This window comes from Adiantum capillus-veneris, chromosome 26, assembly GCF_014529385.1.
Source record: "Adiantum capillus-veneris isolate H3 chromosome 26, ASM1452938v2, whole genome shotgun sequence".
In the NCBI taxonomy this organism is placed as follows: Eukaryota; Viridiplantae; Streptophyta; class Polypodiopsida; order Polypodiales; family Pteridaceae; genus Adiantum; species Adiantum capillus-veneris.
The window spans coordinates 1,689,778-1,761,866 of NC_140956.1; the positions used below are offsets into that span (position 1 = coordinate 1,689,778).

At 45.1% G+C, this 72,089-nt stretch overlaps 1 protein-coding gene across 6 annotated transcripts; it reads left to right on the forward strand.

The window, feature by feature from the left end:
• Window positions 1–5,717: 5,717 nt before the first annotated feature.
• LOC147422883 (uncharacterized) lies at window positions 5,718–56,287 on the forward strand. 6 transcript variants are annotated; one of them, XM_086501112.1, is made up of 6 exons: window positions 5,718–5,924; window positions 6,033–6,163; window positions 52,521–52,767; window positions 52,949–53,116; window positions 53,207–53,317; window positions 53,494–56,287. In XM_086501112.1, exons 2-6 carry the CDS (start codon window positions 6,147–6,149, stop codon window positions 56,182–56,184), a joined length of 3,234 nt encoding a protein of 1,077 aa, XP_086357238.1. In that variant the 5' UTR covers window positions 5,718–5,924; window positions 6,033–6,146; the 3' UTR covers window positions 56,185–56,287. The 6 variants fall into 6 exon arrangements, with proteins under 6 accessions (XP_086357238.1, XP_086357239.1, XP_086357237.1 ...); XM_086501113.1 differs by having other exon boundaries at window positions 6,033–6,130; XM_086501111.1 differs by lacking the exon at window positions 6,033–6,163.
• The last annotated feature ends 15,802 nt before the right edge of the window (window positions 56,288–72,089 follow it).

The window sequence follows — 72,089 nt, forward strand, 5'->3', positions numbered from 1 at the left end:
TTTAATATTGACACTAAATATAAATGGTGTCGTATTCCCCTCATCTGGTAATGGTTGAACTTTTAGCGGTTATGGTTTTCTGGACTCCACATCACAAAAGATGACATACTTTTTTTTGGCTATGGCTATAGTTAAGGCATGATTGTCATCATTAATCTTGTCTGAAAATAGGATCACCAAAAATAATTACACTTTTCTATGTTATGATTATTCTACACACACTAATCAGATATGTTCATTTCTTTGTGTGGTTGCCTAGGGTTGTGGTTTTTTGGACTCCCAAAAAACAAAGGACATACTTTTGTTAGATGTGGCTATAGTTAAGGAAATAGATGAAGCATGACAATCATCATGCTAAGTAATTCGATTAATTTTGTTTAAAAATAGGATTAGAAATGGTTTTACAGAAAAAATAAGAACATTGTTCTTTGTTCTAGCTAATCTATAGCTAATCTACACATACCGAGCAATTATGTTCATTTCTTTGTGAGGTTGGTTGGTACCTAGTATACACATTGTCCCAAAAGACAAACAAGAGGACAGTTGTAAACTCAACTTGTAGATGGATTGACTTTGAGATGGTATTTGAGCCCTAAAGCCTCATGGGAGGATCTTATAAGAGACAACTACGATTGGTTTTTTGAAAATATTGGCCTTGTACGAACAAGATGTTGTCGAAAATTTCTTGAAATTACGATTGGTTTTTTGAAAATATTGGCCTTGTATGAACAAGATGTTGTCGAAAATTTCTTGAAATGTTTTAGAGAAAATTGGATTTTAATGCAAGAAAATGTAAATGCAAGCCAGGTAATGGGATTATATTATACTTGATACATGACCTACATACTTAAACTTACTTGCAAGAAGGTTGTTGGATTAAAATTATTGGTTATTATCTGGCTCAAAAATGAAATAAAACTCGATTTGCACGTTTAATTTGACCTACTTTTTGGTAGAGACAAATACTGTTTTTGAGCTCAAATTTTTCTTTGGAAATTTTCCTAATTGGGTTTTGCAAGTTCTTTATGATTATTCAAATTTTAGACATTTTGAAGAGTCGATGCTGGAAATGTTTTGGGGATTTCCCATAAGAGCTTGCATGCACGTATATGTTTTTTGCGTTCGTTTATGGCCGCATAGGGAAAAGCTATAGATGCAATATACAAAAAGATTTAATCTCTAGGCTTTTAACTGTTGATGTCTTTTGCTTCAAAATACTAGCATTGATCCTCACTTGATGATCTCTTGTGAGATAGCAAGGACTGTAAATTTGAAAATTTGCTTGTAAAACGAAGAAGATGCTCACCTATTTTTTTTAAAGGGGCTTTTAATCATATGATTTTATGTTTTAATTAAAATTACACACAACTTTAGTAGTTCTTTGGTTAGTTGCTAGTTTCTTTGTAATTTTGGACACCGATAACAAGGGGAAGGGGTCATTGGTACATGTCTTCTCAAGTATTGCCAGTACTAACATGCTTGTGTTTCTTGGATGGTGGCAGGTAATAGCTCCTTTCCTTAGAATTACAAAAGTAACTACGACTGTAGCAGTGGATCCACATACTGAACCGGTTCTACATACGAAGATGTGTTCTAACCTTATAACTTATTATATATAGAAAATTTGTTGTATTGTTAACAGATCAAATAAATCCAACAGACATATAAATATGTTTTGTTTTTGGTGCAAGATAACCTTAACTTCATTAATGCTACATTATTATCTTGTAATTTTTCATAAAAGATCTTTGTCTTCTTGATCCATACCTGCTTTTGGCTCTTTGGTATCCAGATTTGTCGAATCTACAAAGTTTAGTCTGGTTCATTATGTAGTTCAATAGTTTGTATAATTCAAACTATTGATAGACAATCAATTTAGACACACACATTTCTATACACATACATATTGATACTCTTACATAAAGCATTTCACATTGTACATTGCATAGAGCAGAATGAAGAGAAGAAAGGGGTGGGAGGAGTGGGGAATGAGGGAAACCACTTACTTCCATGGGAGACGACAATGGTGGTGGTGATGTTGGTGCAACGGTGCCATCTCACTCTTCAACGATCTCTTCCTCTCCAACCTTACTTGCAAACACACTGACACTATTGCGCACACGTGCGCGCGCGCGCACACACACACACAATATCACTACCTCCCCGGAATATATCATCTAAAATATATGAATGCCTTTTTAGATATTCCCTCTATAAGAGGCTTTATTGGTCTTTTTGTCTATGGATTGGGGAACAAAGGTACATATAACTACTAATCTTGACCATGTCTATTTTGGAGTTTGCTAAGGATAAAGTCTACAATGCAAAGTGGGTCTTTTGTCTTGAATGATAACACACATGCTTTTGTAAACCAGGGAGTATGGGTTTCTTTGAAGAGGTCAACCATATATTAACTTATAATCTATCTACCTTTGATCCATACATTCAAAAGGTTTTACATCAAGGGTTAAATCACATACCCACCCAACCTTTCAGTATTTACATTGCTTGTGAAGAATTATGGAATCTCGTACTCACCTTGCTAACTAAGAAAGTGATTCCAAATGATTGCCCCATAAGTACCATCAATTTTATTTTATTTTTGGGAATTTTGTCACATCAACATACAAGACAAATGCCTATAAAAAACATTAAGGACCTAGACCTAGACATAAAGGACATCGGGGGAAAATTTTTTGTTACCTGCTTGGATAAAGCACCCAATAATCTCGTCTTGGTATGTAGAGCATACATGGTATCCCAAGCTAAGGAAAGGTCAACAGAACCATATTTCATCCCTCATAATGAAACCCAAGAGAAAGCCCTAGAGAGTATATGCTTTACATTTGAAACATTTCACATCACAAACACTTCCCCTCTCCCCTACCTAATGGCCAATTATAAGGCTCATAAAAAAGGCCTTTAGGTGGATAATCAAGGGAGCAAATTGCTACTTCTCAGATTTATCCGTACTCCTAGCATGCACCTTGAAAACATGCATTCCCTTTATTAAGAATAGAGCTTTTTTCAAAAACCAAAAAGCCTTACTATGCCACAACATTAAAGTCCAATCCTCGTGGATTGTTTTTGTTTAGGGTTACAAAAGGGGCCTATCAAAAAATCACTTGAGTAAGTTTGGTTCTTATGCACAACATTTACATTTTTTGCACATAGAAAGCCTCGATACACACGTTGCACACATTATGCAAACACAATGCACCCCAAATGCATGCATAACACAAAATGCACACACATGTGCACAAAATCTACACATAATGCTCACATAGTGGCACTCATTCACACCCAATGCATATTTGCATATACCATGCACACAATTTGCACAATGCACACACATGCATAGAAAATCTTCACACAATGCACACATAACCACACACATGCACACATAATCACACTATGCAAGAACGTGCAATGCACACACATGTTTCTTAAGGGTTGATTTGGGTTAGAATGAGGATTTCTCTTCTCTATGGTTTTGCACCATCATATTCGCTGGTGATGGCCCTTTTTTTTTTCCCATACTCACAATTGTGTGTGGAGGTGTTATATTAACTCAACAAAGATGTACAAAGAACCTCAAGCACCACATGTGCCTTGAGGGGACAACGATTCCAAAAAGGGGCATAGTAGTTCATAAGCAAGAGACCTCGAATTTTCCTTATGCAAATAGAAGGATCTTATTGGGCCTCATTTGAGCTACCATTGCAACTTAGCACATGTTTTTGTTCTTTGATGTGCTTAGTAGACCCAATTTTTGACCCAATTAAATATACAATTTTAGTGCCTTTACCCGCGATATCATCAAATTGAGCTACCACAAAGTTTTTCCCAAACTCCGGAAGGTTTCGAGCTTTTCAAATCTGCTTCAGATAGTAGCATTTGGTAACTTGCACAAAAAACAAAATCTTGGTTTGGAAATCTTCTCCCTTCTAGAACCAGATCATTTGTAAAGAAGGGGATCTTCCATGTCCTTTGCATCCATTTTCAAACTTTGGTGGCAAGACCTTGCAAGGAGGAGAAATCTTTAAACAGATGCAAGGGATCCTTCGAAGCTGCTTTGCATCTAGAGCATGTGCCAATGCCAATCCCTCAAGCATGAATCTTAATCCTTGTTGGGATCGCCCCACCACAACACCTTCCAAGTGAATATTTTCTTCGGGCTTGGCCATTTTATCTCCCAAATCAGCTTGTTATACATTCTCAGTGTATTAGGAAGTGCAAAAATTATATCCTTGGGCCCATGCTAGGCTTTCCAATCGAGCTCCATCTTAGTCATAGCTCTACACAGTAAAGCTATGTGTGCAAAACTTTGTAGTCTTTTTAACAAATCAAAGGAAGGATTAGGTGATCATGGCTTGGGATATGAGTGACAAGGAGGCCCATGGAAGTAGGCTAAACTACATGACAAAATGCTAGCTCCAAGCTGGACTTTTTTGAAGCTAGGAGGCTACACGGGTGAGCTGCTAAGAAAGCACAACAAAGTAGCATCATCATTGGAATGGGAGGAGACCTTCGGATATTTCAGGTGCTCCCTCCTACATTGGTTCTCGCAACCCTCCAAGCTATGAGGAGGATCCTTGAATTCCTTTTGGAGGGAAGTTGCCGAAAAGGTGAATAACAAAGGGATCTTCAAGTTGTCACATCATTTTTTATGCCCCTTTTTTGACCTTTTCAAAGTTGGTGAAAAATTATTCTTTTGGGACTTAGAAAACTTGATATTGTGGTGTCAACTAATGTTTTACTCTCCCAAAGTTTGTTGTTTTTATTTTTGAGCATTTTCTCTTCCTCCTATGGAAAGAAAGGATGGATCTAAATGGCTTAGAGCCGGGTCTCGCTATGCAATAGTAGCATTAGTGGTATTAATATAATACCATTCAAACATTGTCGCACAACTTTTAAAAAGATTTAGTGGTATCCATGCAACACACTCCCCAACAGTTGTAATGTTGCAAATACAATCATTTTCACTTGTATTAAGAGTTTTAAGGATGAAACTAACCAATGGTGAAGAAGGAGATCAAACGCATGATTTCTTGGGGCTCACTTTTAGAAAGAGAAAAGCTTTTCCTCTTTAATGCAATATCCTAAAGTAGTACACGCTCAAATTTCTTGGGGTTCTCCCTCATATTTACAATTGATGTGGAACCACTCCATAACCTACATACCACTAATACCCTTGATCTCATGGGGGACTCGGCTCTTAAAAGAGTTTGCCCGTCCTATAAACATGAACAAGTCATTTGGAGATAAACGTTGGCACTGCCTTTCACTCCGATTGGAGAGAGAGAGAGAGAGAGAGAGAGAGAGAGAGAAGAGAGACTATATATTAAAGAGAAGAAAAATAAATAAAACATACCTTTCAAAAATTGAAAAAGTGCTCTGTTGTATTTGGGCTGAAATTCCCTCGTATACACACTCCTTTTTTGCCGAAAGCCAATGCCAACAAATTTGCACATCTATATGTGTTCTGTAACAGTAGTCTGAGTACCCTTTACACGTGTCAACGTCTGCAAACTGAAGACTAAATGCAAAAAATAAGAGAAACTCACGTGCACGAGATAAAGAGGGGGAGCGAAAGAGAGAGAGAGAGAGAGAGAGAGAGAGAGTTACACAATACATATGAAGGGCACTTATGAGACAAGCAATCTCACTGTAAGAGCAAGAACCAGGAGGCCTACGCAAATTCGATTTAACATTTTGAGCTTATTGGCCTCTACCTACAAGTGGTCATAAAAAAGATAGTGGAAATAGTGCTTTCCTGCGGTCAGGCACACGATCAATGACGGCTTTCCTTCCTGCTTATCTCATCCGCGTGCATTGGAGCTGGTCGCTCCGGCTTTTCCTGTTGATGTCCTAGATCAGCTTCTCTCTGTCATGATTCGCCGGCAGCTCCTTCTCCTTCCAAGGTGCTTCTCATTCTCCCTTTCGGGGCAAGTCGTGCTTCCATAAGAATTTCTCCAGTGTATTCCTGCGCTTGAACAAGGCATCTTTTTTTTTTTTTTGGGAAAGTGCAGGAATGTATTAAAAGGAAAGAAAAAAATTACAATCTTGCCTCACAGGTTGGGAGAGAGGCATCCCAAGACAACAGGGAAAAGGAAAATTACAAATGAAGGCAGGACTCTGTCACGATGAGTCTCTCTCTAGAGTAAAACTTTAACATTAGTTCTTTCCAGCATTGCCATTTATGGCTCCTTTGGATGTTATACAAGGGACAATGAGATACAACTTGCATCTTGTCTAAACAGTAGAGGGATATCTTCTTGAGTTGAAGGGCAAATGCAGTAGCGTTTTCTTCCATTTTCAATTGAAAAAATACCTTCAGTCATCTGAGTCTAGCTGGCAGCAGGCCCATAGGTAGGATAACCTCCACAAGTTCCAAGGGGGAATGTCCTTTTGGACACAATCTCCAATAAGAAGCTCCTGGGTAGAGAAATGTTGAGGGTGTAACTCTTTACAACAGCTGCTCAGCACTTGTAGCATTTTGGTATTGGTTGGGCAATCTAAGAAAAGATGCTTGATGTCCTCTAGAGCACCACATCTACTGCACATTCCGTTTCCCATTCTAGCCTTTAAGGCTTTCTGAGCAATCCACATCCCTTGATGTAAGATTAGCCAGGCCAGATAGCTATGCTTGGCAGGAATTGAAAAACCCCACAAACATTTAAATATACCACTGCTTTGCACCCCAGTTGAGTCTCCACTTCTTGTTGAGACTTTTCCTGAGCTCCTCATCAAATTCTAGGATGTCAGAGAAAAGCTTTTATGCCTTCTTTGCAATATCAGTTAGAGAGATACTTTTGCAGTGACTCAGTCTAGCTTGAGCTTGATATTCCTTCAAGTCATCCAACCTGCACAAATTTTCATTAATACAGCCAGAGGAGATGTTAAACTGGTTAGTGATCTGCTCTGGAGTAAAGTAGGTTCTATTTCTTTGGATATCTCCCCAAGTTCTAATTCGAGCTTTGAAACATTTGTGGGCTTTGATAGACACCTATTTGGATATCTCCCCAGGTTCTAATTTCAGCTTTGAAACATTTGTGGCCTTTGATAGACAAAGTTCTTCCATATTTCTTGGCACACATTCCTATCCAGATAGAGTCCCGACACAAAATGGAGAAGAGAAGTCTAGAATCACCTTTTGGGGAAGATGCTATCAAAATCGACGATGCGGAAGCGTAGAGACCAAGGAGAGTGAGCACGAGAGAAAGAGAGAGATTGAGAGAGAGAGTCTCCTGAACCAATCAACCTTGGCAATGAATAACTAAATGTGTATACTATGGAGGCAAGGGGCTGCTTATATAGCAACCTCAGTAAATTGCCCTACCGAGACTGTGACAAGTAAGTAAAATAAATACCTAAAAGCCAAAAGAAATAATGGGATCACATTGGGTAGTTCACTTGAGATGCCAAAACTCTAACACCCTCTTAGCAGCTCATAGTGGACATCAATAGTGAGACCAAGTTGATGAAGAAGCTACCATGGACACCCCAGAAGTGGCCACCAACTGGATACACCTCGGTTTTGCTACCCTCAACTTTGTACCTGAGAATAATGCCCTCTTGAGCATCGGTTGCCTTTGTAGAAAATTTGAACTATATACCACACTATGTCCAAGAATTCCCATTTGTGAACTATGAACACATCACATCCAAAACATAATACTCCAAGATAGTGAACTGTGGAACACATCCTGTCCATGATCCGATCAACAACATTGGATTGGTGCACTTATCCATAGTGTTTTAGATACGCCTGATTGGTTCCCTGCTTGATGCATGTGCCTTGAACTCCGACCTACGGGTCCAAATACCGATAACTTGAACTCCAACACTTTAATTATACGGAGCACTATTTGCCCCCCTATGCCACTCACAAGCCTCTCTTTGGCTGAAGCTAGTGGCGATACTGATCTCCATGTGACCAGAAAGCAGGAGTCCTTGCGAGTGTAGACTCCACTACACCAGCAGCCGCTTTGCTGTCCTTCCCCAAGTCACTATCACTGCTTTCGTCTTGTTGCATGCTTTTACCTTTGTCCTTGTAGAATCTCTGTCTTTGCTTTTGGAACTGCAATCCTTAGCCAAGTGACCACGCTTTCCACAATTGTGACAACGGTTCTTTGTCCTCTTTCTGGAATCCGAAGCAGCAATTGCTTCACCATGTGCTTCCCCGTCTGTTCAAAAGTCTGAATTTTGCCTTGAGCTATTAACACGGCTTCCTCCTCAATGAGAAAAGAGCCGAGATCATCAAATTCCTGCTTTTCCTTCGTGACTTATAGCCGAAGTGTCCTAAACACTGTTTCATGTTTTTAAGGCAACTTCGTGAGAACCAGAGCAACTAATTGAGTACTCGTCAGTGCACTTTTCATAGCTGATAGTTGATCATGAATAGGTTCTGTCCACGTTCCTCAGCTGCTTTTGAACTCTTTGGCCTGTCTTCATCTTGTTCTTTCTGTGCCTTTTTGGGGCACTTCGTGGAGATGTGTCCTTGTTCCCCGCATCCAAAACACTTCCCCTCTTTAATGTAGTTGGCTCTTTCCCGAGGAGTGAGCCGGGGTCGTGCATCCTTATCTTTTTGATCTTGGGGGCTCTTCTTCTTTCTACTTTCATTTTTAGAAGTCTGTTCTGTTTTCTGTGTCATGATCTCATTTGTGGGGTAAGTCAAACTGCCTGAGTGTATGGCAAAGTCCCGTTTCGCATGACTCATCAGTTCTTGAATAGAATCTGACTTTTGCTCCAATCAGTGATCTCGAATCTCCGTAGAAAGTCCCAAGGTAAACCGCTCAATTTGTTCCTTAAACGAGATCTTCTTAAATGAAGAAGCGGGTAGAAAAGAGCTCCAAAATCTCTCGCAATATGTGTCCAAGGTATCTTTCTTGGTCATCCGAAGATGGTTCCAAGCAGTTCTTATGTCGCGTTCGTACTCTCGAGTCAACCAAGAAGAAATAAAAAGCCTTTTAAATTTCAGCCGTTTAACTGGCGCTTTCTTGTTCAATAGAAGAGTGGACCACCATATTCGAGCATTTCCCTTGAAGTAAGAGGTAGCTCTCCAAATCTTGGAGTGCTCAGAGTAATGCCCTCCAGAGGAAGCTATATCAAACTGCTGTATGAAGGCCAAAGCCCTCGAAGCATCTTGGAATCCTGAAAAAGTGTCAAATTTAATTGACTGTCCACCTTTAAATTCTCGAACTTTCTTGCTTTTATCCTCAAGAAAGTCATATTGGTTGGCTTTATAGAAATATTTCTTCTTTGCATAAAATTTGTGATCATCGGAGTCCAAACTATCTGAAGAAGAGTCCTTTGTAAAACTGTCAGAAACTGGGCGAAACTTAGGCTTCTTCGCCTTTTTCTTGCCCTTTCCGAAGCTTTGCTTTTTGCTTCGCTTTTTCCCTTTCCTGTCTTCTTCGCTCGAGTCAGTAGAGTTAGAAGAACTGTTAGAAGAAGAAGAAGAAGAAGAAGAAGAAGAAGAAGAAGAACTGGATATTCCTTCAAATCTGACACGCTTTTTCTGCTTTCTTGCCTAGGCAAAAGCAAATTGACGACCCAAATAACCCGGGAAGTCAGTTCCTTTCTTCTGCTTTTTGTCGTGCTTTTTGGCTTTGTTGGTTGCGTCAAAAAGCTGGGTAATCCGTGTATCAACCACCTCTTCTAATTCTTGCTATATAAACATCCTCGGAGTAGGAGGTTTCTTGAGCGTTGGTTTGAGGGGTGGTTTTGTGGCCTTACGCCACTGAGAGTGCACTTCGTCTAAGGATGTCGGAGTCAAAAATTTTGCAAATTTTGGATGCTTTGCAATGTTGATCATCATCTTTGTTGCATCGTCAACCAATTGTCGACGCTTCATCTCTTCAATCCCCCCCTGAGTAGGTCGAGGCGGGCCATACTCCTCGTGAGAATCTTCTTTGTGATCTCTTTCCGCATCCTCAGATGCAGAGGAAGTCGACTGATCTCTGTTTGAATCCATAAGTGTCGCGAGAAAAAGGGTCAGATTTCCCGTGCTCTGATACCACTAACAAACTTGGACACTCCCAAGTCAAGATTCTCTCGCGACACAACAGAGATTCATTCAAAACAGTTCACAGTTCACAATGGATTTGACACAGCCCGGCGGAGTTCCGCGCCTAGAGATATTGGCCCCAAAGACTGGCATCCCTTTCGGTATTTCTTTTTGTATTAATCTGCAACTCAGAGTACAAGGAGTGGGAGGGGTCTCACTCTTAGACTCTGCGTCCAGATGCTCTGCAGAGTGGGAGCCTTGCCCAGTCATTTATAAGTTTACAAGGGATGCTAAAAGCAGAGCCCCAAAAGCTACCATATTTTAAAAATAGGTTTTCTAAAAATAAAGCAAAGCCCAAAAGCTTCCAAAAATTTGCGTAGAGCTCGGCCTTGCTTTTTGGGTACAATTTGCCGTACAGTCAGCGCAAAAAGAGGGTTCCGTACGCTTTGCCATGTTAGCAATTGTCAGCGGATTTTCCGGTGCAAAATCCAGAACCTTCCGTATTGCCACGTAAGCATTTCTGTCGCCTTTGCCGGGATTGCCTGTTAGAGAGAGTGTGTATCTGTTGTGTCACCATGCCACGTCACCTGTTTGTGACAGTTTGCATTTGCAACTGGTCCAAGCAAGTGTTGATGGAAGCAAGGCTTGCTGAGAAAGTTTGTTGCATAGCTTCCATTTGGGCTTTGAGAAAGGCAAGCATCCGCGCCTGTTGACCATCTTCTTCATGGGACGTCGACATGGAGATCTCGACCTTGTTGATGGGAGGTGTCTCCTTCAGAACGGGCTGTGTAATCGAGATTAGGAGCTCGCTGTGAACACGCAGCAGGGCTGGAGCGAGATTATGTTGTTGACTACGTCTCTTCTGCACTCTGTCAGGGAATAGGGTACCACCCATGGATGTACTCGTAATGCTGAAGATGCTGAGACTCGCATGTGAGGAAAATATGCCACACCACCCAAGTCTGGAACTGTGTCAAGTGGTGGTGGGTGACGTATAGCAAGTACTCTTGCGGAGCTGGTACAACCTGGGGTACTGGAATGGGTATTGCTGCTAGAACGGGAGCGCGTTCGGGAACTGGAGCGCTCACTGGAGCAAGGTCGGGTTCCGGCGAATTGGGAATGACAATAATTTCGGGTTCCGGAGTATCGGGGATGACGATCATGTCGGGTGTCGGGGAATTTTCCGAGAGAACAATGTCCGGAATCTCGTCTATGTACGAGAGATGCGGTAGAGGCACATCGAAGACTTTGTTGGCCATGAGGGCGAAATGTCCTACGTGCGCAAAGTGCACACAAAGCCAACGCTGGGAGGAGAGGCTGGAGGAGCAACATTCAAAAAATGGGATCGCTGGCTGTTCCTCATATTTTTTGTACATAAGTTGAATTTGGAGAATTAACTTGATAAGTTGCTTTCACATTAAAGGTTTAATTTTTTCTCTTGGGGCTGGCACTCAACCTTTAAAATTGAGGCCATTTTAATAGCATAGAACTTGCTGGCTGAAATCGTAAAAGATTGCCCAGCATAAATAGTCGAGCTTAAGGAATTTGCTGACGCTTGGTGGATTTGCTGCCGCTTGGGGGAAATTGCTGCCGCTTGGAAGAAGTGACCCTTGGGAAAGGAAACGCCACGCAAGAAGGGGAGCCAACGATTGTATGGGCATGAAGGGGTGCGAGCAAGACTGGCTATGTGTAACAGACTTGGACACTCCAAGTTAAGAATCAATCGCAACAGCACCAAATAACCACTTCAAAACAATTCACAGATCACAATAGATTTACACTGGCTCGGCGGAGTTCCGTGCCTAGAGATATTGGCCCCAAAGACTGGCGCCCCTTTCGGTATTTCTTTTTGTATTAATCAGTTCAAAGTACAAGAGAGTGGCTCGGGTTTCACTCTCAGACTCTACGTCCAGATGCTCTGAGAAGTGAGGCCCTCACCACCAATTTAAAGGTTACAAGCGATGCCCAAAACCAGAGCCCCAAAAGCTTTAAAGCTAAAGCAGATTCTCTTTCTCTATCTCAAGAGAGGGCAAATTAAAGCAATTCAACTCTCTCTCTATCTCCAAATCCTTGCGTAGCAAAAAGCCAGCAGCTTTGCGTCGCTCAGAAAAAACAATTTTCTTTTTTGCCGCCTCCGCGATTTCCGGAAATTAGGGTTTTTGGCAGAAATTAGGGTTTGCAGGAATTTTAGGGTTTTTGGCAGAAATTAGGGTTTCTGCTATCCATAGCCACGTCATCACTTTGTGACATACCCCTGTTGAAAGCATTGTAATCGACCGCGATTACGCTTGCAAAACCGACAAAAGCCATAAAGCGTCTTAGTAGACACTGACTGTTAGTACCTACGTACTAGGAACACACATGTAGCACATGTACAAAATCGACATTCACATCACACGACATCACAGGACATCACATGGCATTCAACATTCATTCGGATCTTAGACCATGATTTATCGGCAATGTAGCTAGCTGTCACAAAGTGATGACGTGGCGGACAGTAAAAACCCTAATTTCTGCCAGAAACCCTAATTTCCGGAAATCGCAGAGGTTGATTATTTTTTTCAAAAAAATATTTAAATTAATGACGAGCGAGGCGAATCTTGCTTTTTCTCTACGCCATGAGAAAGAGAGAGAACTTGCTTAAAAAAAACAAAAAGAGACTCTCTAAGCGAGAGAGAGAACTGATGCTTTTTTATTTTTAAAAGCTTTTGGGGCTCTGCTTTTGGGCATCCCTTGTAACCTTTAAATTAGTGGTGAGGGCCTCACTTCTCAGAGCATCTAGACGCAGAGTCTGAGAGTGAAACCCTAGCCACTCTCTTGTACTTTGATCTGATTAATATAAAAAGAAATACTGAAAGGGGCGCCAGTCTTTGGGGCCAATATCTCTAGGCACGGAACTTCGCCGGGCCAGTGCAAATCTATTGTGATCTGTGAATTGTTTTGAAGTGGTTATTTGGTGCTGTCGCGGTTGATTCTTGACTTGGAGTGTCCAAGTCTGTTACAGTGGTTTCAAAGCACGGCCGATTTCTCTTCTACGGGAAATCAGATCCCCGAATTTTTTTTTCCGCGGCACCTATGGCTTCAGGCAATGATCAGTCGACTCCCTCTGCATCTGGAGATGCGGGCAGGGATCACAACGAAGATTCCGGCAGAGAGTATGGCCCGCCTTTGCCTACTTAGGCGGAGCGGCGAGAGATGAAGCGTCGTTAGTTGATCGGCGATGCAACAGAGATGATGCTCAATTTTGCCAAGGACCCGAAGATGGCAAAATATATGAACCAGACCTCTTTGGAAGAGGTACAGACGGAGTGGCAGAGAACCACAACACCACTCCCAAAACCCGCTCTCAAGAAACTTTGCCTCCAAGAAATATACGGAGAAGGAACTGGAGAACGTGGTTGATGCACGGATTGCTGAGCTTTTCGACGTGCAAAAGAAGGACAAAAAGCACGGCAAAAAGCAGAAGAAAGGCATTGACTTCCCGGGATATTTGGGGTCGTCGGTCGACATTCTACAAGGCAAAGAAACTGAAGAAGCGCGTCAAGTTTGAAGGCCTACCTAGTTCTTCTTCTTCTTCTTCTTCTGACAGTTCTTCTAGCTCTTCAGATTCGAGCGAAGAAGACAAAAAAGGTAAAAAGCGAAGCAAGAAACAAAGCTTCAGAAAGGGCAAGAAGAAGGCTACATCTCGCCCAGAGACTGACAGTTCTACTGAGGACTTGTCTACAGACAGCTCAGATTCTGATCATGGAAACTTTTATGCGAACAAGAAGAATTTTTACAAAGCCAACTAGTATGACTTTCTCGAAGATGAAAGCAAGAAAGTCCGAGAGTTTAAGAAAGGTGGCCACTCGATCAAGTTTGATACTTTTTCAGGATACTCAGATGCTTCGAAGGCTTTGTCTTTTATACAACAATTTGACATTGCTTTCGCGGGAGGACGTTATTCAGAGCACTCCAAGATTCGTAGAGCTGCCTCTTACTTTAAGGGGAATGCTCGTACTTGGGGCAAAGTGAAGGATCAGGAAGCTCTTTTGAAGGAGCCAAGGCCAACTTCTTTTCACTTGGAATTGGCAGCTCGATTTGGAATTACGCCCAACAGATTGACGCCACAGGCGGAGGTAGTTCGATTGGCACACGGATGGGATGTTGCCATTACACCGAGCATTGGCAAACTTCGTTTGCAATCACAGGGGTGTTCAGGGCACGCGAGTGACGTTCTACTTAGGATCCCTTGGTACCACAAGAACTACGCCGTGGTTGACTATCGGGCCGAGAAAGTGACTTCGATAAATGAAGGGCTTAGAGATTGTACTTGATGAACTTCAGTTTCTTACTCATTCTTTTGGGAGAGAACTGAACGATGGACAAAGGTTGAATATGTTTTGACCTGATTCAAAGAACGCCAAGATTTTTCTCCACACTCATGCCGATTGCTTTTCAAAGGGCCTGAAGATCAAACCATTGATATGATATCTGGAAGCACGCCACCGAATCGGCCACCTTACCGTGTGCGCCGAGTACAGAATGAAAAGATTATGAACCCAGTGAAAGACCTCTTGGAAAAGTGTCTTGTCCAGCCTAGTACTTCACCGTATTGCTCTCCAGTGTTGTTGGTTTTGAAGAAAGACGGATCTTGGAGAATGTGCATCGATTATAGCGCTCTCAACAAAATCACCATCAAGAACAGATTTCCGATTCCTAGGATCGATGATATACTTGACAGGTTACAGGGATCCTCCTGCTTTAGCAGGATTGACTTGAAGAGTGGATGTCATCAGATCAGGATAGCGTCAGGAGATGTCTACAAGACAGCTTTTTGGAAGACTTTTGGGTTATTTGAGTTTTTGGTGATGCCTTTTGGCTTAACCAATGCTCCTGCGACGTTTAACCGGATGATGGACAGGATTTTTCGAGAGTACAGGCTATTTGTTGGCACTTTCTTTGACGACATCATTGTTTTCTCCAAGAATGAAGCAGAACACAGAGATCATCTGCTTCAAGTCTTTCAGGCATTACGAGATCACACGTTAGTGATTAATGCAAAGAAAAGTGAATTTTTCCTACCAGAGACACTTTTTTGGACACATTGTGTCAGCAGCAGGAGTGCAAATGGACCCGGCCAAGATAGAGACTATCCGTGATTGGCCCGATTTGAGGAATATCCATGAAGTTAGAACCTTCTTGGGACTGTGTTCGTACTACAGGCGGTTCATACGAAAGTTTGCAGAGGTTGCTTCCCCTTTGCATACCTTGACACAAAAAGGAGTACCTTTTTCGTGGGGACCCACAGAGGTGACTGCCTTTCGGACATTGAAAGAGAAATTGACTACGGGACCTATTTTGACTTTGCCGGACTTGCAGAAGTCATTTGAAGTATATTGTGATGCTTGTGGTCGTAGTCTTGGTGTGGTCTTGATGCAAGAAGGCCATGTCATAGCTTACGAGAGCCGTTTGTTCTCTAGGCCGGAGATGACAGCACAGATCTATGAGAAAGAGCTTTTGGCGGTTATCCATGCTCTTACTCAGTGGCGGCATTACCTACTCGGAGCAGATTTGATTGTCTTTACAGACCATCAGAGTTTGGCTACTTCTTGTCACAGAAGCAGCTTTCAGAAAAGCAGATGCGGTGGGCAAACATCTTGTCACAGTTCCACTTCCAGATTGTCCATGTGCAGGGACAAAAGAATGTGGTGGCAGATGCTTTGTCTCGGAAACCGTTGGTTCTGGCTGTTTCCGCGATACATCATAGGAACTTCGAGGATGTGGTCGATCAATATGCCACAGATATAGATTTTGCAGATATTTTCACACGGATACGGGATGGGGAGATAGTAGCTGGATACTCCCTTCGGGAAGGCTACTTGATGAAAAAGACTATGTTGTGCGTTACACAGCCGTTGAGGGATAAGGTTATGATTGAAAGCCACTGTCCACCTATTACGGGTCACCGCGGCATTGCTATCACCATGAAGGGGGTAGAGAGATACTTCCTTGGGCCGAGACTCAAAAAGGATGTGGAAGAGTTTGTGCGCAGTTGCTTGGTATGCCAGAAGGTCAAGTTTGACAGGCATAAGGCACAGGGATTGTTACAGCCTTTACCCATACCCACCCACCCCTGGGAAAGTATTGCAATGGATTTCATTTTTGATCTCCCAAGAACACAGAATGATCACGATGATTTTCCGATTACATGGCACGTCTGAGACGAATGTCTCCGACAGAGACCCCAAATTTATGAGTTTGTTTTGGAAGGCAATTTGGGAGAACATTGGCACGCAGTTGCAGTTCTCGTCATCGTTCCACTTGGAGACTGACGGGCAATTTGAGATTGCCAATTCAATGATTTTAGATTTATTGAAGTCTTGTATTTCGGATCAGAAGACTCAATGGGAAAAGAACTTACCTTTGGTTGAATTTGCCTACAATAACACGATACACTCTTCGACGGGGAAGACACCATGTGAGATTGTTGAAAGTGCTATTGAAGGAGGATGATTGGGTGCTCTTACTTTTGAGAAGGCACGTCTACGAAAGAAAAAGGGAAAGGAGAGGCTTTTTCCAAAGCTTAGTATGCGATACTACGGACCTTTCCAGATCACTTAAAAGATAAATGATGTCTCCTTCCGATTGAAACTGCCAGATACTTCGAGGATTCATAATGCATTGCATGTGAGTCTCTTGAACCCTGTTAAGGGTGATGTGCCTGATGATGGGGAGCCTGATGAGCAACCCGAAGTGGAAGAAAACGAGGAGATCCTTGTTCTTGAACAGATTTTGGCACATAACGATACGAAGAAAGGTAAAGTCCAAAGGCGGTTCTTGGTTTAGTTGAAGAAATTTCCTGCATTTGATTCAAAGTGGATGGAGGAGGAGGACCTAGCAGATACTCCTCGGATTGTGAAATTTTACCTCGATGTTTTGGTTTAGCATAGTCTACTCCAAACGGAACCCAGAAACTCAGCTTGGCCGAAGATCTGGTGCAGTGGGATGCACAAGAGGGGAGTTACTCCGCTCCTTTGTCAACAGATGCCTTGATTTTGATACTAAAGGCACTGATGTCTCTTTGAGCTTCAGGGATACTGATAGCTGACAGTATTTTGCTAGATGACTTTATGAAATGGAATTCCTGATTATGATACTGATTTGTTCTTGACTTCTTTTGAGTGCAGGAACTGATAGCCGAAATGACTGCAGCATTTTGGTCTGATTGATCTCGAATAGACATGGTTGCAATAGGGGTTAGTCAATCGGACATCGATGAGGTCCCGATTGGACCTAGATGTGATTGCTAGCTACATTGCCGATAAATCATGGTCTAAGATCCGAATGAATGTTGAATGTCCTTTGATGTCCTGTGATGTCTGGTGATGTCCTGTGATGTCGTGTGATGTGACTGTTGATTTTGTACATGTGCTAGATGTGTGTTCCTAGTACGTAGGTACTAACAGTAAGTGTCTGCTAAGACGGTTTATGGCTTTTGTCGGTTTTGCAGGCGTAATGGCGGTCGATTACAATGCTTTCAAGAGGGGGGTATGTCACAAAGTGATTACGTGGCGGATAGCAGAAACCCTAATTTCCGGAAATCGCGGAGGCTGAATTTTTTTTTTAATAAAAATATTTATAATTTATAATGACGAGAGACGCGAATCTTGCTTTTTCTCTACGCCATGAGAAAGAGAGAGAACTTGCTTTAAAAAAAAAAAAAAGAGACTCTAAGAGAGAGAGAGAGAACTGATGCTTTTTATTTTTAAAAGCTTTTGGGGCTCTGCTTTTGGGCATCCCTTGTAACCTTTAAATTAGTGGTGAGGGCCTCACTTCTCAGAGCATCTGGACGCAAAGTCTGAGAGTGAAACCCTAGCCACTCTCTTGTACTTTGATCTGATTAATAGAAAAAGAAATACCGAAAGGGGCGCCAGTCTTTGGGGCCAATATCTCTAGGCACGGAACTCCGCCGGGCCAGTGCAAATCTATTGTGATCTGTGAATTGTTTGAAGTGGTTATTTGGTGCTGTCGCGGTTGATTCTTGACTTGGAGTGTCCAAGTCTGTTACATTAGCAATCACATCTAGGTCCAATTGGGATTTTATCGATGTCCGATTGAATAACCCCTATTGCAACCATGTCTATTTGAGATCAATTAGACCAAAATGGTGCAGTCATTTCGTCTATCAGTTCCTGCACTCAAAAGAAGTCAAGAACAAATCAGTATCATTATCAGGAATTCCATTTCATAAAGTCATCTAGCAAAATACTGTCAGCTCTCAGTATCCCTGAAGCTCAAAGAGACATCAGTGACTTTAGTATCAAAATCAAGGCATCTGTTGACAAAGGAGCGGAGTAACTCTCCTCTTGTGCATCCCACTGCACTAGATCTTCGGCCAAGCTGAATTTCTGGGTTCCGTTTGGAGTAGACTATGCTAAACCAAAACATCGAGGTAAAGTTTCACAATCCGAGGAGTATCTGCTAGGTGCTCCTCCTCCATCCACTTCGCATCAAATGCAGGATAGTTCTTGAACTTAACCAAGCACCGCGTTCGGACTTTACCTTTCTTCGTATCCTTATTTGCCAAATCTGTTCAGGAACAAGGATCTCCTCGTTTTCTTCCACTTAGGGTTGCTAATTAGGCTTCCCATCATCAGGCACATCACCTTTAAAAGGTTTCAAGAGACTCACATGGAATGCATTGTGAATCCTCCAAGTATCTGGCAGTTTCAATCGGAAGGAGACATCATTTATCTTTTCAGTGATCTGGAAAGGTCCGTAGTATCGCATACTAAGCTTTGGAAAAAGCCTCTCCTTTCTCTTTTTCTTTCGTAGGCGTGCGTTCTCAAAACGTAAGACCACCCAATCATCCTCCTTCAATTTCATGTCGCGACGATGGCAATCCGCTGCCTTTTTCTATCGTTCTTGAGACTTCTACAAAGTCTCGCGAACCTTGGCAAAAGCCGTATCCAAATCTCGCGTATATTCATCCGCTTCAAAGATCTTATCTTTCGTGCTCAGGAAGGGTGGAACCTTCGCAGCACCTTCAATAATCTCAAATGGCATCTTCCGCGTCGAAGAGTGTATCTTGTTATTGTAGGCAAATTCCACCAAAGGTAAGTTCTTTTTCAATTGAGTCTTCTGATCCGAGATACAAGACTTCAATAAATCTAAAACCACTGAATTGGCAATCTCAGATTGCCCATCAGTCTGCAAGTGGAACGATGATGAGAACTGCAACCGCGTGCCAATGTTCTCCCAAATTGCCTTCCAAAACAAACTCATAAATCTGGGGTCTCTGTCGGAGACAATCGTGTCAGACGTGCCATGTAATCGGAAAATCGTCATGATCATTCTGTGTTCTCGGGAGATCAAAAATGAAATCCATTTCAATATTTTTCCCAGGGGCGGGTGGGTATGGGTAAAGGCTGTAACAATTCTTGTGCCTTATGCATGTCAAACTTGACCTTCTGGCATTCTGCGCACAAATTCTTCCACATCCTTTTTGAGTCTCGGCCAAAAGAAGTATCTCTCTACCCCTTCATGGTGGTGGCAATGCCGCGGTGACCCGTAAGTTGTGGACAGTTGCATTGAGTCATAACCTTTTCCCGCAACGGCTGTGTAACGCACAACATAGTCTTTCTCATCAAGTAGCCTTCCCGAAGGGAGTATCCAGCTACTGTCTCCCCATCCCGTATCCGTGTGAAAATATCTGCAAAATCTGTATCTGTGGCATACTGATCGACCATATCCTCGAAGCTCCTATGATGTATCGCGGAAATAGCCAGAACCAACGGCTTCCGAGACAAAGCATCTGCCACCACATTCTTCTGTCCCTGCACATGGACAATCTGGAAGTGAAACTGTGACAAGATGTTTGCCCACCGCATCTGCTTTTCCGAAAGCTGCTTTTGTGGCAAGAAGTAGCGCAAACTCTGATGGTGTGTAAAGACAGTAAAATCCGCTCCGAGTAGGTAATACCGCCACTGAGTAAGAGCATGGATAACCACCAAAAACTCTTTCTCATAAATCTGTGCTGTCATCTCCGGCCTAGAGAACAATCAACTCTGGTAAGCAATGACATGGCCTTCTTGCATCAAGACCGCACCCAGACTACGACCATAATCATCACAAAATACTTCAAATGACTTCTGCAAGTCCAACAAAGTCAAATCTGGTCCTGTAGTCAATTTCTCTTTCAATGTCTGAAAGGCAGTCACCTCTGTGGATCCCCACGAGAAAGGGACTCCTTTCTGTATCAAGATATGCATAGGGGAAGCAACCTCTGCAAACTTTCGAATGAACCGTCTGTAGTACGAACACAGTCCCAAGAAGCTTTCAACTTTATGGACATTCTTGAAATCGGGCCAATGACGGATAGTGTCTATCTTGGCTGGATCCATTTGCACTCCTATTGCTGAGACAAAGTGTCCCAAAAAAAAAGTATCTCTGAAGCATATGATCTCGGTGTTCTGCTTCATTCTTGGAGAAAACAATGATATCATCAAAGAAAGTGCCAACAAATAGCTTGTACTCTTGAAAAATCTTGTCCATCATCCGGTTAACTGTCGCAGGAGCATTGGTTAAGCCAAAAGGCATCACCAAAAACTCAAATAACCCAAAAGTCGTTCGAAAGGCTGTCATGTAGACGTCTCCCGGCGCGATTCGGATTTGATGATATCCACTCTTCAAGTCAATCCTGCTAAAGCACGAGGATCCCTGTAACCTGTCGAGTATATCATCGATCCTAGGAATCGGAAATCTGTTCTTGATGGTGATTTTGTTGAGAGCGCTATAATCGATGCACATTCTCCAAGATCCGTCTTTCTTCAAAACCAACAACACTAGAGAGCAATACGGTGAAGTACTAGGTTGGACAAGACCCTTTTCCAAGAGTTCTTTCACTTGGTTCATAATCTCTTCATTTTGTACTCCGCTCACACGGTTCGGTGGCGTGCTTCCAGGTATCAGATCAATGGTTTGATCTTCAGGCCCTCTGAAAAGCAATCGGCATGAGTGTGGAGAAAAATCTTGGCGTTCTTTTGATCAGGTCAAAACATATTCAAACTTTATTCATCGTTCACTTCTCTCCCAAAAGAATGAGTAAAGAAACTGAAGTTCATCAAGTACAATTCTCTGAGCCCTTCATTTATCAAAGTCGCTTTCTCGGCCCGGTAGTCAACCACGGTGTAGTTCTTGTGGTACCAAGGGATCCTGAGTAGAACGTCACTCGCGTGCCCTGAACACCCCTGTGATTGCAAACGAAGTTTGCCAATGCTCGGTGTAATGGCAACATCCCATCCGTGTGCCAATCGAACTACCTCCGCCTGTGGCATCAGTCTGTCGGGCATAATTCCAAATCGAGCCGCCAATTCCAAGTGAAAAGAAGTTGGCCTTGGCTCCTTCAAAAGAGCTTCTTGATCCTTCACTTTGCCCCAAAAGCGGCAAAGTTTGTACTTTCATTCATTAGATTCGGTGCAGGTCCCACGCCATGTGGTACCAGTTCTGCTTTTCTATTTTCCTTTTCTGCCACGTTCCTCAGCTGCTCTCGAACTCTCAGGCTTGTCGTCGTCTTTATCATTTTGTTCTTTCTGTGTCTTTTTAGGGCACTTCGCGGAGATATGTCTCTGTTCCCCGCATCCAAAGCACTTCCCCTCTCTGATGAAGCGAGCTCTCTCCTCAGGAGTAAGCTTGGGTTGTGCATCCTTTTTCTCTGGGTTGCTATTTTTCTTTCTACTTTCATTCCCAGAAGTCTGTTCGGCTCGTTGTGTCATGGCCTCATGTGTGGGGTAGGTCAGACTGCCAGAGTGAATGGCAAAGCCCCGCTTCGCACGACTCATCAACTCCTGAATAGAAACTGACTTCTGTTCCAAGCAGTGATCTCGGATCTCTGTAGGTAGACCCAAGGGGAACCGCTCAATCTGTTCTCTGAACGAGATCTTCTTGAATGAAGAGGCGGGTAGAAAAGAGCTCGAGAATCTTTCACAGTAAGCATTGATTGTATCTTTCTTGGTCATCTGAAGATGGTTCGAAGCAGCTCGTATATCTCGTTCATATTCTTGCGTCAACCAAGAAGAAATAAAAAGCTTCTTATATTTCAGCCATTTAACTGGCGGTCTTGTTTAAAAGAAGCGTGGACCACCAAGTATGAGCATTCCCCTTACAGTAAGAGGTAGCTCTCCTAATCTTGGAGTGCTTTGAATAGCGTCCTCCTGCGAAAGCGATGTCAAACTACTGTATAAAAGACAAAGCCTTCGAAGCATCTGAGTATTCTGAAAAAGCATCAAACTTGATCGAGTGGCCACCTTCCTTAAACTCTCGGACTTTCTTGCTTTTATCTTCGAGAAAGTCATATTGTTTGGCTTTGTAAAAATTCTTCTTGTTCGCTTAAAAGTTTCCATCATCGGAATCTGAGCTGTCTGTAGACGAGTCCTCAGTAGAACTGTTAGTCTCTAGGCGAGATGTAGCCTTCTTTGCCTTTTTCTTGCCTTTTCCGAAGCTTTGTTTCTTGCTTTGCTTTTTACCTTTTCTGTCTTCTTCGCTCAAATCTGAAGAGCTAGAAGATTTGTCAGATGAAGAAGAAGAAGAAGAAGAAGAAGAACTGGGTACTCCTTCAAATCGAACACGCTTCTTCCGTTTCTTTGCCTTGTTAAAAGTCGACTGACGACCCAAATATCCCGGGAAGTCAGTGCTTTTTTTCTTCTTTTTGCCGTGCTTGTTGGATTTCTTTTGCGCGTCAAAAAGCTGAGCAATCTGTGCATCAACCACCTCTTGTAATTCCTTCTCGGAGTACTGTTTGTGATCAGAAGGTTTCTTGAGAGCGGGTTTCAGGGGTGGTGTAGTGGTTTTCTGCCACTGTGCATGTAGTTCCTGAAAAGAAGTCTCGCTCATATATTTTGCCAATTTCGGATCCTTTGCAAAACTGAGCATCATCTTTGTTGCATCGCCGATCAATTCACGACGCTTCATCTCTCTTTGCTCCGCCTGAGTAGGCCGAGGCGAGCCATACTCTCTGTCAGAATCTTCGTTGTGATCCCTGCCCGCAACTCTAGATGCAGAGGGAGTCGACTGATCCTTGCGTGAAGCCATAGGTGCCGCGGGAAAAGAAATTGGGGATTGGATTTCGTGTAGAAGAGAAATCGGCCGTGCTCTGATACCACTGTAACAGACTTGGACACTCCAAGTCAAGAATCAATCGCGATAGCACCAAATAACCACTTCAAAACAATTCACATATCACAGTAGATTTACACTGGCCCGGTGGAGTTCCGTGCCTAGAGATATTGGCCCCAAAGACTGGCGCCCCTTTCGGTAGTTCTTTTTGTATTAATCAGTTCAAAGTACAAGAGAGTGGCTCGGGTTTCACTCTTAGACTCTGCGTCTAGATGCTCTGAGAAGTGAGGCCCTCACCACCAATTTAAAGGTTACAAGGGATGCCCAAAACCAGAGCCCCAAAAGCTTTAAAGCTAAAGCAGATTCTCTTTCTCTATCTCAAGAGAGGGCAAATTAAAGCAATTCAACTCTCTCTCTATCTCCAAATCCTGCGTAGCAAAAAGCCAGCAGATTTGCGTCGCTAAAAAAAAAAACATTTTTTTTTTGGCCGCCTCCGCGATTTCCGGAAATTAGGGTTTTTGGCAGAAATTAGGGTTTGCAAGAATTTTAGGGTTTCTGGCAGAAATTAGGGTTTCTGCTGTCCATAGCCACGTCATCACTTTGTGACACTATGCTCCAACACGAAATCCCAGCATATGTTGTGGGTACGCCACGCCTCTGTGTTAAGTTGTAACAAATAGTAGAAATTAGAGTTACCTCATCGTACAACTTACCCTTCCTGTGTGCAACTGAACGTCGGCTTCCATACAACTCTGGGAAGGGGGTAGAGTGTAGTGGCGAGGGTGAGAGGGTCACAACCTTAGGGTCCCGGGAATTTTTTTTGCTCTGATACCATTGTAAGGATTCTACTTAATTAAGTACATAAACTCATGATTAAGACTCAAGAAACTTGAACTGAACTCTAAAACAAGACTCAGAAAACTCTGTGTTTGATTGAGTGATGATTAAATGCCTGAAACTAAGTACAATAGGCTCCTTATATAGGAGACGACGAGACACAAATGAAAAGACACGTCTCCCGGTGAAGAGACATGACTTTAGACGTAAAGACACATCCTTTCGGCTAAGAGTTGCAACCATTAGGCGAAGAGTCGCACCCGTAGAGCAAAGGGGTGTGACCAGTCGTCGAAGGAGTGCGGCTTTTGGCAAAGAGACACGTCTTTTGGGCGAAGGGGTGTGATCATCCAAGCGCAGGGGTCCTCCTTGGCATGACACTTTGCCTATCTGCAACTAGGAGTAGATGTAATACTACCACATAGTCACAATTGTGACACCCTCCCGAGCGGCCGGGGGACCATCGCATTGAAATCACGGAGAAGGCACAGCCAGTTAGTAAGGCTCCCTACCGTTTGAACAAGACTCAGGAAGAAGAGTTAGAGCGGCAACTCACGGAGTTGGTGGCCAGAGGATTCATACGTCCTAGTGTAAGTCCTTTTGCTGCTTCTATTTTGTTTTTCCACAAGAAGGATGGTTCGTCTCGTTTGTGTGTTGATTACAGGGCATTGAACAAGATGACCATCAAGAACAAGTTTTCAATGCCTCGCATTGAGTATATCCTCGATAGGCTCAATAGGGCAAAGTTTTTCAGTAAGGTCGATCTCAAAAGTGGATACCATTAGGCAAGGGTATTCAAAGGCGACATTTACAAGACCCCTACAGAGCGAGGGCAATGGGAGTATGCGTTTTTTGGATTGACAGGTGCCGTGGCTACGTTTAACCGTCTCATGGTAGGCCGTTTTGGCGATATGGTTGGTGTATGTGTTTTCATCTTTCTAGATGATATTCTCATTTTTTCTGCATCGTGGGAACAACATGAAAAGGATGTAGAAAGGGTATTAACCCATTTGGATGAGTGTTAGTTGTACATTGCAGCTAAGAAATCTGAGTTTTTTCTCACCGAAGTTACTTATCTAGGTTATATCATTTCTGCAGAAGGCATCAAGTTAGACCCCGCGGAGGTGGAACTTGTACATAATTGGGATTTGCCCAAGACTGCATATGGTGTGCGTTCTTTTCTTGGTTTATGTCAAGCATATAGTTCGCACATAAAGAATTTTGCACGCATTGCCGCACCCATGACAAATGTTTTGAAAGGGGTAAAGAATCGCCGACAGCGTGTGGATTTGCCCAAAGCAGCCATTGAGGCTTTCGTAGCTCTCAAGGTTGCAGTGACAGAAGCACCGTGTCTTGTCCTTGCCTTTTGATGACCCCTTTGAAGTATAGATGGTGCGAGCATAGTCACAAGGGACGCATTCCGGGACGGGGGAACGGGGGACGGGGGACGGGGCTGAAATGGATTTTTAGTGTAAAAAAGAGAGCGGGACGGTAAGTGGGGACGGAAAAGTGGGGACGGGAAGCCCGAAAAAGGGCGTCCCCTGTTACTATGGGTGCGAGCAATGTCGCCATAGGCGCTGTGCTTCAACAGCATGGCCGTCCAGTTGCATTCCTTAGTCGGAAGCTCAATAGTGCAGAAAAGAACTATTCAGTTTATGATAAAGAACTTTTGTCTATCATTCACTCTCTTAAGCATTGGAAGCATTTTTTGTATAGTAGAGAGCTCACAATTCGCACTGATCACCAAGCCCTCAAGTGGCTCGAGTCTATGTCTAGTGCACATTGGAGTGATTGCCAAGCACGGTGGTCACAATTTTTTGAGCAATTTGGAGGTTTGATTGAGTACGTGCCTGGAAAAGCTAATCTTGTTGCAGATGCGTTAAGTCGCAAAGGAAAGATCCTGGCTTTGGAGTCAAGATTCACAGTTTCTCTTCAGGGCATGTCTTTCGACAGTACGAAGAACCAGTACGCAGATTCCGAGTTTGGTAAGAAATGGTTGTAGGCTCTTGCTTCCCACGGGCCTAGCAACTATCTCATTCGTGAAGGTTTGTTGTATTTTCGTCACCATCTATGTGTGTTGCCCTCTCTCAAGACAACCATATTGCACGATGCACATGACTCTCTCAAGGGTGGACAGAGGGGAATGAACACCACTCTGAAAAAAATAGAAAGATTCTTTTATTGGCCTAAAATGCGAAAGGATGTGTTTTGTTATGTCACACAGTGCACTATTTGTCAAAAGGTAAAAGCTCTTTGGGATAAGCAGCAAGGCTTCTTGCTTCAACTGCCCATTCCCGATGGACCTTTTCAAGATATTTCCTTATGTTTGACAATTATTGACCGTTTCAGCAAGTTTTGTATGTTGATTCCTTGTAAGGCCACAGTTATCGCATAAGATGTAGCACGGTTGTTCATAAAGCATTGGTACCCCCTCTGTGGTTGGCCAAAGTCAATTGTTTTAGATAGGGATGTTAAGTTCACGTCCAATTTTTGGCACGCACTCTTTGAAAATTTTGGTACTACGTTGAATTTTTTATCGGTTTTTCATCCACAATCAGATGGTGAGACAGAGATTTACAATCATATGGCTTTTGATATTTTGAATCAAATGCCTGATGCCAATGTGAAAGTCAGTCGTTGGATGAGATTTCTGAGAGTGTGAAGCTTCGGCTAAGCAAGGCTCAGAAGTCTTCCTCACGACATGCTAACAAGCATCGTCAGGATGTTTCTGTCAAGGAAGGGGATTGGGTATATTTAAAGATCATGAAGCAACGTCTTAAGCAAGTTGGAAAGAAGTGTCCTAATCATTGCACTCTCTCACTAAAGGAACGGAAGGCTCTCCCTTCCGTAAGTAAAAGGAACCCTTGAGCTCAGTTCAGAACACTCATCTTGAACAAAGTTCAACATTCACTTCCGCTGCACCTTACAAATTACATCAGTCAATTTACCATTGATAGAGATTCTAGCAAAAGCATTACGAAATAGAACATGCACAAATTTAATGAATCTTTTGCCCGGCACCATGTCATATGTCATATGTTTTATCAAAATCCACTTTGAAGAAAAACAAATCCTATCCATTCTCTGCAGCATGTTCCATGCCTTGCATTGCATCTAGAATAAATCTGCCTCTAATAAACCTTTTTGCTCTTGAAGGATAAAGTCAGACATAAGAGGGCTAAGTCTCCTAGCTAAGGAGAGGGCAAAAACTTTATAAATAGAAGTCAGACATGTAATGGGTCTCCAATTACTGAGTTCCTCCCTGCTAGCTAGTTTTTTATGGATAAGTTTAACTACACCGGTATTTATACAAGTAGGAAGAGCTCCTTTTCTAACAGCTTCTTGCCACACCAAGAGAAGATAAGAGGCAATAAAATCTTTGTATTGTGTATAGAATTCATTGGGAATGCCATCTAGTCCAGGAGATTTACCGGTCTTGAGGTTACAAATAGTTTCTTTAATCTCCCCAAGAGAGAGATGGGCTGGTCCAGGAAGTGTGCTATATTGAGAGCCACAGTCTTCCTTCTGACTTGAGCTATGTATGCTCTAGCCTCTTACATTGCCCTTTCTCTCTTTGGGAGACGAGTGAAAATATTTGTAAAAAACTCATGGACTATTTGGGTGTTGTCTTTATGAGACTTAGCGAAATTACTAGTGCTGTCTTTCAAAAAGGGGATGAAGTCTTTGGAATTTTTCTTCTTCAGTAAATCATACATGGCCTTAGTAGGCTTGTCTATTTTACCAACCCAGAATTCTCTAGTGAAAGCAAGGGCACTCTTAGCCTCAAGGAGCTCTTCTTGCTTGAGAGAAGCTCAGTTCTAAAAGTCTAGCAGGGGGAGTCAGATTTGGAAAGAGATTTTTCTAGCTGGAGAATCTCACCATTTATCATCATTCTTCGTTTAACCCTAATGTCCTTAGCTAGCCTCTTATATCTGGTCAAGGTAGTTTGTATCTCTTTGACGGAGTTCTCCCAAGCTTTGGCAGGAGAGGCTGGGCAAAATTGCTTTCAAGTATACATTGCACTTTCTTTCTGACACTAGCTATGCCAAACAAAGATTGATCAAGGTGAGGCCAACCAGCCTTGTAAACATTCTTAGATCTCAAAAAATCAAACAGAGGTTTATGATCAGAAAGCAGATTGGATGAGTCAGACCTGCATTTAACTAGCCAGTGTTCCTGCAACACATTTGCTGACATATATATTCTCTCAAGTCTAGCAGATCTGTAGCATGCACCTATTTGCTTATTGCTCCAGGTGTAACCAGAATCATCAGACACATCTATCAGATTTAAGGTGTCAACCATGTCTATCCATTGAACTTTTTCATTACCAGAGATTATCTGTCCTTGGGAGTTAGCTCTGTCTACATATTGAAGTCTCCTGTTATAACAATGTTGCTAGAAAGATTGACCAGCTCCTGCCAACAGAAAGCTCTGTTTGAAATGGAATTAGGAGCATACAAACTAACCACAGTATAGCTGATGGGCTCTGAGAAGGTCACTGCTACCCAGGTCCCAAAAGCCTTTTTTAGAATACTGCACCTTGGTAATCAGGTTTACCCATTTGCAAGAAATTCCAATAGCTGCACCTCCTCTTCCTGCATAGTGGTTAGTGCTGTGCCGCTGATAGCCAGAACCAATCCTTTTAAGATTGTTATCAAGGTCATTACTTTTAACCTTTATTTCTTGCAGACAAATGAAATCAGGGAGCAATGACAGATCATGCATCCACCTTTGATTACTAAGGGTCTGTAGGGTCTATAAGACCCTTACAGTTGAAATGTTTTTTTGAGGTTTGGCCATAGACACAGAGGCTCTGTTGGGGTCAGAAGATTTTTTCACCTTTCTTTTGGCTTTTGAAACTTGCATGTGGGGTAGGGATTCTTTTTCAGCCTGGGTCATTATAATGTCTACTGATGGAACTGGGGCAGAAGTCAGAGCAGCTCTGGTTTGTGCATCCTGTGCTTCCAATCCTTGGGTGAACTGTATAATATCTTCTCTACCTCTACCTTCATCTTTCTTATTCACCTGGGTACTTTTAATGCATTCACTGTCACTGTCAGAGTCTGATAGACCTCGGGCTTTCTCATTGGGGCTCTCTGGAAGGATTTGAGTGCCTTGATGACTTGGAGGGAGGTCTGTAGCAGAAGCTTTTTCTGCCTCCTTAGGTTCTGCAGTTTTAGATTCCTCATTGACAAGGCCAGTGAATGGAGTAAATACATCTTCAAGCAAAACATCAAAGTAGTTAGCATTAGGGCTTTGTCCTCCTTTCCTTCTCTAAAATCTAGTAGTATTCCTTGTGTTAACAGGTTGGAAAGACCTTTGTTGGGCAGATTTGTTTTTGTCAGCATGAGTTTGTTGTTTGGCTTGCAGACGAATAGGGCATTCTTTGATTAGATGCCCTTGCTGAATAGTGAAAACAGGAATTTGACATATTTCTGTATAAGATCTTTTGCTCATGCAGAATGTTACCAGAGCAGTCTTCAATGGGCACTGACATTTTAGGGGTTTTGTTCAAATCCACTTCAATAAGTAACTGTGGGTTCCATTTAGGGTTAATTCTGCCCCTGGCCTTTTGTCCCAGTACTTTCACCAACAACTCCCCCTATATTACTGAGCCAGGGGTAATATTCAACTGGAAGGTCTGGAAAGTCCACCCAGACAAGAGCCGTAGAAGGCTTTTTACCTTTGGATTGAAGCCCTTAAACCACTTGAAAAATGAAATAGGTGTGTTCTTGATGAGCCATTGTCCCTCAATGATAACCTGTAGGGCACTATCTGCATCCTAAAAAAGAAACAGATAATAGTTGCTGGGTAAATATTGTATGTGCTGGGGAAACAAATTTCTATTTTCCCAATTAGGGGGAACCCAATTCTTTAGTGCTTCTAGAGAAGGTCTAGGGCCATGACAGAGTCCTATTACAATATTGTCAATGAGCTGACTTTGCCAAGCTTCAAAATCAACTTTACTGATAATAACACTTTCCTGATTTTCTGTCACAAACTGCTGACGTGGCTGGCCCTTGGACACTGCAACAGATGACGTGGCAGCAGTGACACGTGGCAGACTGTATGGAACTAGCAGCAGCGACACGTGGCAGACTGTAGGGAACCTCCGGAATTCGCAGCGCATTTTACGTTGACAGTGCTGACGTGGCATTCCGTACGGAATCAGCGGAAATTACGCTGGCTGATTTAGTGGGCAGCTTTTGGGACAGTTGCGTTTGAAATAAAAGATTTTGCATTTAATGCGTTTGGGGCTCTGCTTTTGGGCATCCCTTGTACCTTTAAATAAGTGGGCAAGGCCTCACTTCTCAGAGCATCTGGACGTAGAGTTTGAGAGTGAGCACCTGCCTGCTCCCTTGTACTTTGAACACAGATTAATACAAAAAGAAATTCCGAAAGGGGCGCTAGTCTTTGGGGCCAATACCTTTGGGCACGGAATTGCGCCAGGCTGTGTCAATTTTGTGAACTGTTTTGAAGTGAATCTCTGTTGTGTCGCGGTAGAATCTTGACTTGGGGTGTCCAGGTTTGTTACAGTGGTATCAGAGCGCGGCCGATTTCTCTTCTATCGGGAAATCCAATCCTTTTTTTGCGGCACTTATGGATTCCAACAAGAATAGTCGACTTCTTCTGCATCTGCGAATGCAGGAGGAGATCACGAAGAAGATTCTCATGAGCAATCAGAGGAAGAGTACATCCCACCTCAGCCTACTCAGTTCGAGATTGAAGAGATGGAACGTCGACAATTGGTTGACGAGTCAACAAAGCAAATGATTAAAATTGCGAAGGATTCGAATTTGCAAAATTTTTGTCTCAACAATCCATCGCAGAAGGACACACCCAGTGGTAGAAGGCCACTGAACCACCCATCAAACCGGCAATCAAGAAACCTCCTTCTCCGAGGATGTTTACAGAGCAAGAATTACAAGAGGTGGCTCAGACACAGATTAGCCGGCTTTTGGACGCAAACAACAAATCCAAAACGCACGATAAAAAGCACAAGAAAAGGATTGTCTTCCTCGGTTATTTGGGTCGTCAATCTTCTTTTGCATCGGCGAGAAAGCAGAAGAAGCGTGTACGATTTGAAGACTACCCAATTCTTCTTCTTCTTCTTACAGTTCTTCTAGCTCTTTTGACTCGAGCGAAGAAGACAGAAAAGGCAAAAAGCGAAGCAAAAAGCAAAGCTTCGGAAAGGGCAAGAAAAAGGCAAAGAAGCCTAAATTTTGCCTAGTTTCTGACAGTTCTATAGAGGACTCATCCTCAAACAGTTCGGACTCTGACGATCACATGTTTCATGCAAAGAAGAAGCATTTTTACAAAGCCAACCAATATGACTTCCTCGAAGATAAAAGCAAGGAAGTTAAAGAATTCAAAGAAGGTGGACAGTCAATTAAATTTGACTCTTTTTCTGGATTTCCAGATGCTCCGAGGGCTTTGGCCTTCATACAACAGTTTGACATAGCTTTCTCTCGAGGGCATTACTCATAGCACTCCAAGATTAGGAGGGCTACATCTTTCTTCATGGGAAATGCTCGAACATGGTGGTGCACCCTTCTTTTAAGAAAGGAAGCTCCAATTAAATGGTTGAAATTCAAAAGGCTTTTTATTTCTTCTTGGCTGACTCGGGAGTATGAACGAGATATACAAACTGCTTGGAATCATCTTCCGATGACCAAGGGAGATTCTCTGGACGCTTTTTTTTTTGAGAAAAAGATCCTTCTATTAGTTAATGAAACTGCCCATAGGGCTACAACCACCTCTACAAGAGAGGGCTACAACAATCATGATGGGGAGACTCTCCCAATGAAAAAACAACATATGTACAATGAGGCTAAATCAAGAAATGGGAGGGGGGAAAAGCCACACAGGTGGACGGTAATGCCATCTGAGTACACCGTGGACCATGGTGAAAAAAGGCCCAGGACGCCAGAGTCGAAGGAAAGCCTCTCGGCGCTCCCTCATGCGGTCGGAGCTGCCCTGGAGTCTCTCGAGCTGTCCTCTGAGAGTATGGATCAACTCAAGCCAAAGATCCCGAACAGTCTCTGCTGGTGGTACAAGGCGAGCCTCGAAGATGTGGAAGCAGCGGGCCCGCCAGATGAACCAGAGTGTCAGGCCACTGATGAGCTCCCAGCACTCCTCTCTCTCACTGCACCACTCTGTGGAGTAAGCTCTGTGGCAAGTTGAAGAGTAGGACGTTCCCCCTGCATCAGTATCATCCTGCTGGTGGAAGATAGCTCAAACTGAAGTGCCGGGCCTGCGAGAGTGGACCAAGCAGTTGCCCCTCAAGTGTACTGCCGAGCCATGGAAAGAGTGGCATAAGCCGAAGAATACGAAGCCACACCTGCTGTGCCAAAGGACAGTCCCAAAGACTGTGACGCTGACTCTCCACAAGATGGTCACAAGCTGCACATACGATCGAGAGACCACTATGTACAAGCCATCTCCCAACTGTTGTAGCTCTGTGTGCGACCAGCCACTGGAACAAAGTGACTCGCCTTGGCTGTCTGGAGTCCCACAACATCTCCAAAAAAGCTGCCAATGAGGTACTACAGCAGGACGAGCCTCTCTCTCTTTGTGCTGCCAGTATGTGACGTCCGAGTTGAACAACTGCATACCTTTGCAATGCTTCAAGATCAATGAAGAGGTTGTTGTGCTCGTTAAACTGTACCTCTCTGCCGCCCTTGGCTAAGAACGTTGCTTCAATATGGAATGGTGACCCAAGTTTCTCAAACACCTCATCGTTTACGTGCCGGCGAGTAGCCTTTACATGTGATGGCTTTGGCAGCAATGATCCTCTCTGTAGTTTATTTTGAGACTTTTTAGCTAATGCTTTGAAGAGTGCCCTGTATCCCATCTGCAAGATGCCACTCTCATCAAGTATTGCTTGCACTTCCATTGGTTCCAGTTGATTCTCGTTCATGAAGGAGGTAAGGAGCCTCCCTTTCAACTTACGAATTTTTTTTGGAGTTATCATCTCTTCAACTACTTCTTTTGGAACTAGACGGCTGTAATGCACTCCGGCATTGAAGCCTGCACCGTTCGAGTTTGGATACAATAAAGGGTACTGAAAGAAAGGGACACCTGGGTGGTTTGCAGAGGAGAAAGGAATCAGGATCTCTCCAAAGCCACTTCCCAGTATCCCATTGCACTCGTGTCAGTGAACAACTCTCCCAAGCCCACAGTCTCCAGTGTCCAGTCTCAAGAGCTGCTGGGTCAGGATCGATGACACAAGTCCTCCCATAGATGCCCACCACTCGGATCCTCTGAAAACAGCACTCTGCCACCTGCGGGGCCTCTATTGCAACTCGGTGTAAGCATCCCTCACCCTGTATCTCAAAAAACAGGGAGGGAACAGTCTCTGAGCAAGCCCGAGCTGAGATGAGAACCTCCAGTCGCATGAAGGCTCCCATCCATCTGGGCGCTGCAGACTCGATAGGTGTGAGCTACTCAGCTGGTACTGCCTCTGAGATGTCTTGACACATGCTTTGCACCCCTCTCATGCCCTGTAGGTGAAAGCCCTGAAGCTCCTCTGACAAGCCTGAAAACTGTAACCAGCCACCTAAAGAGCGTGCTGGACCCTCTGCCATGGGACCCCAGGCAACATGAGGTCGACTGCCAACCAAGTGGCCTCTCTGAGTGCTAACCATGGGGTTCCAAACAAGGGGCTGTCTCAGGCACTCCTCCGTGCAAGTAGGCTGACGCTGCTCCAGGCCTCGCCGCAGATGCTCCCAAGATCGGAGCAAACTCACAGCGAAACGGTCCTCCAGTCTCCTGCTCAAGCGAACTTTGCGCATCTCTGTGGAAATCCATCTGGTCGAAGGTCGCCAGGGGCCTCCAGCCTGAGGCACCCTAGCACGAAGCCGCTGCAGCAAGAACTCCTTCCAGGGTTCCTCACCTGGAAGAAGTCCTTTGACGATGAACTTCCCGAGAAGGGCTCTGCTCTGCTGTGCTAGGTCTATGATCCCAAGCCCTCCCTGAGAACAAGGAAGAGTGATGACCTGCCAAGCCACTTTGGCCCGGGCTATCTGAGTGTCACGCCCTGATTAAAGGAAGTTCTTGATCAGCCTCTCTACCTGGCTGATACAAGAACTCGAGAAGATCCAGCAAGAAGTAATGTACCACATAGTAGCCAACAGCACCTGGTTGGCCACTACAACTCTGCCTGCCAGAGAAAGTCGTGCGGAGCTCCAATGTAACAACTTCCTCTTGATAGACAGGAGGTGGGGAGCAATCTGCTGTTGGGGAGACAAGTCCAAACCAACCTGACAGCCCAAGTACCAAATTGTAGTCCCTGGGGGAATCCACTTGAAACCCTCACTTGGCATCCAATCGGGCATAGGAGCACTACCAACCGAGAAAGCCACTGTCTTTCTCCAGTTGATCAGTGCGCCAGATGCACAACAAAAGGTCTCTAGAGCCTGCTCACACCTGTGAAGGTTGGCCTCCTGGCCATCCAAGTACAAGGCTGAGTCGTCTGCAAACTCAACATCCAATAGCTCATCTCCCCGAATAGGAAGTACTAAGCCCCGTAAACCAACCTGCTGTGACACCAAAAACCTGCTCATTGTTATGAGCGCGTATAGAGCTAGAAGAGAACAAGAGGAGACGCTCACAATGTACAAGAACTTGGATTTGACGATAAGCTTAATATTGATTACAAGACTTAATACTTTATTAAGAGAGCTAGATACAAGACTTGGATTACATGACTTGAGTACAAGACAAGGCTTGATTGCAAGGACAAGACTTGAACATAAGAACTAGAAGAGGGATTTCCTCATAGGAGGCTCACAACTGGTGTTGGCAAGACTGAGGGGCTTGTGGCCCAAGACCCCTATTTATACTAGTGCTTGAGGAGGTTAGGACTTTCTAGGTTCTTCTTGAGGAGGTTAGAATTTTCTAGAACCTTCTTGATCCTTCTAGTTCTTCTAGAACCTTCTGGATCCTTCTTCAACTTTCTAGAGCTTTCCAGAAACTTCTAGATTCTTCCGGAATCTTCTCCAAGCTTCTAGAAACTTCTTGATCTTCTAAATCCTTCTAGATTCTTCTAGAGCCTTCTGGATCCTTCTAGAACCTTCTGGATCCTTCTTCAACTTTCTAGAGCTTTCCAGAAACTTCTAGATTCTTCCAGAATCTTCTCCATGTTTCTAGAATCTGCTAGATCCTTCTAGATTCTTCTAGCGATGATGTAGGCGATGATGCAGGCAGCGATTGACTCTCAAGCATCCATGACATTACCCCCTCCTTTAGCGACGAGTTCCACAAGGAGCTGTTGTGTTCCTTGAGTTGGGCTTCCATGGATGTTGTTGATGGAACTCTTGGACTTTGAGAGATGCATGCTGTAGATTGTGTGCTGGTTCCCAGGCTCGTGAACTAACATCATAGCCTTTCCAATGCACCAAGTACTGTAACCTGCCACGCAAAACTCAAGAATCTAGGACTTTCTCGACCTCATATTCGTCATGTCCTTGAATCTTAACCAGAGGAGGTGGTTGTAGGGCTCTTCCTGGGATCTTAGATGTGTGACAAGGTTCTAGGATTGAGACATGAAAGACCGGATGGATTTTCATGGATGAGGGCAATCGGAGTCGCTAGGTGACTGGATTGACTTGATGGATAATTTTAAACGGGCCAAGCCTTCGATAATCAAGCTTTTGACAGGGACGAGATGAACGTAGATCATGTCGGAGGAGCCACACTTTATCCCCTTCTTTGTATTTTGGATGCTGCATGCGATGGAGATCTGCACTTTTCTTATACTTGGATTGAGCTTCTTTGATATGAATCGTAAGTTCTTTGTGAATTGTAGATAATTGTTGTGTAAGATGAATAGCAGTTGGATTCTTGACTTGATAGTATCTGTGGATATCCTGTTTGGGATGTTGACCATAATTAGCAAAGAATGGAGTGTGACGGGTGGGGGCATGAAAATTGTTATTATAGGAGAATTCTGCTAGCGGTAAAAGCTCGACCCAATTATCCTGGTGATAATTGATAGTACAGTGGAGATACTGTTCCAAAACTTGATTTACTCTCTCTGTTTGTCCATCACTTTGTGGGTGATTGGCTGAGGAGAGGTTGATTTGTACTCCGAGTAGCTTGAATAAGCTTTTTCAAAAGCTAGAGATGAATTGTGGGCCTCGATCAGAAACTGTGTCATCCGGTAATCCGTGATAACAATAGATATGCTGTAGAAAGAATTTGGCTGTACCTTCGCTGGTGAAGGTTTTAGTGGTTGGAATGAAGTGTGTCATTTTTGTAAACCGATCCATGACTACTAAAATGGAGTCGAACCCTTGTGACAAGGGTAGCTCTACAATGAAATCCATGGAGATGGACGACCATGGTCTGGTTGGGATGGGCAAGGGGTGGAGTAACCCATGAGGGCGATGACGAGGGGCCTTTGATCTATTGCAAGTGTCACAAGTGCCTACATACTCCTTGACAAGCTTCCACATTTGAGGCCACCAAAAGTCACGGGAGAGAAGCTCAATTGTCTTATTAACCCCAAAATACCATGCTGATGGAAGATCATGCCGTTGCTGAAGTACCTCCAAGCGTGTTGGTCCTGGCGGAATATAGAGAAGACCCTTATAGTGAATTAGTCCATCAATTTCTTGAAAGTCCGCATTAACCTCTTGTCCTTGTAGTTGTTGTCTAATATTCTGAGCAAGTGGATCTTTGGCAATTTGCGTCTTCACCTTAGAAAGAAAAGTAGAATCTTCAGGAGCTTGGCTCATGATGGCGTTTAGCTTAAGCTGCTCAGGTTTCAAAATCACTGACTCTTTTTGATCAAATGCTGCGTCGCCTTCTCTAGGTGCAAGGTAGGATCTTCTTGATAAGGCATCTGGCTTAGCTTGTTGACGGCCAGGTATATAAGAGATAAGAAAATCAAACCTTGATAGGATACCACTCCACCTGGCTTGGCGACGATTCAAGACGCGGGATGTCATGAAGTATTCCAAATTCTTGTGATCTGTATAGACAATAATCTTATGAGAAGCTCCTTCAAGTAGGTGTGCCAAGTGTCAAAGGAGTCGATGATTACTAAGAGCTCTTTGTCATGGATTTCATAATTGATTTCTGCAGCTGAGAACTTGCGGGAATGAAAAGCCACTGGATGTACTCGACCATCCTCTCCTACAGAATAGCGCCAAGGGCAAAATTTGAAGCGTCTGTTTCTAGGATGAAAGGCTTTGTAGGATCTGCGTGAATTAGAATGGGTGCAGTCGTGAAAGCTTGCTTGAGAGTCTGAAATGCTTTCGCGGCCTCTGAGTCCCAGACAAACTTATTATGGCCTGTCAACCTTGTGAGTGCTGTAACCACCTTGGAGTATCCTTGTATAAAGATACGAAAAAAATTTGCAAATCCGAGGAAACATTGAACATCTCTTACCGAGGTAGGTGTCTCCCAATCAAGGATGGTTTGAACCTTCTTTGGATCTATGGAGATTCCCTTTTCAGAAATTACATAACCAAGAAATTCCACCTTAGATTGATGAAAAGAGCACTTCTCCAACTTTGCATATAACCTTGATGCACGAAGCTTTTCAAGCACTAATCATACATGGTGCTCATGCTCTTCTTGATCCTTGGAAAATATCAAGATATCATCCAAATATATTACCACAAAATAATCCAAATACTCCCGAAAGATATCGTTCATTAAATGTTGAAAAACAGTTGGGCGGCATTTGTGAGACCAAATGGCATGACAGTATATTCAAAGTGGCCATACCTTGTCCAAAAGGCTGTATTCCATTCATCACCTTCTTTGATTCTGACTAGATTGTAAGCACCACGAAGATCTATTTTTGTAAATATTCTTGCCTTGCCAAGGCGTTCAAGAAGCTCTGGGATCAAGGGAAGGGGATAGCGATTCTTGACGGTGATCTTGTTTAGGCCCCTATAATCCACGCACATCCGGAGAGTTCCGTCCTTCTTTTTTACAAAGAGTATTGGAGCTCCTGTTGGGGACTTTGAATGCCGTATGAACCCCTTAGCAAGATTCTCATCAATATTTTTCCGTAATTCTACCAATTCATCTTGAGATAGCTTGTATATTGGGCCAAAAGGGGGTTGGGTTCCCTCCTGAAGCTCTATAGCACAATCATAGGGTCGATGCCCCGGTAAGAGGTCTGCATTCTTCTTCTCAAAAACATCATTGTAATCTTGATATTGACGTGGCAATGCCTCCATGACTTTTGTTGTCGACGTATCGGTTGGTGTTACAAATATCAGGAAAGCTGGATACTTTTTGGCTGCACGCATGAAGACCTTGGCTCCAAGATATATAGCCTATTATGCCTTCCCTTCTTCTTTTGGACTTTTCGTGGTTCAATTCTCCGAGTCCTCCAATCGATGTCAGGAATATGTAATTCAAGCCACGGTAGCTGAACAACAATTGGACTGCTTGGGCTTTGTATAATATTGAACGCTATTCTTGAAACATGCTCCTGCAATGTTACTTCTATGGGGCGAGTTTCATACCTGACATCCCCTGAAGCGAGGGGACGACCATCAATGACTTCTACAGTTGCTGGATTAGACTTCTCACAAGTGGTATGCCTTGTTATTTTGCAAATTCTTTGTCCATGAAGCACGCCGTTGCGCCTAATCTAGTAATGCTTCACAATCCATGTGCCTACCCGGCATATGGATCTTGACTGGTAGCATAAAACTTGAAGTGGAATCAGCGGGAAGAAAGAGACCTTTTTTTGCTTGTCTTTTGTCCAACCGATCAGTCTCTATTGGGGTTGGACGTCCATGTTTTCCGAAACGTTAAGGCCATTGCACCATGAACCTTAATCCTTCTCTTCCTTGGACATTGTCGAACTATGTGCCCCTGCTCTCCGCAATACATACATAAGCCATTAATGCGTCGCCTTTGCTTCTCCTGGGCTGAGAGAGGTTGAAACCGTGCTAAATCAATTTGCATGGGCTCAATGCTTGATTCATGGCCCTGTTGAGGTGTGTAGCCATTATGTGTCACTTCTGTTTGGGGTCGCAATGTTGCCCCAAGACGCCTCTCTTGTCTCCTCTCAAATAGTCGATTATCACATTCTATTGCTTGAGAGATGAACTCGCTTAGTGTGTGAACCTTTGGCATAGTCAATAAAAGATCTTTTACGTCATCCTTTAATCCCCACCGAAATTGGCTAATGAAATATTCCTCATGCCAAGTCAGATCACAAGTGAGCTGTTGAAATTCGGATGCATAGACGGATGTAGGTCTTGATCCTTGGCGGAGATTTCTAAGTTTGGTTTGAGCAACCCTTGCTCTATCAGTATCCCCAAAGGTTGCAGAGAACTCCTGCACAAAAGCTTCAAAGTCATGAAGGAGAGGAGATTCTTTTTCAAGTAAGGGAGCAAACCAAGAGAGAGCCGTACCTGAGAGGAGGGTCCCAATAAGGCCTACTTGAGAGGCATCATCTGGATAACGCTCTCGTTGCATTCGAATGAAGAGACACACTTGTTGGAGAAAACCTCTAAATTTTGATCTAGTCCCATCAAATTTTTGAGGCATGCTGACCTTCGCTCCTTCTTATGTTGTTGAGAATAGCTGGATCTTGCAGCTTGTGCTTGATGTGTGCTTGTCTCTTGAAGCTCTTGAATTTGACGTTGAAGATCTTGCAACGCCGGTCCCAAGATTAGGGGTTGCCCTGCTTGAAGTTGAGCGTTACTCTCGCGAAGTTCTTGTAACTGAGCTTGAATGCTTTGCAATGCGTTGATGAGACCTTCCATTGTCGGCTCCATGATGGCTTGAGAAGATTAAGAGATGGTGGTCTTGCCAAATTGTTATGAGCGCGTATAGAGCTAGAAGAGAGCAAGAGGAGGCGCTCACAATGTACAAGAACTTGGATTTGATGATAAGCTTAATATTGATTACAAGACTTAATACTTTATTAAGAGAGCTAGATACAAGACTTGGATTACATGACTTGAGTACAAGACAAGGCTTGATTGCAAGGACAAGACTTGAACATAAGAACTAGAAGAGGGATTTCCTCATAAGAGGCTCACAACTGGTGTTGGCAAGACTGAGGGGCTTGTGGCCCAAGACCCCTATTTATACTAGTGCTTGAGGAGGTTAGGACTTTCTAGGTTCTTCTTGAGGAGGTTAAAATCTTCTAGATTCTTCTAGAGCCTTCTGGATCCTTCTAGAACCTTCTGGATCCTTCTTCAACTTTCTAGAGCTTTCCAGAAACTTTTAGATTCTTCCGGAATCTTCTCCAAGCTTCTAGAAACTTCTTGATCTTCTAAATCCTTCTAGATTCTTCTAGAGCCTTTTGGATCCTTCTAGAACCTTCTGGATCCTTCTGGATCCTTCTTCAACTTTCTAGAGCTTTCCAGAAACTTCTAGATTCTTCCGGAATCTTCTGCATGTTTCTAAAAACTTCTAGAATCTTCTAGATTCTTCTAGTGATGATGTAGGCGATGATGCAGGCAGCGACTGACTCTCAAGCATCCATGACACTGATCGCCTGAGCATAGAACAGAAAGAGGAAGGGGGCAAGAAGGTAGCCCTGTTTGACCGAACGTGTGAGCCTGAAACGATCACCTCTATCTCCTGACAAAAGAACTTGACTGTGTGCCCGTCTGTACAAAGTTGACACCCCTTTGATCCAAGCATCTGAGAAGCCCATCCTGCGTAGAGTACCCTCCAGAAAGTCCCAGTCAACTCTGTCATAGGCCTTCTCAAAATTGAGAAGAAGAATCACGAGCTCCTCACCACAAAGCCGCGCTAGGGCAGAAGCCTCCCAAAAAGTAAAGATGTTGTCAAGGATACTACGCTCCTTGACAAAACCTGTCTGACTCCCATGTATAAGGCTCTATAGAAGTGGCTGAATCCTCAAACTCAGAGCCTTGGCAAGAATTTTGTAGGCTGAGTTGAGGATGGTGATGGGACGCTACTGTCGAATCTCATCCAAGGAGCCACCGTCCTTGGGAATGAGGAAGATCAGGCCCTCACTCATGCTATCAGGCATCTCTCTTGTGTGCAAGATGTATTGGAAAGCAATACAGAGATCTGGGCCAAGCAAGTCCCAATACTCTAAGAGAAAACTAGGAGTCAAGCCATCCTCACCTGGACAGCTACCACGGGGGAGTGCACTAAAGAGCCGTGTGCAACTCCTCAAGCTGAAGTGGTAGCTCAAGCCTTTGACGCATCTCCTCAGTCACTAGACAAGGCATCTGTGCCCACACTTGCTCTTTGCATGCATCTTGACGCGCTGACTGAGGCTCTGCAGACAGTAACTCACGATAAAAGTCAGTAGCAACTGCACGCATGTCCTTTGGCTTAGAAACAACTGACCCGTCTGGCCTCCTCAACTGACTGACCTTGGCATGTGCATGCCGAGGTCCCACTGCCTCAAAGAAAGCACCAATCACTTTGTCAACCACCTGTGTCCATTGAGATGCCTGTCGATGGAAAGCAAACTCATGGCGCCGCTCCTTTGTGCTAACAAGCTCCAAGCGAGCCTGCTGTAACTGCTCCTCCAACCAAGGACTATCTGGATGCTGCTCCTGCATCCTCTGCAAGGAAGCAATGCCCCGTTGGAGACGCTGCTCCTCTTCTCTCACTGCAGCCAGGCGAGCCATATACTCCTGGAGAAAGAAACGACTAAGTTGAGCTAGTGCTGAGGCCACCCTGTCAGCAGGAGAATCCTGCATGTCTAAGCTCTCTGTCCAAAGAGCCTCCACTCGCTCTCTGAGTGTAGAGTCCAGCAAGACCCGCTCAGGGATGCGAAGCATCGTGCTCCCCCTCCTCTGCCTATTTGTCATTGTGAGGGTCACTGGTGCATGGTTTGAGAAGGAAGTCCCTGCGAGAATGCCAACTGTCCCACCCAAGGCACAGAAATGGTCACTAGTGTAGAAGCGATCTATCCGCGATAGATTGACTCCTCCCACTTTGTGGTCCAAAAGAGAGAAGGCCAGGCTGTCTCGGGGCCTCACAAAGCTAGAATGCTGCCACACATCCGAAACCCTCAAGAGTCATACAAAACCTCTCCCAAGCTGCCAGCTCAACTCCATGCACAATAGCGTGGCTACCACCAATCCTGTCAGAGGGGTCCTCCAACATGTTGAAGTCACCCCCTATGCACCACTGCTCTGCCTGTGGCAAAGACTCAACAATCTGTGACCAAAACTCTACTCGGGCACTCGCCACATTGGGCGCATAGATGTTCAGGAAGCCCACAAGACAACCTTGAACCTGCATAGTGATCCACTGATCCTTGCCCGGCACAATAATCCCTCTGCCCACACGGCCTGCTGCAAAGAATCCACAATAGTCATACATACCCCACCCTAGATGCCTCCAGGTCCAAAAGCAACTGGCCAAAAAGTATCATATCGTCCACGCAAAAGCTGATCACAACGTCTAATGCGGCTCTCACACAGATGATGCTCCCGTAGCATAAGAAGGTGAATCTCTCTTTCCACAAGGCATCGCTGAAGCTCTTGACGCAGTCGGCCCCTCTGAGGGTGAAACTGGGGCCCATCTAATCCTTGTACGTTCCATGAGACGATCCTCATGGGGGAGCGAGAGAGACCAGATGCTGCCGCAGTAGCTAAACCTGCTATCTTCGAGGCTGGCTTGGATGGGGAGTAATCCGCATCCGAGCATCCTCTAGATAAGCATGACTGCAAAGAGTGCCTGGCCCAAGCCCAAGTAGACCGAGCTGTGCGTAAAGCTACCTCCTCTGTCCAGGAATCCTCATGAATGTGTACGTAGCATGGCAGACACTGCGTATCAGCAAAGAAGTGAACCACAATGTGTCTACATCGTGCTGCATCTGGAGGTGTCACAGTAAACTTGGCCAATGGCCAAAGAGTCTGAAGCATGTCTGTAACTCCTAGGTCTCCCATGTGATGAGAGAACTCTAGGGCCTGTGTCTGAAGCCACTCCAAAATTGAGTCGAGAGTCCACTCAGTCTGGTCCTGCTGCAAAGGGGAAAAGAGAAGCCAACCGCTGAGTCCAGGGCCTCTATCCCCCTAGCTGCAAGAAACATCAACCCTGAAGCAGGCTGCCTCCAGGTCTGGTGAGGAGTCGCTGAGAAAACACGTAAAGTCGTAGGCAAAGAAGTCCCATCGGCGCCTAATGTCGAAGCTCGTCAAACCATGAGGACTGCTGCAAAGGCAGATGTCTGTACCTGAAGAGGGGGTCGCAAGAAAGGTTGTCCCTCCCTCGCCAAGCGACTTGTGGCAAAGGCGCTCCTAAGAGATCTCCTAGCAGCCGAGGATGGCCCTACCCCCTGGGTCGACTGTGGGACTGGAGCGGGAGGGAGGGGGTGAGGGAGCAAGGGGAGGGGAGGGAGAAGAGGGGCGAGGGGGGGGGGGGGGGGGGGAGAAGAGGGGCGAGGAGGAGAGGCGGCGGGGGGGTGGGTTGTCGAGGGTGAAGCTGAGGTGGAGGCTGGGGCAAGGACCTCGTCGTGTTGAAGAGGACCGAATCGGTTCCCCGTGGAAACCCATTGCTGCTGGGTAGGCGCCTGAGGACCACTCTGAGTGCCAGGCTGTCGCTGTGGCCTCTGTCGTCATCGACCATGAACGTGCTGCCAACTCTCCTCCGTTGGAGCCCCAAGCTCGGAGGGTGGCTCTGCCTGTGTGCTGTGTGTCTCTGCCTGCTGCTGCTAGCCAGCCCTTGAAGGCTGGTGCTGGGCTTGTGGTGTAGGTCGGGGCCTCCTTTGTGGACAGGCCTTCGCAAGATGGCCCATCTGTTGACAAATGAAGCATTGATTCGGGAGGCCCGAATACTCCACGCTGTGTCTAAACCAACCCCCACTCACCCGAGGAAGAAGGATGACCTTCGGGAGAGTGTGGGTGTCCCTAACCAGAACGCGAAGTGAGGGAATGCCAGTCGCCTTGGCAGCTATTGAGGCTGCCGTGCGAGGTGTCTCCAGGACAGTCCCAATCGTTGAGCCTATCCTGGACAAAAGTGGTAGGTACTCCCTCCACAAACCAGGAAAGCAGACGGAGATGGGAAGGTTTGCCTCCTCTACCAAAACATCTGAAGCAGGGTCAAAACCATGCCTCCACTGTCGAAAGTGGGCTCGAACTGCTCGGATGGTCAAGGGGCTCATGGCGATGACCTTGAACGCCGTCTTGGAGGTCTCAAACTCGATCTGATAGTAGCCTCGTCCGAGGAGCTGAATGTCCAAGATCTTGCCACCTCTGCAAGAAGGCGGGCCTGGAGAAGTTCACGCAGCTCTCCTATGCTAGGTCTGGTGCCGAGAATCTTGCAGATGACGGAGGTCGCCTGGCGGCGCTCCACCTCTGCTGCGAGGCTCGCTTGCTTTGTCGGTGAAAGAGCAAGTCGGATGGTGAGCTCTGCAGGGTCGGGCGAGGGGGCTTCTGAGGAGTCCCTCTGGGGGGGGGGGGGGGGGGGGGGGGGGGGGGGGGGGGGCATGACCCCCATCTGTGTCTGCTGCCATGGAGAAGGGCGAAATGGCGATGACGAGATATGGCCCTCTATTGGACGAGCATGCCGAAAATGCCGAAACTGTTGACGTCTTCAGCTGAGCAAGACTCGAGGGGAGGGGTTGGGGGTAGTGAAGTAGAAGAAATGGGAGTGCGAAGCTGGGATGGCGCGGGCTGAGGTTGAGGCGATCGAGCGGGCAGGCTGAGGCTGCACGCTGGGGCCGAGTGCAGGTAGTGGGTAGGCAGGGCTGAGCAGCACGCGCTGGAGGGGGGGGGGGGGAGAGCGATAGCGCGAAAGAAGGGGTGCTGAGCGTGCGCGGGAGAGGGGGGGTGAGCGAGGGCAGTAGTGAGTCAACATTCAAAGAAAAGATTCTCTGGACGATTATTGCGAGAGATTTGGAACTCTTTTCTACCAGCCTCTTCATTTAAGAAGTCTCGTTTAAAGAACAGATTGAGCGATTTTGCTGCGGACTTCCTACAAAGGTCCTTGACTACTGCTTGGAACAAAAGTCAAATCTATTCAAGAATTGAGGGTCATGCGAAATGGGGTTTTGCGATACATTTGGGCAATTTGACTTACCCCACTGCAAAGAAGGAAAGTGTTTTGGATGCGGGGAACATGGGCACCTCTCCGGGAAGTGCCCTAAAACGGCACAACAAGAACAGAATGAAGACATGCTAGAGAGTTCGAGAGCAACAGAGGAACGTGGCAGAAAAGGCTAGATGAAAGCAAGACTGGTTCCAGATTGCATGGGTACTGACCCAAGCACAATTGATGTAAGTACAGAACTTTGCTGAGCTTGGGGCAAAGTGAAAGATCAAGAAGCCCTGATTTTCTTTGATGGAGGAGCCAAGGCCAACTTCATTTCACCTGAATTGGCGGCGCGGCTCGAGATTACACCCGATCGGATGGGCCCACAAGCAGAGGAAGTTCTAGCGGCACCGGGATGGGACATAGCCATTGCACCTGTCATTGGCAAACTTCGGTTGCATTGTTAGGGGTATTTGGGGCACGGGGACTTTTACATAATGCCCTTGGAAGGTTGTGATGTCCTCCTTGGAGTCCCTCGGTATCATAAGGACAACAATGAAAAGGGCCGAAAATTGTACTTGATGTGAAACTGAAGGGCGAGTCTGTCCCTATTGTATCGGCTTCGGCCGTTTCCAAATTAATGAAATTGTCACAAACTGCTGACGTGTCAAAGCCCTGAAGAAGGGAGCCAACTTGCAGATGCCGGCCGAGGGGCCTAAACCCTAAGAAGAACAAGTAACAGAAGAAGAAGTCCTACCAACTTATGGGGACCCCGTCTAATGGGGCCCCAGGTGACATAAAGGAAATAAAGCAGGACTCACACACACACACAAGAACTTGCGAAGCAGTTTAATGACGTGGCAGATTTTCAAAAATCACGTTGGGTGATGACGTGGCAGAACTATACGGATTTTCGCTTTTCACGCTGGCGGTGCTGACATGGCAGGACTGTACAGATTTTTGTATATTGCGCTGACAGTTTTTTGGCTTTGCCTTTGGACCAGATGCTTTTGAGTTTGAAGGCTTTTCACTGTAATTGCTTTTTAGGCCAAGGGCCTTTAAATATGAGGTTAGGGCTCATTCTCTAGCATGCTTCCTGGAGAAGGTGCAGAGTTTGGAGAACCGGCTTGTACATTGTTGATGCAATATAAAGAAAACCGAAAGGGGCGCCAAGGTTTGGGGCCAATACTCTCTGGGGTGGAATTCCGCCACTCCGTGTCGCGTGTCGTCTCTCTCTTTCAGTTCAGTTGTTATAGAAGTGCTAAAAGTTTGTTCAGTCTGTTCTTTTTTATTGGCACGTGGTGCCCGTCTTGTGATAGTGGTATCAGAGCATCAGGCGTGTGCTTTTTTGAAAGCATACCGGTCCTACAAAAGAGCAGACAAAGCTATTGGAATTTTATTTGAGGTATCTTCGGCCTCCGACCTCGGACTTATTAGCCACTCCCACCCTTACTTAATCGTGCATCGGGCACGCTCCCGCCTTCACCGCTTGTATGCTTGTAAAATAATTGTTGTTGTGACTCCCGGCCCGGACTTGGATGGTTATGCGGGAGGAGTATTAAGAAGTCTGAGCAGTGGTTACTCTCAGCACCTCCAAATGACGCAGGTTGTGGTCTAGAAGGCGTTTGGTTGTAAAAGGCCTCTATATCTCCCGGCCTGGACCTTTTTTAGGTTATGCAGGAGGAGTGATGAGGGAGTCGTTGAATATCTCCCGGCCCGGACCTTGTTAGGTTATGTGGGAGGAGTGTTCATCGACGGCTTTATGTTTCTATGTCTTGTAACATGCATATGTGAGCATTTGTGTTGCATTGTGATGTTCCAACCACTGAATATTCCTAATTGGATGAGATTGCTTGGGTATGTAATTTTAGTGCATCAAGACACCCGTGGAAGATTAGTACGGTCTAGGTGTGATGGTTAATTTTACTACACCGGAATATCAAGAGTTCCGATCTGGACGAAAGGAGAAGCTAACTCCTTGATCAAAAGAGCCAAAAGGAGAAGCTAACTCCTTAACAAAAAGAGCAAACTGATTGTCCCAAATGTCCCTCGGAATGGCCCTTGGAAATTTTTGAGCTAACTTGAGTTGTTTTGCAGATATGCTGTAATTGCGGACGATTACTCTCTTTCAAGAAGGGGAGATGTCACAAACTGTTGACTTGTCAAAGCCCTGAAGAAGGGAGCCAACTTGCAGATGCCGGCCGAGGGGCCTAAACCCTAAGAAGCACAAGTAACAGAAGAAGAAGTCCTACCAACTTATGGGGACCTCGTCCGACGGGGCCCCAAGTGACATAAAGGAAATAAAGCAGGACTCAGACACACACACAAGAACTTGCGAAGCAAGCTGATGACGTGGCAGATTTTCAAAAATCATGCTGGCTGATGATGTGGCAGAACTGTACGGATTTCCGCTTTTAACGCTGGTGGTGCTGACGTGGCAGGATTGTGCGGATTTCTGTTAATTGCGCTGGCAGTTTTTTGGCTTTGCTTTTGGACCAGATGTTATTGTGTTTGAAGGCTTTTCACTGTAATTGCTTTTTAGGCCAAGGGCCTTCAAATATGAGGTCAGGGCTCATTCTCTGGCATGCTTCCTGGAGAAGGTGCAGAGTCTGGAGTACCGGCTTGTACATTGTTGATGCAATATAAAGAAATACCGAAAGGGGCGCCAAGGTTTGGGGCCAATACTCTCTTGGGTGGAATTCTGCCACTCCGTGTCGCGTGTCGTCTCTCTCTTTTAGTTCAGCTGTTATTGAAATGCTAAAAGTTTGTTCAGTCTGTTCTTTTCTATTGGCACGTGTTTCCCGTCTTGTGGTAGAAATCCAGTCTGTTTTTTTACTCGATCTATTTGAAAGAGTTAAATGATGAACAGAGGTCAAATATGTCTGAACTGGATAAAGAACGCCAAGATTTTCTCCACACTCATGCCAATTGCTTTTGTGAGGGCCTGCCAGATGAGTTGCCACCATCTCGTCTTGAGGATCATACTATTGATTTGATACCTAGAAGCACACCACCGAACCGGCCACCTTACCGTGTGAGCCGAGCCCAGAATGAAGAGATTATGAACCAAGTGATAGACCTCTTGGAAAAGGGTCTTATCCAGCCGAGTACCTCTCTCCAGTGTTGTTGGTTTTAAAGAAAGACGGATCTTGGAGAATGTGCATTGATTATAGAGCTCTCAATAAAATCACCATCAAGAACAAATTTTCGATTCCGAGAATCAATGATATTCTTGACTGACTCCAGTGATCCTCTTGTTTCAGCAGGATCGATTTGAAAAGCGGATATCATCAAATCCGAATCGCGCCAGGAGATGTCTACAAGACAGCTTTTTGGACGAGCTTCGGTTTATATGAATTTTTGGTGATCCCTTTGGCCTTACCAATGCTCCAACGACTTTTAACCAAATGATGGATAGGATTATCAGAGAGTATAGATCTTTTGTTGGCACTTTCTTTGATGACATTATAGTCTTCTCCAAGGATGAGACAGAACATAGAATCCATCTGCTACAGGTCTTTCAAGCATTGCGAGATCACAAGTTAGTAATCAATGCCAAGAAGAGTGATTTTTTCTTACCGGAGATACACTTTTTGGGACACATCGTCTGAGCAGTAGGAGTACAGATGTGATTGACACTATACGTGATTGGCCCTATTTGAAGAATGTCCATGAAGTTAGATGCTTCTTGGGCTTATGTTCTTACTACTGGCGGTTCATTAGAAAGTTTGCAGAGGTTGCTTCCCCTTTGCACATTTTGACACAGAAAGGAGTCCCTTTCTCGTGGGGACCCACAGAGGTGACTGCCTTTCAGACTTTGAAAGAGAAATTGACTACGGGACTAGTTTTGACTTTGCCGGATTTGCAAAAATCATTCGAAGTATATTTGATGCTTGTGGTTGTAGTCTGGGTGCGGTCTTAATGCAAGAAGGCCATTGCCTATGAGAGCCCATTGTTTTCAAGGCCGGAATTGATAACACAGATTTATGAGAAAGAGCTTTTGGTGGTTATCCATGCTCTTACTCAGTGGCGACATTACCTGCTCGAAGCCGATTTTACGGTCTTCACTGATCATCAGAGCTTATGCTACTTGTCATAGAAGCAGCTTTTGAAAACGCAGATGCCGTGGGCCAACATCTTGTCAGAGTTTCACTTCCAGATTGTCCATGCACAAGGACATAAGAACTTGGTGGCTGATGCTTTGTCCCGGAAGCCATTAGTCTTGGTTATTTCCGCGATTCACCATAGAAGCTTCGAGGACATGGTCGATTAGTACGCCACAGATCCAGATTTTGCTGATGTATTCAGTCAAATATAGAATGGGGAGGTAGTAGCGGGATATTCCATACGGGATGGCTACTTGATGAAGAAAACGATGTTGTGCGTTACATAGTCGTTGAGGGAAAAGGTTCTAACCGAATGCCACTGTCCACCATTTACGGGTCACCACGGCATTGATACCACCTTGAAAGGTGTGGAGCATTACTTCTTTTGGCCGAGACTCAAGAAGGATGTGGACAATTTTGTACGCAGTTGCTTGGTATGCCAGAAGGTCAAGTTTGATAGGCATAAAGCACAGGGATTGTTATAGCCTTTACCCATTCCCACCCGCCCCTGGGAAAGTATTGCAGTGGATTTCATTTTTGATCTCGCGAAGACTCAGAGTGGGCACAATGGTATCTGGACTGTTATTGACAGATTTAGCAAGCAAGCTCATTTCATTCCAGTGAAGAAAACAGTCAAGCCGGACCATTTAGCGCGATTGTTCATTGCCGAGATATTCAGATTACATGGCATGCCTGAGACAATAGTCTCTGAGAGAGATCCCCGATTCACGAGTTTGTTTTTGAAGGCTATTTAGGAGAACATTGGCACACGGTTGCAGTTTTCCACCCGCAGACAGATGGGCAATGTGAGATTGCAAATTCAGTCATATTGGATTTATTGAAGTCTTACATTTCTGATCAGAAGATTCAATGGGAAAAGTTTTTGCCCTTGGTGGAATTTGCCTACAATAACACGATCCACTCTTTGACAGGGAAGGCGCCATTTGAGATTATTGAAGGTGCTACCAAGGTTCCACCCTTTCTTAGCACGAAAGATAAGATTTTTGAAGCCGACTAGTACACGAGGGGCTTGGACACTGCTTTTGCCAAGGTCCGGGAGGCTTTAGCGAAATCTCAGGAAAGACACAAGAAGACAGCAGATCATCACCGTCGCGATTTGCAATTAAAGGAAGACGATTGGGTGCTCTTACGATTTGAGAAGGCATGCCTGAGAAAGAAAAAGGGAAAGGAGCGGCTTTTCCAAAGCTTTGCATGAGATACTATGGACCTTTCCAGATAAAAGAAAAGATAAATGATGTCTCCTTTAGAGTGAAGCTGCCCGATACTTGGAGAATTCACAATGCTTTTCATGTGAGTCTCGTGAAGCCTTTTAAAGGCTATGTGCCCGATGACGGGGAACCAGATGAGCAACCCGAAGTGGAGGAAAGCGAGGAGATTCTTGTCTAGAACAGATATTGGCACATAAAGATAAAAAGATTAAAGGTAAAGTGATTAGGCGGTTCTTCGTTAATTTCAAGAACTATTCTGCATTGGATGCGAAGTGGATGGAGGAGGACCTAGCAGATACTCCTCAGATTGTGGAACTTCACCTTGAAGCATTCGGTTTGGCGTAGTCTACTCCGATAGAACCCCGATTTCAGCATGGGTGAATCTAGTGCAGCGGGCTTGCACAAGAGGGGAGTCACTCCGCTCCTTTGTCAACAGATTACCCTGATTTTTGATATAGAGTCACTGATGTCCCTTTGGTTTTCAAGGATATTGATGGGCTGACAGTATTCTACTGTATGACTTTATGAACTGGAATTCCGGAAAATGAAAATGATATTGATTGATTTGTAATTGACTTGTTTGAGTGCAAGAACTGAAAGACGAAATGATTGCAGCATTTCGGTCTCATAAATCTCTATAGACATGATTGCAATATGGATTAGCTAATCGGACATCTGTGAGGTCTCGGTTGGATCTAGATGCGATTACTAAATACGTTGCCGATTAATCATGGTCTGAGATGTGGAATGAATTTGAATGTGATTTGTCATGTGATGTGACTGTCGATTGGTACATGTGCTAGATGTGTTGTGCCTAGTGCGTCGGTACTAACAGTCAGTGTCTACTAAGACAGTTTATGGACACTGCGACAGATGACGTGGCAACAGTGACACGTGGCAGACTGTATGGAACCTCCGGAATTCGCGGTGCATTATACACTGACAGTGTTGACATGGCATTCCGTACGGAATCAATGGAAATTACACTTGCTGATTTAGTGGGCAGCTTTTGGGACAGTTGCTTTTGGATTAAAAGCTTTTGAGTTTAATGCTTTTGGGCATCCCTTGTCCCTTTCGATAAGTGGGCAAGGCCTCACTTCTTAGAGCATCTGGACGCAGAGTCTAAGAGTGAGCACCTGCATGCTCCCTTGTACTTTGAACACAGATTAATACAAAAAGAAATACCGAAAGGGGCTCCAGTCTTTGGGGCCAATACCTCTGGGCACGGAACTACGCCGGGTCGTGTCAATTTTGTGAACTGTTTTGAAGTGAATCTCTGTTGTGTCGCGGTAGAATCTTGACTTGGGGTGTCCAAGTTTGTTACATTTTCACTGTCATACACATGATTATTACTAGAGGTAGTATGGGGATTACCAGATCTAACACTAGGTTTGGGGTTAGGTCTAATGTCAGGTGTATTCCCAGGAGAGAGAGCCCTATTGGGCATCAAGGGACTATTGTAGTGAAAACCTTGAGAGGTTTGAATTTGTTGCGTAGTTCCTTCCTGAACTCTCCAAACATTTTGGTGAAAGATGGGAGGTAGTGTACTCATATACCTTGTTCAACATGTAGTTGAGGTCTGAAGAGGGGATTGAGAAATCTGTCAGGGCCACGAAGAGTCTCCGCATAGGATTATGGAGTAAAAGCAGCTTGATTGAAGCCAGACCTTGGAGGGTGCAGCTGCATCTTCTGCTGCATGTTATTCAAAGCTGAGAGAGTCCAGGGTTATGCACCAACTGTGTGTGAGACAGGCCACCACCTGCAAGGGGGAAAGCTTGAGGGGCAAATGGAGCACTTTGGGAGGGCATCTGGCTGTGAGCGTTAGGGGATGCTGTATTCTGGTTGTCCTTGGTAGGAGATGCTGCCAGGGCAGAAATCCCGTTTAGCTGAGCTTCATGCAGGGCCATTGGGCCCTCCTCCCCTCAAGGGGGAGACTTGGTGAAGGTCAGGAGGGTACAAGAGCGTAAAGGCGCGAAGTGAAAGGGAGCGACAGAAGAGGAAGGAATGATGATGCATGCCTAGAGGCGCGAGCTCTGTACGGAGCTCAGAGCCATACCCCTTCTTGAACAAGGCATCTTAATCGGGTTTCAAACTTCAAGTTTCTCTGATTGTGGGTGCTTGCATCACTTGCAACTTATGCTGACAACCAAGTTCTTGTGCACATTGATTGGCAGTATTGGCTTTTATGTGTGTAGATTGTCTTCCCTAATTTAAGAACTTTCACCCTCACCCTGCCTGACTAATTTTTTCACTTTCTCAGTGTTACTGATAAGACCTTTTCTCATACAGTGGCAATACTCGCCCCCCGCCTGGCAATGTATCTGTGCAAGGTCCCTTGCAAGGATCTCAGGGTCTTTTACAAACCCTTCTGGACCTTGGTGAAACGTTCTTGGCTTCCGAGCTCAGCGAAGTTGACCTGCAGGACTTGGAAGCTAAGCTTTCAGCAGTCAGAAGCAGAGATCATGGTGCCATACGGGATCTTCAAAAAAAGATCGAGGAGCTTTCGGGCATGAGTGCTATGGTAAACAGGTTGAAGGTATGGTGGCTCATCGGTTTATGTTTGATCTGCCTTCTTGTTGCAAGAGCATGAGTATTCATTAGCTCATGGAGCTTTTTCAGGTTGAAGGTATGGTGGCTCATTGGTTTATGTTTGATCTGCCTTCTTGTTGCAAGAGCATGAGTATTCATTAGCTCATGGAGCTTTTTCTCCATCCTAGAATGAACTACAAGAGGAGAAGGAGAAGGCTAAAGAAGAGGCTGAAGATTTGACACAGGAGATGGCAGAGTTGCGCTATCAGCTGATGCAGCGGGTGGATGAAGAGCGTGAACTTAGAGCACGAACTGAGGAAGCTTCTCTGAGAAGAATTGCAGAGTTGGAAGCACAGGCAAGATGATCTAAACATGCCACTTGTTAGCACATTTTGCTGTAGTCTGTAGAGCCCAGCCAGTGTCATGATTTTTGTACTTTTTGACAGTTAAAGTACGCAAAGCAAGAAACAGTGGTTTTATCTGGATGGAAACAGTCAGCGGAAGTACAAGCTAAAGCACACACTCTTGAGCTGCAACATGTTAAGTCTGCTTTGCTGGTGAGTCCCACCCTTTCTCATATACACGTTTAGGATGAAAAGTTTGTGAATGCTTCAATGGTGATGCTGACAATTCATTCGTAGTCTGGGTCCATTGGGTGGAGTTCCCTTATGTGGGCTATGCACCATTGCGCATCTTTCAATGAGTTGTTATTGTTGTGTTCATGCTTCCACAGGAAGCAAAACAGACCCAAGTCAAGTTGCTTCAGGATAAAGAAGATGCAGAAAGATGTATGGAAATCAAGCATGAGCAACTTCAGTCACAAATAACAGCTCTCCAGGCAGAACTCACTTCAATGTTTACAAAACTCAGGGCGGCAGATGCTAAAGCGGAGGAACTGAAGAAGGCTTGTAGAGGCTTAAAGGAAGAGAATGAAGCAATCTTACAAAATATGGATCAGAAGAGGGTTGAAGTGCAATTGAAAGCGGCAGAAGAAGGAATTTCCCAGTCGAAACGCGTCCTTCAATTTCCAGATGCAGAGGCATTTGAGGATTTGCAGACTGTAGATCAGCAAAATTGCCACCTTCTGCACGAAGTGACGGAAATGCTAGAGTTGGTGACAAACTTCAAGCTTCAGCTTTTTGTGCTAGCGTCAGAGCATCTTGAAATGAAAGGTAGGCATCAGTTGAGCTCTGGTAGAAGTGATGCTCAGCAGGAGAATGTCCATGATGTGCCGTCTCTTGGTAACAGCGATGATGCCCCTGGGCCTGACATGGTCCGTGATGTAGCATGCATAACGGATGTTAATGAGAGTGTTGTACATGGTGAAGTTTCTGAAGATGAGCAAATAACAGGCCATGAATTTCTGATGATCCCTGACTTAGCCTGTTTGACAAGTGCCAGGGAGTATGATGCAAGGGATGTGCCCTGTGAAGATGAATTTGGTAGAGATACTAAACTTCATTTGAGGCATGACCAGGCAACTGTGGCTGAGGTCAAGGAGATAAGCATGCAGGAAATTTCCTCTCAGCTTGAAATTAACAGAGACCATGCGAGCTTATTTTTGAGTGCCAGCCAATTTGATGTAAAGCATGAGCGACCGTGGACAGTGCAAACTATAGTTAATTTAGTGGATCTTGTGACAGAGGAAATGACCAAATTATTACGGGCTTTGCTCAAGCTCTATCAGCACCAAAAACTGGAGTCTTTGATGTTATTGGAGTCTCGATTGCAGCTGTGGAGTAATATCCCTCAAAAAGCCTTGCCTGAAAAGGTTGTTGGAAATGGTGTTCTCTCAGAATGGGGTGATCTGGTTGTGGATCTTCTAGCACAGTCACGAAGGGAATTGTGTTCAATGCAGCAAAGGATAGGGGACCTTGAGACTGAGCGAGAGTCTCTAGGAAACATGCAGGAGGAGTTTGCTGTTCTAAGCAATGAAGCCATCTGTGCCAAAGAGGAATTGACGAAGGCAAAGTTGCAGTTTGAATCTAAGCTCTCTTGTAAGGAGGATGCACTTCAGATTCTTGAGGGAAAGCTAGAGCAGACAGGTCTAGCTTTGGTACAAGCCCAAACAAGGATTGCACAGCAGGAGCTGTCCCAGAGTGCCCTGATGCAACAGCTTCACAAACTTGAAGCGGAGATGACGAGTACTAAGGCTGTGTGGGCATCTGAGGAAAAGTGCCTTGAGGAATCTCTGGCAAGGCAGCATGAAGCTATGCAGAAAGAAAGGGCACGAGCAAACAAGGAGATCGATAAGCTTGAAAGAAATTTGGAGGAACTGCGGTATAGGCTAGCAGAAAACGAGCAGGAGCTCGAAGAGCTAGTGCATGCAAATGATTTGAATATAAATGCTGTTGTAGCTGCAAAACTTCGGCAATTAGATCAGAAGTTAAAGAATTCTCAGTTGGCAGAGGCAGAGCTTCAAGCTGAGCGCGACAAACTTGCTTCACAAATTCTGCTGCTGCAGGCCAAGTTGGAAGACGCAGAGCGAGAATTTGAAGCTGAGAATGAGCAACATGTGGAAGCTTTGATACAATATGAGGAAGAACGGGGCCTGCTAGAAGCGGAGCTAGAAGCTGGCAAGAGAGCATTGCACTCAAAGAGTGGAGAAGAAGAGTCACCAGTATATGGAGTCACGGAGTCATGGTTTGCTGCTATGGATTCTTGTGTAGGAAAAGAGTCTTCCTGTAGAGGTGAGCAGAAGCGAATGGAAAAGTTTGTGGAAGTACTGAAGTGCACTATCTTAGAAAAGGATCAGATGCTAGCTTCCCAAAAAGATGATCTTTCGTTTCAAAAGGATCTCAACAAAAAGCTAATGAATGAATCTACTTCCCTTGAGGCTGAGCTCCTGTCTGTGCGGCAAGAGCTTTTGTTATGTGAATCGCAAGCTGCTGACATGGAGTCGACAATTGCGAATCTACAAGAGTCGCTGCTCTTGGAACGGATGAAGGCCGACCAGGCTCAAGCAGACATTGACATGCATACCAAGAGACAAGATGAGGACTACCTCCATTTTAAGCTAAGGCTTGATGAGCTTCTTTCCAATATAAGGATGATGCAAGCAGACTTGGCAGAGAGTAGACGAAGGGAAAGTGAAGCCTGGACTCAAGTCAGAAAATTAGATGCGGAGTTGTTACTGGCAAAGGAACAGGTGAAGAATTTAGAGGTACATCTACAGAAGTCCTTGAAAGAGCTTGAAGGCCAGCTGGATGTAGAGAGGGGAAAGCAAAGACAATCAGAGTTGCGTCTCCTTCAGCAAGCAGAGGATTTGAAGAGTTTGGAAGGAGAAAATGCAGAGCTTCAACGATTGCTCGTGCAGAGTAAGGGGGCCTGTCGGCAGTTGGAAAGAGAAAGAGATGATTTTAGGATTGCCTATATGGAATTGGAAAGCCAGTTCTCTAGAAGACGAGGTGCGTTTGCTAGATAGTATCGTACCACTTTATAGCCCTGTATTCTACGTATATGCTCTGTATATTATTCTCTTTATTGCACAGATTTTTTAATTTATCGTGAATGTCTAAGTTTAGAGATATTTTGTATTTTCTGCATGCATGCACTTCAGTGGATCGTAAGGATTTTCCAACCATAGTATGCTAAGCACTATAAAGATACCTGCTGGCTTCAGTAGTACGAAAGGTTAAATCCACTTTCTTCTCCACAAAAAGAAAATGGGGACTCCTGGTTCCTCTGCTTGAAGTAAAGTTTGTTTTTTAGACAGTCAGAGCGTTAATTAAGTGAACAGAGGTCAAATCCTTTTACCCTTGCCAAGCAAAGGGATTCTTTTCAGTAGTAACATTGAAACTGACATAATCTTTTTCATAGAAATTCTGTATTTGCAATAATCATATAAATTATGTACCCAGACCATTATATTAATGTATGCCCGTGTGGTGTGTGTGTGACATTTATTGGTGCCTAATTTTATTTGATTTTTGCAAAGAAAAGGGGCTGATTTCTATTATTTGAAAAGTCCTTCGGAACGCCAAATGGTGCTGATTCTGTGGGAAATTGCAAAACTGGTTTCAAAGCATGCCCGAAGGCGACAACTGAAAAAACTGTTAACAACTAGCCATATGGCCAAACTGTAAGAACTGAAAAGCCAAGGAAAAAAACCTCTCCTAAGGAGAGTAAAAACTGCCCTGGCAAGCTAAGAGGATGGCGACAGCCTCCGACAGACGGGCACTTCCACCAAAAACTCACTCTGCAACTGCATACCATAGTCACCCGGAACGTGAAATGGGAACGAGACTGGCAAGGCCATTAAAGACGGAAATGCTTGCTCATGTCACTGGAACGGTTTAGTTTATAGGTATATTGTGTTTAAAATGTTTGGAACTCCTTGAAGAAACAGCAAAACAAAAATGATCCACTAGGCACCTGAATGGAGTTTCCTTGTAACTATGCTACATACCATAAGCCAAAACTACCAAAAAGCCACCAGCAGTGATATGGACCCAGGAATTTCTGCAATAGCAAGAGCTCGTTGCTTGCCAATTGGTTCCATTTGACAGCAAAGGCAGGGGCAAAAAACAGATGGGAGGGAGTAGTCGATGATGAAGATGATAGAGTTGAAACAACTGCCAGCACACCAAGAGAGCGGCCTCTAGTCTCTATGATCTCTTGGTTGATCGGGCTAACGCCTCAGTGCCACATGAGATTATTCGAGCTGAGCCAGCTGTTCAGATCAGTTTCCTTCATGCTTAATTTATGGGACCTCCCCAGAGACAGATACGCTCGGCTAGCCGTTGAGTCATCCCAACAGCTAGCGCTACAGGGGGACACAGAATGCTGATGACATCATGGTTTCAGTCACGTGGCTTCAGCATGGATAGACTGCCTCCATTCCAGTACTCCTTGCACCCTCCTTTCTCTCACACGGACATAGAGCACTAGACTTATATGTCAGGATTTGATTCAACTAGATACCAGAAGCACATGGATACAACCGACACAAGAGCTAGGCACCTTCTATAGAGAGCATCTTCTCCACTAATAGAGGATGGCTATGTGATCAGATTGGCCTATATGGACACTCATTTCTCCTATGGGATACGATGTGCTATTGGTCAGATGCGCACATCATCGCATCAGCTAGAGATTGAGATTGGCAGATTTAGGAGAGTACCAACAGAGGCCAGGATATGCCAGTTATGTCATATAGAGCTAGAGACAGAGTTACATCACATTTGTCATTGTCCAATAGACTATGAGATACGAGGGCGCTTTCACCTTCTATTCGAGGAGGGCTTTTTCCGTTGGCTAGAGTCATGAGATATCACGATCAGAGATGCCTCGCATTGTTCTTGCTAGAGTTGCGCAGACACAGGGAGAGTCTCTTGAGGAGACCGGGCAGTGGGAGACATTCACAGAGGGAGATCACTGACTTCTTTAGAGCAGGGACTCAGCAGCCAGGTGAGCATGCCTCACAGCAGACTTCAGAGCCCACGTATACCAAAGGTATATTAGTGGACAAAGCCATTGAGCTCGGGAGAGCTAAACGCCCACGTCTACGAGTGCGACCACGACATCGGCAGAGGCTTCACCATAGGATCAGTACTATTCTAGCACGATATGGGAGACACCACAGTATGACTATTTACAGAGGTGGGCATTGACGAAGCTCTTCAGCGACCGATGCAACACTTTCTTGGACAACGCCCAATGCCGGGCATCCTCGGGCATTGACGATGATGATGATGATTTTAGTCTGATTTAGTCTTTCACTTTACTTCATTTTATTTTTGTCCCGAGACATTGGATTAGATCCACAAGGATTGTATTAGTTTGGTCTTATAGGTCATTTCGACCTTTTAAAGACATTAATATAACATTTCATTTAATTTCATCTCTCTCTCTCTCTCTCTCTCTCTCTCTCTCTCTCTCTCTCTCTCTCTCATCTATTTCTACATCCATTGTGGGGTGCTGCAGAATGATGTCAATTCTATGATGGTTGAGCTGATTTGGTTATCTTAATTTGTGGATGACTATCGTGCCTAAATAACTCTCATTTTCCTACAAAGGAGTCTGTTACGAGCCTTTCTTGGATTCATCTGGATTATGTTGTGTAATATTATGCATAGCTGCCCTCAAAATCTTTATGTGTTTTGACACTCAAATATCTTGGAAGCCACTACCTTCAGCCTTTTCTTGCAATTTCATGGCAAGTGTGGTCTTTCCACACTGTACGGCAAGATTCACCAGTTTGTAACAGATTGGTCTCCTAGGTCATTTTGGCCTTTTGAAGACGTCAATATCTCTCTCTCTCTCTCTCTCTCTCTCTCTCTCTCTCTCTCTCTCTCGTGAAGGAGCTGCTGCTGCTGCCCCCTCGCCCTGTCCACCTGCGCCTGCTGCTGCCCCCTCGCCCTGCTTGCTGCCCTGCTCGCTGCCCCTGCTCGCACGCCGCTGTGCCCACCTGCAGCCCCGCTATCCCCGCCTGCACCTGCCCGCGCGCTGCTTCGCCCGCCTGCTGAGCCGCTGCGTCGCCTCCCCTCGCACTGCCTCTGCAGGCCCGCGCCCCCCTCCCCACATGCTACGGGTAGGATGTCCCTCCCCCTTCCTCTACGCGTAGGGTTTCAAAACCCCCCCCCCCCCCCAAAAAAAAAAGTTTTAACGCGTAGGATGTCCCCCCCCCCCCCCTTCCCTTCTTCTACGCGTAGGAAGTAATTTTTAAAAAAAATTAAATTTTAATAAACCCCCGCCCCCCCTCCCCCATTCTCTTTACCATACCTTAACCCCCCCCCCCTCCCTTTTTTTCTCCCCCTCTCTCCCGTCTGTAACTATCGACGCCCCTCTCTAGTCATATCGCCTCACGCTCCCCCACTTGCCGCGCCCGCCACTAGTGTGGGTGTACACGCGTCCTCTCTCTTGCGGACGGCTCCCCCACTCGCCCAACTGTCGCGCCCGCTGATAGTGTGGGTGCACACGTACATCTAACCCCCTCCTTGCGGACGGCGATCAAGCATGAGGAAGATGAATGATAAAGCCGACCCCCTGGAGAATGCTATTCAAAAATGCAAAGAGGAAATGACGGAGACCATTACGAAGATGAACCGCACTCTCTGGGGTACAATAAACATACTCGAAGGACGCATGTTGATCCAAGAGAGCAAGATAAGCACGCTGGAAGAGCGAGTGACGACCCAAGAGGAAGAGATCGCGTCACTCAAGAAAGATCTCGCCGAAGCACGATCAAGAAACACACTGGAAGAGGGCGAACTGCAACCCTCAGTAATCGAAGAAATCAACACGATCAAGGAGCAAGTACGGGCCATCCAAGAGGGAGAAGAGCAGCACAAAGAAATGACGACTTCTTGGGTGGATGTTCTTACCAAAACTCAACAGAAGGCGGACAAAGCCGAGAAATGGATCAAGGTGGCCAAGAAAGGGAAAGGCAAGGAGATAACGCCCACGTCCACACCCAGCAACATCATTAATCAAACACTTGAGGAGGAGCAAAGGAGAAGGGTGCGCGCTTTACATGTGGGAATTTGCGGTCTTAAAGACAAAGGCAATGTGGACGAAGAAGTAAAAGATCTCACAGCCTTGATGGGGATTTATGAGCCGACGCACACAAGGGCATGGAGAGTGGGCAACATAAAGAAAAATGGAAGCAGTGGAGAAACCTCAAAAGAAAGAGCACTCATCCTCCGTTTTCCCTCCATGGAAGCGAAGAAGTCCTTCTTGAAGAAAAGACCAACTCTTAAAGAGATTGGCATCTTTCTCGGGGATGATCTCACCCTCTCGCAGATCGCTCATATGCAGGAAGTAATGCCGGAGATTAGAGCGGCAAGGGAAAAAGGCAAGATCGCTTTTTATCGAGACGGAAAAGTGGTAATACTAGAGTGACGCTCCACATGACGGTGCGAGACTTATGGGACCACACTCAAAGTAGCTGCCTGGAACTGCAATGGATCTATGCGTCTTGATGTGGAAGCTTTTGAGGATAGCTTTACTGGAAGAGACATCATCTTTTACTCTGAGACACACTAGGCCCCTGGGCAATCCATGCCACACATCAGTGGATACAGGTGGGAGACAGCCTACAGACAGGAGACACGCTCAGAGCACAGAGGGCGGGGCTCGGGGGGAGTGGCAGTGTTATTTAGAGAGGATCTGCAGCCACTGATACACATAGCCCGCAGGGACGAGCAAGCTAGGTACATGTGGGTGAGACTGAAAGCAGAGACAGGCAGATACCTCTATCTACCTATTTGCTACTTTCCCCCGAGTACATCAGTTTATGCATCACCCAGAGGACAGTCCCCTTTCTCTATTTTGGATGATGACATATGGGAGTTCTCTAGGGATGGTGACATTATCATCCTAGGGGACTTCAATGTTAGGACTGCCCATCACCAGGCAATGTTTTATGATACTTCAGAGGAGATGCTAAGAGAGCTAGATGTAGCAGAGACGGGCCTTTCTAGATTATCACACGATGTGGAATATACTGAGTATGGGCGACACCTAATAGACATGGGCACTGCACATGGATTGGCCATCTTGAACGGCCTACAAAGATTTCCTGCTGCGGAGGTTTTACATGCTTCCCACACAGACATGGAGCCAGCACTGTGGACTATGTCATGGCACAGCCGAATCTCATCTCTAGTATCCAGGATCTCACAGTTGGGCCCAGACTGGTTGGGGTGGCAGTGGATCATGCTCTGGTGTCGATGACCATCTCCTTCCAGTTCAGTGTAGCACACAGGCCACGAGTAGCGGCCCCCACTCGCTACACATTCACACGGGAGACGGATTCTGTATACATGGATGGAATCTACAGACGCCTATGCACTGAGGACCCGGGGCGACCTCTGGAGGAGCTAACTACTATACTGACACAAACATTACATGAGGCAGCAGCAGAAGCATACCCACACACCAAGCCTGAGCAGAGCCGCCGATCAGGGAGAATGCCTCAGAACAGCTGGTACGATGAGGAGTGCCGCCAGACTAGAGCCAGACTTCAGAAGGAGGTGCTGTTGGGGAACGTCACTCACAGACAGTCACAGATTGACTTCCGACGCCTGGTGCGGCGGAAGAAGAGGGCTTTTTTGGCTCGACTCGAGCAGGATCTATATCAGCTATTCTTGAGTCAAGACTCGCGTGAGGCGTGGCGGCTTTTTCATGAGCATCCCCCCCCCCGCGGCTATTTCCTCCGCAGAGACCTGGGGTCAGTACGCATCATCTTTGTACACAGTACCTGGACAGCCGCCCCTCCCCGACCCCCGTGATCCATGCCCACACGCATGTGTCTTTTTCACCGCTGAGATGGTGAAGAAAGCTATTGACAGGATGAAGACTGGGAGAGCATATGACAATGACGGCCTAGTTGCTGAGCATTTCATGCATGCCAAAGACCTACTAGCAGAGCTTCTAGCAGTTATGTTTAACCGTGCCATGTGTGAGGGCCTACCGGACACTTGGAGCCTATCTACGATCGTACCTATCTTCAAATCAGGAGACCCCATGGAGCCTTGGAATTATCGCACTATTATGATTGGGCACACACTGGCACGGTTGTATGCATCCATTCTTGAGCAACAGCTGAGTAGATGGGCTGAGAGGGAGGGAATACGTGCAACTGGGCAGGCAGGATTCAGGAGAGGCTTCTCTACTCTTGACCATATCTTGACACTCAGGGCCATCATCGAGGAAGGCAGATCTCATGGGAGACGGATCTATTGTAGCTTTGTGGACTTCCGCAAAGCTTTCGACACAGTACCCGGAGCTAGACTGATGCGTAGACTACAGGAAATGGGGGTACCCACAGAACTCATTTGGGGGACCATGGCATTGTACAGATCAGTAGTAGGGCATGTACGCACCCCGGAGGGACTTTCTACACCGGTTCACTCCACTATTGGGGTGAAGCAGGGCTGCCCGCTCTCTCCTACTCTTTTCGGTATGTATGTGGATGAGATTTCTGACTACATTGACACCGATGGAGATAAAGGTGCTCAGTTGGCATGGACATGGATTCCACTTTTGTTATATGCTGATGACATAGTGTTGATCTCCGAATCCCCAGAGGGAATGCAACGTCAATTGGATGCTTTGCATACGTTTGCCCACGAAAGTGGTTTGTCTGTCAACCTGGGTAAAACCAAGGTTATGGTGTTTAATACCACCCCACAGTGGATCAGGAGGTCAGCACCTACATTCACATACGGCCAGGAGACTGTGGAGTACACAGACGCTTACACTTACCTTGGAGTGGTTTTTAGCGGACCTGCATTCTCACTCAGAAGAGCAGCTGAGACCAGACTTACTAGAGCCCACGCAGCATTGGGTAGATTGGAAAGGATGTGTTTGCAGGTTCAGTTTCAGGAGCCCCGGACGAAGCTCTGGCTCTTTGACACCTTGGTGGCTTCAGCATTGCTTTATGGAACCGAGATATGGGGACCTTCACTGGATCACCACGGGAGGCCGGGTCGCATAGACGGTTGGGGGAACATGGAGAAACCTCTCGTTTCTATGATCTCGCGGCTCATTAGAGCCAAGGCATCAGTACCGCGAGCCATTATCCGAGCAGAGCTAGCGGCCCCCCCACTAGTGGTGGAGGCGCTCACCAGATCAGTCTCCTTCATAAACCGCACATGGGAACTTCCTAGAAACAGATATGCTCGCATAGCACTTGAATCCTCTCGACAGTTAGCCATACAAGGAGATACAACATGCTGGTATGGGGAGATGACATCATGGTTTCAGGCACATGGGTTCAGCATCGACAGGCTGCCACCATTCCATTACTCATTGGATGCACCATCTCTCACTCTTACACAGTCAGAGATCACCAAGCTCATCCGCCAAGACCTGACCCAACTAGACACCAGGAGGACATGGATACAACCAGCACAGGAATTGGGCACGAAGATGGCTTTCTACAGAGACCACCTTCTCCAGCTCACGGAAGATGGTTTTGTGACGAGACCCAAATACATGGATACCCACTTGTCTCATGGGATATGATGTGCTATTGGCCAGTTACGCACATCCTCTCACCAATTGCGAATTGAAACTGGGAGATACAGCGGAGTACCAGCAGAAGACAGGACATGCCCCTTGTGTAACATGGAACCTGAGACAGAGCTACACTATACATGCCGCTGCCTCGTCTACTACGGGATACGAGGCCGATTCCACTGCTTGTTCAAAGAGGGTTTTGGACCACTCTCAAGAGTCATGGGATACGAAGAACAGAGATGTTTGGGTTTGTTCTTGCTCGAGCTGCGCAGACACAGAGATAGCGTGATGAATGGAGAGGCTAGCCAGTCTCAAAGACGGATCACAGACTTTTTCAGAGTAGACACGGGATAGCCGCAAGAGCCACTCCCACAGTAGAGCTCCCCCTTGTCTCACACCAGAGGCACACTGATTGACCGAGTGATTGAATTGGGGGAATCAAGGCGCCCGCGACTGCGAAGAACTACACAGCATCGACGGAGGCTACGACAGAAGATTCGGAGCTCGCTGGCTAGGCATGCACGACGCCCGGTCAGACTACTAACCATGGAGGAAATTGATGAGATTCGCCAACGATCGATGATAGATCTCTTGTGATTCAGCTATCCCAACAAGCCGCCCATTTTTTGCTTAGTTTGTTGCTTGGCTCACATCAACCAACTTAGGACCCCATAGTATATATCTTTGTTTTTGTATTGTTGTTAGGTTATTTTGTTACTCTGACTTTGTATCAGATCCACCACTTTGTAACTTTCGGGTCTCATAGGTCATTATGGCCTTTTGAAGACGTTAATATAACATTTCATTTCATTTCATTTCATTTCTCTCTCTCTCTCTCTCTCTCTCTCTCTCTCTCTCTCTCTCTCTCTCTCTCTCTCTCTCTCTCTCTCTCTCTCTCTCTCTCTCTCTCTCTGTAGCGCGAGCAGGTCTGCAAGAGGACAATGGCGGGCTGCTGAGCGCACAGCTCTCTCTGTCTTAGCGCGAGCAGGCCTGTGGAGGGGACGACCTGCTGCTGCTGAGGTGACGAATTGCGTGCTGTGGAGGTGACGACCTGCTGCTGCTGTTGGGGATGAGTTGTGTGTTGTGGAGGTGACGACCTACAGTGGAGAGTAGCACGCTGGGCCTGTGGGGCAGCAAGGTACAGCAAACCCCCCCCCCCCCCCCCCCCCCCCTCTCTCTCTCTCTCTCTCTCTCTCTCTCTCTACAGAGGCCTGGGGCCAGTATGCATCATCTTTGTACACAGTTCCTGAGCAGCCCCCCCTTTCCGACCCCCCCGATCCATGCCCGCACACGTGTTTTTTTTTTTCACCGCTGAGATGGTGAGGAAGGCCATTGACAGGATGAAGACTGGGAGAGCATATGATCATGATGACTTAGTGGCTGAGCATTTCATTCATGCCAAAGATCTACTAGCAGAGCTTCTAGCAGTTATGTTTAACCGTGCCATGTGTGAGGGCTTGCCTGATACCTGGAGCCTATCTACTATTGTACCTATCTTCAAGTCGGGAGACCCTATGGAGCCTGGGAACTATCGCACCATCATGATTGGACACACACTGGCACGGTTGTACACAACTATTCTTGAGCAGCAGCTGAGTAGATGGGCAGAGAGGGAGGGGATGCGCGCAGCCGGACAGGCAGGTTTCAGGAGAGGTTTTTCTACTCTTGACCATATCTTGACACTCAGAGCCATCATTGAGGAGGGTAGATCGCGTGGGAGACGGATCTATTACAGCTTTGTGGATTTCCGTAAAGCATTTGACACAGTGCCCAGAGCGAGATTGATGCGCAGATTACAACAGATGGGAGTACCCACAGAGCTCATTTGGGGGGTCATGGCATTATATAGGTCAGTAATGGGGCATGTACGCACCCCAGAGGGTCTATCCACACCGGTTTACTCCACTGTTGGGGTGAAGCAGGGCTGCCTGCTCTCTCCTACTCTATTTGGTATGTATGTAGATGAGGTTTTTGACTACATTGAGAGACTACTCTATTTGGTATGTATGTAGATGAGGTTTCTGACTACATTGAGAGAGATGGTGATAGAGGTGCACAGCTAGGATTGTAGTGTTCTACTTGTTTCAGTAGGATTGATCTTAAAAGTGGCTACCATTAGGTTAGGATCACTGGTGGAGATGTCACAAAATGATGATGTGGCATGTCCACCCGGACGAGACCCTTTTGGAAACGGACAGATCTAAAGTTTATAAGTTGTTCCAACTTATAAGGTCCCGTTCGATGGGGCCCTTGGGGACATAAGATGTAAAAAAATGGCGATTGCGAAGTATTGCTGACGTGGCAAGCTGTACGAACAGCACCGCGAATCGCGTTGACAGTTGACGTGGCATCCGTACGGATTTTCGCAAATTACGAAACCTCCCTCTAGCGTTGGCTTTTGGGATTTGATGCTTTTGGAACCTATAGCTTTTAATGTAACTGCTTTTGAAAGGCCATGGGCCTATAAATTGATTGCCAGGATCTCTTTCTCTCTTAGATTGGCTTGGGAGTACTGAGCAAAGAGGACCCTCGGACATTGTAACTTTGCTCAAGCATTAATATAAAAATAAGTACCGAAAGAGGCGCCAGATTTTGGGGCCAGCACCTCTGGGCACGGAATTATGCTAGGCCGTGTCGAATCTAATTTTAAAGTGTGTTAAAGTTGTGAAGTATTTTAAGTGATACTCTCGTGTGTTGTGCCAGATTTTTGACTCGGGGTGCCCAAGCTTGTAATAGTGGTATCAGAGCTTAGCTGATTTCCCTTCTACCTGGAAATCCGACCCTTTTACAGGGACATACATGGATTCAAATGACGAATCCCGCAAGAATCCGACGAACCCACCCGACAACTCCGGATCGGGTGAAAATATGGAAAATTCAAATGGACAATTGGAACAAGAGTATGGGCCTCCACGGCCTACGGAATATGAACAAAGGGAGATGCAACGTCAACAGCAGGTTGATGCTTGTGCTAAGCAGATGCTATAGTATTCGAAGGATCCCTAGTATTCGAAATTTTTGACCCGGCACCCCACCCGATTGATGTGATGCATTCCCGATGACGTACGACCATCAACTCACCATTAAAGTCCGCATTGAAGAAACCACTTGCCCTGCGGATGTACACTGAAGATGAACTTGATGAAGTGATCGAACGACAAGTCAACCAAATATTGAAGGTTACGAAGCCTTCAAAGAGACGCAATAAGGGAACAAATTACCTTGGTTATTTGGGTCGACAATGTTTCTTTGCAATGCACGAAAAGCCAAGAAGCGTGTACGCTTCGAGGTGTGTCCAGTTCGTCCTCATCCTCTTCTAACAGTTCGGACAGCTCTTCCTGGTCTGATTCCAATGATGAGACACAAAAAGGGAAAGAAACAACAGAAGAACCAAAGACATGGAAAGAACAAGAAGAAGGCCAAGAAAAGCAAATTCCACCGCAGATCTCAAAAATTTTCTGATAGTTTTGAGGACTCCTCATCCTCTTCTGAGAGTTCGGACTCTGATGACCAGATGTTTTATTCAAAGAGGAAGCACTTTTATAGAGGCAATCTATACGACTTTCTCGAAGATAAGAGCAAGAAGACCAAAGAAGTCAAGGACGGTGGACAAGCAATAAAATTTGATACCTTTTCAGGTTTTCAAGATTCGCACGAGGCCCTTGCTTTTATTCAACAGTTAGACATAGTTTTTTCTAGAGGACGCTATTCAGAGTGCTCCAAGATTAGAAGGACAACATCCTATTTGAAAGGAAATGCACGAACATGGTGGTCCACTCTTCTACTACGAAAAGAAGCACCGACAAAGTGGCTAAAGTTCAAGAGACTTTTTATTTCTTCGTGGCTCACTCAAGAGTACGAACGTGACGTGATTACCGCCTGAATCATCTTCGGATGGTAAAGGGAGATACTTTGGACACTTATCGCGAAAGATTTTGGGATGTTTTTCTACCTTATTCATCCTATAAAAAGATCAGTTTTAAGCAGCAAATCGAACGATTTTGCTATGGATTGCCGAAAGAGATACGAGAGTACTACTTGTTACAAAAACCTGAGTCCATACATCAGACATACTAAGTAAGGATTTGCTATGCATTCACGTAACTTGACTTATCCAACATATCAACCTTTGACAAGTGATGACAGAAGAAGAGGGAAGAAAGATACACGTTCCCGATTGACAGAGGAACAAAAAGACGAATACCTCAAGACGGGAAAGTGTTTTGATTGTGGGGAACAAGGACATATATCTGCATGGTGCCCTAAAAGGCACAAGAATGAGAACGACTGATAGACTAAAATAGGATTGGGCGAGGAGATACTCATTCCAGAACAAGTATTGGTTAGAAAATTGAAAGAGGTACTGATGTGATGACAGTACTTTGCTTTATGACTTTATGAATAGAATTTTGAAATAGAAATTCTTGAAGATGACTCTGATTTATGAAATTAAAGTTCTTTGGAAGGTCTAGTTGCTTGTGAACAGACAACAGGTGAAATAGAGAACGAGATCATGATGAATTTGCATCTGAATGCAATCAGAAGCAATGACAATTGCAAAATGAACCCGATCACGTTTGAAGACAAGAATTGTGAATTTTGAATGATGAATGATGATGAATGATTGGTTGGGATGACTGGATATTTTAGTGAGCGCATCAAGAGTTCCCGAGGGATAAGATGGCCACACAGGGTTCTAAGTGCATCAAGATTTCTGAACCGATGAGATGACTAGAACCGAATGATTGAAACACTCTGTTCAGTATGAACTCAGTGTCTGGTTGATGAACTGGAATTCCCGGAAATGATCACTCACGCATGTGATTGTGTTTGAGTGCAGGATTAAAAGATGGAATGATTGACGAAATGACTACAACATTTCGGTCTTGAGAAATCTATGGACATGATCGCAATAAGAATTAGTTAATCCGACATCAGTGAGGAATAATCGAGGGCGATTACAATTCTTTCAAGAAGGGGTATGTCACAAAATGCTAACGTGACATGTCCACCCGGACGAGACCCTTTTGGAAACTGACATATCTAAAGTTTATAAGTTGTTCCAACTTATAGGGTCCCGTCCGATGGGGCCCTTGGGGACATAAGATGTAAAAAAAAGGAATATCGCGAAGTATTGTTGACGTGGCAAGCTGTACAGACAGCACCGCAAATCGTGCTGACAACTGACGTGGCATCCGTATGGATTTCCGCAAATTATGGAACCTCCCTCTAGCACTAGCTTTTGGGATTTGATGCTTTTGGAACATGTAGCTTTTCATGTAACTTCTTTTGAAAGGCCATGGGTCCATAAATTGATTGCCAGGGTCTCTTCCTCTCTCAGATTGGCTTGGGAGCACTGAGCAAAGAGGACTCTCGGACATTATAACTTCGCTCAAGCATTAATATAAAAATAAATACCGAAAGGGGCGCCAAATTTGGGGCCAACACCTCTAGGCACGGAGCTACGTCGGGCCGTGTCGATCTAATTTTAAAGTGTGATAAAGTTGTGAAGTATTTTAAGTTATTCTCTCGTGTGTCATGCCAGATTATTGACTTGGGGTGCCCAAGCCTGTAAGAAGATATGTTTATAAAACTACATTCAACACATCCTTCAGGTAGTACGAGTATTTGCTGATGCCTTTCAGTCTCATGAATGCTCATGCAACTGTCATTGGGATGATGGATCAAATCTTTTGAGAGCATATAGATAGTTTGTGTACATTTTTCAATGACGTACATTGTTTTCTCCAAATCCGAAGCACAACATCGAAAGCATTTGTTACAACTTGCAAGTTTTAAAAGCCCTGAGAATATAGATTGGGCATCAACAAGAAGAAGAGTGAATTCTTTTTAGTAGAGAAACGCTTTTTGTGACATTGTTTCATCCAAGGGTGTTAACGCGGATTTAGCTACAGTGGCGTCCATTCGTGATCGGCCTATTTTTGAGGAACATACATGATGTAAGAAGTTTTTTGGGATTGTGCTCTTACTACTGGCGGTTTATTAGACTGTTTGCAGAGATTGCTTTGCCTTTGCTCTGTCACGTGCACATGGCTTTGTGTGCCACATGGACATGCTTCATCGGCTTCCAGAGCCAATTTCCCACCTATCCCCAGATAGAGTGTCTAGAATCCTAGGAGGATCAGTACCTTGCATAATTGGATTGTACAAGTGTTTTGACATATCTTATTACACTACAGTGGGCATCTGGCACGAGCCATTCCCCGCGTCAATTGGATTCCATTGTGGACAGGCGTGCAACAATTTCACCCAGAAACTTAGCCGAAGTCAAGTTTATTAAAAAATCATTTTAATCATTTATTTTCATAACTTCATCTTCAACTTTTTCCCTATAACCAATATCTTGTCCTATAAAAGGAGCAATAGAGCCAACGTTTTGGATCAGATGAGCCAACGCCAGAGATCAGCCCAATGTTTTTGCAGATCAGCCCCTTGGTGTTTTGGACCTTCATTGCGAGCATCCGTGCTGGATGAACCATAGCAGCCAGTGTTTTTCGTTTTCAGCCCTTCCCCTCGCCGGAAGAGCCACGGACTTGCTAACGCTAGTCTCTTTGTTGCAGCCTGAAGCTTTTGGCAGCACATCCAGCCTCTCCTCTAAGTCATTCCCTCGCCACATCGAGTGCTCACATTGCTGTCCATCATCTGCTCCATCATCAGCTGTGTTTTCAGCCTTGATTCTCGCGACAGACTCGCTGCGTTTTGGGTACCAGATCTGCGTTTTTGCAGCCAGCTTTCAGCCCTTTATTCCTCTTACATCGGGAGCGTAAATCAGCCTGAGATCTACCTCTTGGTGGTCATCAGCAACCCCACATCGAGACGGATCCAAAGGAGCATCAAATCAGCCCTAGAGGTGCTTCATTTTGAATAGTTTCCGCGGCGATGTTCCCCATCCGAGTCAGTAGAGTCTGCACTTGAGGTATTGCATGTGTTTACATTCCATTTAAGCAATCAAAAGCAAATACCACATCGGCAATGGTATGGGGGGCCCTTACGTGACCTTAAGGGTCACTTCTCTAGGAGAGCATCAAGTACCAAGTACCAGCATTGGCATCGCCCAAGCACCTAGCAACGTTTTCAGACAGAAGAACCTCAACGTTTACAACCAGAAGTACCGTCAACAAATCAGCGTTTGTCAGCCCAGATCGTTAGCTTTTTAGCCTCATCCATCCAACATTTTTTAGCAGCACCATCATCGCAGATTTGAGCCCTTCAAAGGTGTAGTGTCTCCATGGATCGAGCCCTTAGCCTCCCCGTACTAAGCATCTACCACCAGCTCCAACTTCCCATCAACATCTCAGCATCTAGAACATTGTAATAACATTTGTGCAATCTAAAGCAAATACCTGTCTAACGATAGAGAGGGGGGCCCTTGGAGGGGGGTTTGGGACCCTATTTGGTGTCAGTCTTCTCTCTCTCTCTCTCTCTCTCTCTCTCTCTCTCTCTCTCTCTCTCTCTCTATGACTTACAGAACCTTCACTCACAGTATCACTCTCTTTTCTTTCTAGTCTTTGCACATGTCTCATGAAGTAAAAGGAACTCTCTCATTTAGTAACAGGGACCTTGAGTACGCATTGAGCACTCATCTTGAGCATTCACCATCAATCACTTCTGCTGGACATAACATGCGAAAATTGTAGAGTATCAGGTGGCAATCAATGCAAAACGGGGGGTGTTCGTACAGCTGCCACAACATCAGTTTTTACGTAAGAGCTTGAGTGTGTGTGTTTCGTGCTTTATTTATGGCCCTAGGCCCTTGGGTCTACATCGGACGGGGTCCCATAAGGTGAGAACTTGTTTTAAAATTAGGCCACACGACAAGATTTGTAAGTTGGTAAAACTTCTTCAATTTCTTTTGATTTTTGTGTTGCTTCTATTAGGGTTTAGGCCCCTCGCTCGAGATTTGCAAGTCGGCTCAGATCTTCAGTGGCTTGACACGTCAACAATTTGTGAAAAATTCCATGACAGACCTGCTGTGTTTTGTGTGTCAAATCTGTATTTTTGCTGACGAGCAAAAGCATGTATTGGTGGTACCAAAAAGTAGTGTCTTGGACAATCCTTTGATAAGACCTTAACAAACCCCTTTTTCATATTTTACACTTAAAATATGCTAACGTCTTATACATCAATGGTTAGCTTTTTTGAAAGTAGAATATTAAACTATAAGGTCTAATATCTTTTAGGATTTTTTTAAAACTTTTATTAATCTGCACCTTTTGTAAAGGGTACCACCAAAAAGTGCTAGAAGTGGTACCACCATTACATGCTTTGATGACTGCAACTTAGCATGGCCACCAAGGGGTAAATCTCACGCTGATTTGCGCTCCCGATGTGAGAGGAATGAAC

Bases quoted from the DNA above. Each gene is read 5' to 3' on its own strand.
- LOC147422883 (XM_086501111.1), top strand. From the start codon at position 5,893: ATGATTCGCCGGCAGCTCCTTCTCCTTCCAAG. The intron at 5,925-52,520 runs GTGCTTCTCATT...TTTCTCATACAG, and splicing joins CAGCTCCTTCTCCTTCCAAG to TGGCAATACTCGCCCCCCGC. The intron at 53,117-53,206 runs GCAAGATGATCT...ACTTTTTGACAG, and splicing joins TTGCAGAGTTGGAAGCACAG to TTAAAGTACGCAAAGCAAGA.